This window comes from Sminthopsis crassicaudata, chromosome 1 (genome assembly GCF_048593235.1).
Source record: "Sminthopsis crassicaudata isolate SCR6 chromosome 1, ASM4859323v1, whole genome shotgun sequence".
NCBI classification, from domain to species: Eukaryota; Metazoa; Chordata; class Mammalia; order Dasyuromorphia; family Dasyuridae; genus Sminthopsis; species Sminthopsis crassicaudata.
The window spans coordinates 4,117,980-4,189,720 of record NC_133617.1 but is presented as its reverse complement, the minus strand read 5'-3'; the positions used below and the strand labels follow the sequence as shown (position 1 = coordinate 4,189,720).

At 41.4% G+C, this 71,741-nt stretch overlaps 2 protein-coding genes and 1 long non-coding RNA gene across 5 annotated transcripts; 1 reads left to right on the top strand and 2 right to left on the bottom strand.

The window, feature by feature from the left end:
- The first annotated feature begins 16,614 nt into the window (after positions 1-16,614).
- LOC141551588 (uncharacterized) lies at positions 16,615-41,727 on the top strand. The gene is made up of 3 exons (XR_012484910.1): positions 16,615-16,816; positions 17,237-17,291; positions 41,497-41,727. It is a non-coding gene; the product is annotated as an uncharacterized LOC141551588 (long non-coding RNA).
- Positions 41,728-42,541: 814 nt separating this feature from the next.
- On the bottom strand, positions 42,542-50,057 carry LOC141556424 (zinc finger protein 10-like). Its single transcript, XM_074290506.1, has 5 exons — positions 49,975-50,057; positions 46,293-46,393; positions 45,414-45,540; positions 44,843-44,938; positions 42,542-44,140 (listed from the first exon to the last, which is right to left on the bottom strand). Exons 1-5 carry the CDS (start codon positions 49,988-49,990, stop codon positions 42,936-42,938), a joined length of 1,545 nt encoding a protein of 514 aa, XP_074146607.1. The 5' UTR covers positions 49,991-50,057; the 3' UTR covers positions 42,542-42,935.
- Positions 50,058-53,185: 3,128 nt separating this feature from the next.
- Positions 53,186-61,963, bottom strand: LOC141556387 (uncharacterized). 3 transcript variants are annotated; one of them, XM_074290442.1, is made up of 6 exons: positions 60,023-61,963; positions 59,235-59,427; positions 58,431-58,517; positions 56,670-56,796; positions 56,096-56,191; positions 53,186-55,425 (listed from the first exon to the last, which is right to left on the bottom strand). In XM_074290442.1, exons 2-6 carry the CDS (start codon positions 59,340-59,342, stop codon positions 53,696-53,698), a joined length of 2,148 nt encoding a protein of 715 aa, XP_074146543.1. In that variant the 5' UTR covers positions 59,343-59,427; positions 60,023-61,963; the 3' UTR covers positions 53,186-53,695. The 3 variants fall into 3 exon arrangements, 2 of the variants coding, with proteins under 2 accessions (XP_074146543.1, XP_074146533.1); XM_074290432.1 differs by lacking the exon at positions 60,023-61,963 and having other exon boundaries at positions 59,235-59,900; XR_012486521.1 differs by lacking the exon at positions 60,023-61,963 and having other exon boundaries at positions 55,350-55,425; positions 55,995-56,191; positions 59,235-59,896.
- Between the last annotated feature and the right edge of the window lie 9,778 nt (positions 61,964-71,741).

Below are 71,741 nucleotides of genomic sequence, written 5' to 3'. Positions count from 1 at the left end.
GACAGGGGAGACTTGGCAGGGTCCAGTTGCAGCTTCGGGGTCTCGGGGAGCAGAGCTCTGGGGGCTCCACCATGGCCTGGTCTCCTCTCCTGCTCAGCCTCCTCACTCTCTGCCAAGGTGCCGGCCTGAGGGGCCTCAGAGAAAGGGGGCACTCAGGGCCCCGAGGGGTGGTCTCCTCTCCCCCCATTGAGAAGGGGAGAGAGCCGGTCCTGGCCCCTGACTCCCAGCTGTCTCTCTCTCTGTCTCTCCAGGAGCTTGGACCCAGTCTCTGCTGACTCAGCCGGCATCCAGCTCAGGGTCTCTGGGTGAGACGGTCTCCATCCCCTGCATTCGAAGCACTGGCAGCATTAGTGACTCCTATGTGCAGTGGTACCAGCAGCACCAGGGCGGGCGCCTCAGGCTCATCATGCATCGGGATAATCAACGTCCCTCTGGGATCCCGGAGAGATTCTCAGGCTCCAAAGATGCCTCAAGCAACTCAGCGTCTCTGACCATCTCTGGGCTGCAGACTGAGGACGAGGCTGATTATTACTGTCAATCCGGTGATAGCAACCATGACCCACAGTGGTTCAGATCAATGGGGAAGTGAGACAAAAACCCCCGAGCTGCCCTGGTCTGCTCTTCAGTCACAACCCGGGCCTCAGTGCTGCTCTCTGGGGCAGGGCCATGGTCTGGGCCCGGGGGAGGAAGAGGCAGGAGAAGACCAAAGTTTGGCTTTCTGCACTGATTTCCAAATCAGATGATCTGGGTCCAAATCCTGCTTTTCTGATGGTTATCAACCATGGGATAATCTTTTAACCTCCCCATGCCTCAGTTTCCTCCTCTATAGTAGAGTAAGAGGAGTTACCTTAATGACTTCTGAGATCCCTGCCTGATCTCCAGTTGTGTTCCCATTCAATCTTCTTCAAGCAGCAAGAAGATCCCATTGGCTCATTCCTCTTAAAAGCACTTTTCTTCTTCTTCCCAATGACCTTCACTCCCTTCTCCCTCCTGATCTCCCAGGCCACCCCTGGGAGACCACCCATCCCTCGTCTGAACCCTCTAACTTGTTTCCTTTCTTTCCATGCTCTCTTCTCAAAAAGTTGGACCTTTTACCTAGTGGTTAGTTCCACCCCACCTAAACTCAGCCTTGGATGACCCTCCCATGTCCCTTTAATCCCTCTCACATGACTCTGCCGAACACTACTGGAGGAAGTCACCCAATTGAGGTGATGGGTTCCATTACCAACTGAGGTCATCTAATCTGAATTAGGTCCAACTCTTCTTTCATTAACTCTATTGAACATATCACAGCATTTACTCCAAGTCTTCTCTTCTCTCCCCAGGCTTCCCAGATCACCAAATCAAATCACATCCTCAAATTAGAATTTCTGAAAATGAAGGGAGAGATTACTAATATTGAGAGTAAAAAAACTATTGAACTAAGAAATGAAGCTAAGAGCTGGTTTTATTTAAATATACTTTTGGTTAAATTGAATTTTAAAAAGAAGAAAACCAAATTACCAGCATCAAAAAGAAAAGTGTAAATTTATCACCAGTGGAGAGGAAATTAAAACTATAATGAGGACCTATTTTGTCCAATTACATGTAAATAAAGCTGACAATTTAAGTGAAATTGATTAATTTAGAAAATTACAACATTAATTTACAAAAAATTTATAAAAAATTACAAAAAATATGAATTGCCCAGGTTAATAGAACTGGAAATAAGGCATTGAAATAATCCTATTATAGAAAAAGAAATTGAGCAAGCCATCAGTGAAGTCTCTAAGAAAAAATTCTCCAGTGTAGAGAACTCCCAGGCAGCTGGAAACTTTGGTATTTAGCTTGTTCCCCTCCTCCTAAGATTAATTAAGGGGGCCTTTCAGCTTGATATCACAAGAAAACAAGGTTCTGGCACAATGACTGGCACATTGTGAACTTTATGTAAGTTTGAGTCTCTAGAAACTAACACCATGTTTTAGAGAGTTAAAGCATAGAAAACAGAAATCAGGGTTGGTCACAGAACAATGCCTTTCATAATAACAGATGGCTTTAAGATATGTAAGCAACATGATTTCTCTTAATAAACGGCTCTGTTGAATTATCAGCAACCCTGTCTCCTTATTTCCAACCACCACTAGCCCATCTGTGTCGTGCTGGTCACAGCACTCCAGCGTCACATGGATTTACCAGTGATCCTTTTGTGTGTTCTAATATTCTAAACTATGTTTAGAGTCAATATTTAACAGAATTTGGAGGATCTGGGGGGAGAGGTCCGGGGAGCCCCTGCCTGTACGCTTCCATTTTGGCTCCTCCTCCCAACCTTGTGAAATTTATACCAGGAATGCAGGGATGGCTCAATATTAGGAAAACTCTCAGCATATTTGACTATATAAATAACCCAACTAGCATAAATCTGATTATCTCAATAGGTGCAGAAAAAGAGTTTGATAAAATACAGCACCCATTCCTCTTATAAATATGAGAGAGTTTTATTCCCAAGAGATTGTGCCATAGGTAAAATGGACAAGACACAGTACTGAGTGTTGTAATCTTATGACTTGTTTATATCATTGAAATTTAAAATATAAATCCAAATATTAAAATAACCTGACAAATAAGCCAGGTTCCATTTAAAAGCTAACACAAGATTTTAAAAAAATTTACAATAGAAATCTTGTAAAAAAAAAAAAAATAAGCACAGATAATTACAAGGGGAATCTCTCCATGCCTTGGTACCATTCATGTCACCATTTTTGTCAGTACTGGGAAAAGCCTCGAGGTGACATGTCACCGTTGGCCACAAGGTGTCAGTGTGGCACCAGGTTCAGGACCTTGTAGACTTTTCACCAAACAGCTGGCAAGACCCTGCAGTTACTCACTGGGCCATAACCCAACACCTGCTTCCCACCCCTGCTCCTCAGCCCCTCCCAGGCCTGAGTCAGAGCCTCGGCACCACTAGCCATCCCCTCCCCCTTCCTGACTAGGAGCCATGACTGGGTGGGAGACAAAGAGCACATTTGCATGAGGGGCTGAGGAGGGATAAGAGACAGGGGAGACTTGGCAGGGTCCAGTTGCAGCTGCGGGGTCTCGGGGAGCAGAGCTCTGGGGGCTCCACCATGGCCTGGTCTGCTCTCCTGCTCAGCCTCCTCACTCTCTGCCAAGGTGCCGGCCTGGGGGGCCTCAGAGAAAGGGGGCAATCAGGGCCCAGAGGGGTGGTCTCCTCTCCCCCCATTGAGAAGGGGAGAGAGCCGGTCCTGGCCCCTGACTCCCAGCTGTCTCTCTCTCTCTCTCTCTGTCTCTCCAGGTGCTTGGACCCAGTCTGTCCTGACTCAGCCGCCATCTAGCTCAGGGTCTCTGGGTCAGTCAGTCTCCATCCCCTGCACTCGAAGCACTGGTGACATTAGTGACTACTATGTGCATTGGTACCAGCAGCACCAGGGCGGGCGCCTCAGGCTCATTATCTATGAGGATAGTGAACGTCCCTCAGGGATCCCGGAGAGATTCTCAGGCTCCATAGATTCCTCAAGCAACTCAGCATCTCTGACCATCTCTGGGCTGCAGCCTGAGGACGAGGCTGATTATTACTGTCAATCCTATGATAGCAGCTACAACCCACACAGTGGTTCAGATCAATGGGGAAGTGAGACAAGAACCCAGAGCTGCCCTGGTCTGCTCTTCAGTCACAACCTGGGCGTCAGTGCTGCTCCCTGTGGTCTGTATGTGAGGCAGCAAGAGACCCATGGCTGCCTAATTGCCCCAAGGTTTACAAGAGGCAGCTCCTCCATACATACAGGGGACAGCCATGATTTCTGAATCAGAGGATCTGGCTTCAATCCTGCTGCTCTGATGGTTATCAAAGATGGGATGTCTTTTAAGGTCCTGAGGCCTCAGTTTCCTCCTGTATAAAATGAGAGGAATCACCTCCATGGCTTCTGAGATGGTTTCCATTCAATCTCCTTCAAGCAGCAAGAAACTCCCATAATCCCACTTCTCCCTTTGGCTCATTCCTCTTCAAAGCACTCTTCTTCTTCTTCCAATGACCTCCACTCCCTTCTCCCCTCCTGCCTCCAGGCCCCCCCTGGGAGACCACGCACCCTTGCTCTGGCTCTACTTTCTTCTCTCACAATCTGGCCCTCTAACCTGTTGCCCTTCTCTACATGCTCTCCTCTCAATAAGTTGGATCCTTTCCCCCAAGGATTCTTACTCCCCACCTAAACTCAGAGTTGGATGACCCTCCCCATGTCCCTTTAATCTCACTCACATGACACTGCAGAACACTGCTGGAGGAAGTCGCCCAGGTGAGTTAATGGGGTCCATTAACAAATGACATTATCCAGTGTGACCTGGGCCCAATTCTTCTTTCATTTATTCTATTGGGCGTCCCGCAGCAGTGACTCCAAGTCTTTTCTTCTCTCCCCAGTCTTCCCACCTCAGCTCCTCCCTCCTCCCTCATAGCTGAGAATCTTTCCCTGAAACATTCCCTCAGACCTCCTCACTGAGCCTCTAACTCCCTTCACATCCCCCCTCCTTCCTTCCTTAGTGTCCCTTGAAGAGCTTGGCTGAACTCTCTAATGAGGATCAGGAGCTTACTCAGCCAGTCCTCGGTCACTAACAACCTGAAGAAATACACTGAAAAAGGGGCATCTATCATAACGATAATCTAAAGAAGAAAAGAAATGCTAGGGAATCCTCCAAACTTTAATACCAATATCCCAGTCACAGTGCAGACTGTCCAGGGAATCCTCTGGAAGACCAGCTGTTCAATGCTGATTTCTAAGGAGGCGCTGGGGTTTTCTAAGTCCATTCTAACAGGAGTTAGTGTCCCTTAAATGGTCATCGTGACCTAGAGTAACGTCCAAGTGTGTTCTCTGAATCACTGGCGGTCCCTGAGACTCTGAGGGAGGTTTGATGAGTTCTCATCTATTTTCTCACTAATAAGAGGTCAATCCAGAGTTATAAATGGTCTCAGGTTAATTAGAAGTTTCTCCTTTTCTATATTCACTTGCCAGAATGCATTCTTGTATACGTTGAATACAGCCTATTGCACATTACAAAAATATAATGAATATATTACACTCCACTCACAATCCACTAGACACTGAGTACTTACTCTCTGTAAGCATCAAGACTATTGATAGCTATCCATCTCTTAGGGTGATATATTTTAACCTTTTAAGCAAAAATAAATCTTCAAGACTGGAGTATGATGAGATGAAAAGGAATCAAGAAATAACTTCAGTATATCCTATTCTGGGAAGGATGCCATCCATTTCCTAGTCACCAATCATGTAAACCACTTCTAGTCTCTAAACCAGGTTGTAAGTCTCCCCACACGTCATTTTTGTGGTGTGTGTTTTGAAGAGAAGAGAGGGACTATATAAATAACTAAACTAACAGAAAACTGATTATCTTAATAGATATAGAGAAAGCTTTTGAAAAAAGGCAGCACCTGTTCCTATTGTAAACACTAGAGAGTCTAGGAATCAATTGATTTTTCCTTTAAATGATAATCTCTATCTCACTAAAACCATGTAATGAATATAAGCAGGAAACATTCCCACTAAGATTAGAAGTGAGACAATATTGCCCATCATCTCTACTATTATTCAACATTGTTCTAAAAATTGTTTCTTTAGTAAGAAGAGAACAAAGAGAATTATGAGGGAAACTATTTCCACTCATATGAAAGAGTGTTCCAAATCACTACTGATCAGAGAAATGCAAATTAAGACAACTCTGAGATACCACTACACACCTGTCAGATTGACTAAGATGCCAGGAAAAGATAACGATGAATGTTGGAGGGGATGTGGGAAAACTGGGACACTGATGCATTGTTGGTGGAGTTGTGAAAGAATCCAACCATTCTGGAGAGCAATTCGGAACTATGCCCAAAAAGTTATCAAACTGTGCATACCCTTTGATCCAGCAGTGCTACTATTGGGCTTATATCCCAAGGAACTACTAAAGAAGGGAAAGGGACCTCTATGAGCCAAAATGTTTGTGGCAGCCATTTTTGTAGTGGCTAGAAACTGGGAAATGAATGGATGTCCATCCATTGGAGAATGGTTGGGTAAATTATGGTATATGAATGTTATAGAATATTATTTTTTGTAAGAAATGATCAACAGGAGGAATACAGAGAGGCTTGGAGAGACTTACATCAACTGATGCTGAGTGAAACGAGCAGAACTAAGAGATCATTATATACTTCAACAATGGTACTGTACGAGGATGTATGCTGATGGAAGTGGATATCTTCAACATAGAGAAGAGCTAATCCAATTCCAATTGATCAATAATGGACTGAATCAGCTACACCCAGAGAAGGAACACTGGGAAATGAGTGTAAACTGCATTTTTCGTTTTTTTTCCCAGGTTATTTTGACCTTCGGAATCCAATTCTTCCTTTGCAACAACAACAACAACAACAACAACAACAACAAGAGCAACAAAATTCAGTTCTGCACATCTATATTGTATCTAGGATATACTATAATCTATTTACTATGTATGGGAATGCTTGCCATCTAGGGGAGGAGGTGGAGGGAAGGAGGGAAAAATTCAGAATAGAAGGGAGTACAAGGGATAATGTTGTAAAAAATGTTATAATTATAAAATTAATAAAATAAAAAATGAAAATTATTAAAAATTTTTAAAAGAAAGTATTAAAAAAAAAGAAATATGAGGAACTAGAACAGGCAATAAGGAAACAAAGCTATCATTCCTTGCAGGTGATATGATGTTATATTGAGAGAATTCCAAAGAATCAAATCAAATGTCCTTGAAACAATTAAGAACTTTAGGAAAATAGCATAATATAAGAAAAACCTACATAAATCAACAGTGTTTCTTTGTTTTCTCAAAGATTCTAGCAGTCTAAGAAAGAAAACTAAATCTTTTTAACGTACGTACAGATCATATAAAACATTTCAGAGACTCCCTGTGAAGACAAACTTAAGAACACAATTACAAGACATATTTTTAAAAATTAAACATGATCTAAACAACTGCATAAATGTGCATTCTTGCAGGGTAGATGAACTTCATGTAAAAATAAGAAAATTCCACCCAAAGTAATTTACTTATTCAATGACCTGGCTATCATACTGCCAATAATTATTTTGTAGAGGTAGAATTTTTTAGAAATTTATCTGGAAGAACACAAGGTCAAGAAGATCTCGGAGAGTAATGGAGGAAAAAGGCCAAGATTTTGGACCCAGCTCTACCAGATCTAAAACTGTATAGAGAGCAGCGGTCATGAAAGCTTGTCGGCACTTCCTAAGAAATCGAAGGGTGAATCAGTGGAATAGTAAAGTACACAAGACGGAGTACTAAATGAGTATTGTAATCTAATGACGTGTTTATGTCATTTAAACTTAATATATAAATTCAAGTATTAAAATAACCTCCCAAATAAGCTAGGTTCCATTTAAAAGCTAACAGGAGATTTTTACAATTTTTTACAATGGAAATCTTGTAGGAAAAAAAAACACAGAAAATTACAAAGAGAATTTCTGAACATTTTGGGACCATTCATGTCACACAATTATTGTCAGAACTAGGAAAAGCCTCAAAGTTATATATCACTGTCAGCCACGAGGTGTCAGTGTGGCACCAGGTTCAGGACCTTGTAGATTTTTCACCAAGCAGCTGGCAAGACCCTGCAGTTACTCACTGGGCCATAACCCAACACCTGCTTCCCACCCCTGCTCCTCAGCCCCTCCCAGGCCTGAGTCAGAGCCTCGGCACTACTAGCCATCCCCTCCCCCTTCCTGACTAGGAGCCATGACTGGGTGGGAGACAAGAGCACATTTGCATGAGGGGCTGAGGAGGGATAAGAGACAGGGGAGACTTGGCAGGGCCCAGTTGCAGCTGCGGGGTCTCGGGGAGCAGAGCTCTGGGGGCTCCACCATGACCTGGTCTCCTCTCCTGCTCAGCCTCCTCACTCTCTGCCAAGGTGCCGGCCTGAGGGGCCTCAGAGAAAGGGGGCACTCAGGGCCCCGAGGGGTGGTCTCCTCTCCCCCCATTGAGAAGGGGAGAGAGCCGGTCCTGGCCCCTGACTCCCAGCTGTCTCTCTCTCTGTCTCTCCAGGTGCTTGGACCCAGTCTCTGCTGACTCAGCCGGCATCCAGCTCAGGGTCTCTGGGTGAGACGGTCTCCATCCCCTGCACTCGAAGCACTGGCAGCATTGGTAGCTACTCTGTGCAGTGGTACCAGCAGCACCAGGGCGGGCGCCTCAGGCTCATTATCTATTGGGATAATCAACGTCCCTCAGGGATCCCAGAGAGATTCTCAGGCTCCAAAGATTCCTCAAGCAACTCAGCGTCTCTGACCATCTCTGGGCTGCAGCCTGAGGACGAGGCTGATTATTACTGTCAGTCCTATGATAGCAGCTCCACCCACAGTGGTTCAGATCAATGGGGAAGTGAGACAAAAACCCCCGAGCTCCCTGTTGTGTCCATGAGTGATTCAGTCACCACGTGGGCCTGAGCGCTGCTCCCTGTGGCAGTAGGAGACCCACGTCTGGCTTCCTGGCTTCCTGGCACACAAGAGCCAGCTCCTCTGTGGAAATATGTGCAGGGTGGTGAGAGTGCGGAAAGCCCCGATTTCGGAATCCGATGATCTGGCTCCAAATCACGGGTATCACCAATGGGATGTCCTTTAATGTCAGGCCTCAGTTTTGTCCTCTATAGAATGAATCGCCTCGATGGCTTCGAAGGTCGCTGCCCACTCTTCAGCTGGGTTCCCATTCCATCTTCCATCACCCTCTTCTCCCTCTGGCTCATTCCTCCTCCCTCTCATCCTTCCCAGTGACCTCCGCTCCGTGGTCTCCCAGGCCATCCCCCACTGCCATCAGCTCCCTTCAGTCCTCCTCCCTCGCTGCTGCTGACCACTGCTTCAGGGAGACACCGATTGAGCTGAGAGATTCCCCAACAAAATCATGTCACCCACAGTCTTAACAGCCCTTAAGACAGCCAAGCAATCCCCTGTGAATTATTCCTTAATGACTCTATTTTGCAATGCTGGCCACATTTATTTCAATTCTTTTGATTTTACCATTTCCCTGCTCCTTCAACACTTAACACTGTTCCCTGAAAAAATAGAGGCCATTCTCTTGGAGGAAGTTCTTGAAGCCCTAGCTTACATCTTGAATCCAGGACTTTTTCCCTTCCTTGGTCTCTCTGGAGCAGTTGAGCCAAGCCCTTCATGAAATACAAGATCTGGATTAGTCTCCACCCCACTGGCCCTAGAGGGTGATTCTGACATCAGGAAACACAAGGGACAATGGCCGTCCTTGTCTCTGTAAGCACTTGTTTTGTCCAAGGCCTGGTATAACACTATTACAGGAACGAAGAGGAAAAGGAGGGGGGAGGGGAGAATCTGGAGGGAGGTGTATGGGGAGCAGATTGATTCTAGTCATTTGCTCCCCATTGATAGTGTCCCCCTTGACTACACCCACTCAGTGGTTAAATCTCCTTTCTGCCTACATAGATCTTCTCATAGGTCCCCTTCCATTCTACTACCTTGTGTAGCCCCTCCTGCTACTCACCTGAACGTATAAAATCTCCTCCTATTTGAATCTCCAGCCACTAGGCCACTAGGAGGAGGAAGGCAGCGACCAGGATTTGGGGGCTGGTGAGGCTCCATGCCTTCTTAGGGATTTGCAGACTGGCAGGTCTAAGACGTGTGCCCACTGAGCTGTGTGATGCTGAGCAGCTGCTTCCTGCCCATTCCATCTCACGGGGGCAGAGTCAGAGACCTTGGTCTTGTAATTCATCTTCTCCACTCATAGACCTTCTGGGCTCCAGAATCAGCCTCTAATGGGCTGAAACCCAAAGGAAGAGATGGAATGAAGGGCTCTGGGGAGCAATGAGAGAAGAGTGAGCCATTTGCTACAGTTCAGCACCTGCTGAGCTCCTCTCACCCTCCCACATGGGGACAGCACTCGCCCTGGTATTCCTAAGAATCTTCATTCCCTGAATAATTCTTTCCCTTTCTCTCTGTCTCTTTGCCCATTGACTCTTCTGATATCTGTTAGAAATAGGGGGAGATGGGGGCAGCTAGGGGGCGCAGTGGAGAGAGCACCAGCCCTGAATTCAGGAGGACCTGAGTTCAAATCTGGTCTCAGACACTTAACACTTCTTAGCTGTGTGACCCTGGGCAAGTCACTTAACCCCAGCCTAAAAAAAAAAAGAAAAAGAAAGAAAGAAAGAGGGAGAAATGGACAAAGAGAAGGGAAATGAGGTTCTGTTTTATCTTCCTAAATTCCCTCTTTTGTATCTTATGCCCTCGATACCATCTTTCAGATCTCCCACTATTTTCCTGATGGTCTTCTTGCTGTCTTCCCAGGAGTTCTCTGACTTAGGGTACCATTCTTTGCTGTATCCCAGATCTTCAGCCTCCCTCCCAGGCAACAAAAGTACAGGGAAGGGTTTCTACTTTCTCATTCCCATTGAACTTCCTTCCCTCAACATGTCACCTTCCTTTCTGAAGGGAGGTGCTCTCAGTTCTTTTGTAAGCAAGTCTACCTTTTCTGCGTATCCACTAACGTTTTCAGTGAGGTGCAGCCACCTGCCACAGTGACAGTCCACTCTTCCAGGATGTGGAAGTGCGATCCAAGATTTCCCAAGGGGAAGTCGGTCCACAATAGACAATTTTAGAGCTCTGGACGATGCAGAGGGATGATCCCACCATAATTAGAAAAATTACAGAGATACCAAAAAGAGAGGGGCCCGTGCCAGCTCGGTAGTAACTAGGTTTTCTGAGGGAGCTTTCTCCCAAGACCCATCCTAGGCAGCAGCAGGACAGCGGTAGATTTCCACACCACACTCAGGTCAGGCTAGATATTGTGCAGAAGGAGCAAAGAAGGCTTGTTGCTGGGAGATGGCAAGGGCCCTATGGGTGGGTCCATATGGTACTGTTGATTGTGATGACATAGATCATCCTCTCAGCTCTTGTTTCCACCATCATCTCCTTCATTCCCAGGGATAATGGAGAGGTAGCCCTTCTTCTTGTGAAGGCCAGTTCCTCTTCTGGTTCCCTTGACTAGGATGGCTACCCATTATGATTATCCCATCCCCCTCCCCACAATAAATTTCTCTTCAGTCATTGATCTTGAACCCTTAAGCATCAGTCTCTTCCTATATTCATTGGCTTTTCCACACAAACTCACACAGCTTTTCTTAGTCTTCATGAATTTCCCATCACACCCTACTTTCTATTCATGTCCTCGTAACACTAATTGTTACTTTGTACTTTGTGATCTGCTCATCTCTCCCTCCAGAGCAGAAGAGGTAAGGGGTAAACGTCCTCACAGAGCACAGCTGGAGGGCTCCCTTGCAGGCAGGGCCTTTCCTAAGGTACCACCTCCTCCCCAACATCCTCTCTTCCTCTTCTGCTTGCAGCCCCAGGACCCTGATGCTCTAAATGAGAGCATCCACCGAGTCATACAACCAAAAACAAGGTAAGTCTCAAGGTGAGGTGGGTCCCCTTCGGAGCCTGGTAATGTACTTTAGGAATGACTTATGATGGAGCCCCAAGCTAAAGGAGGGCTTCCCCACCAATAGGCTGGGGTTGGGCTCCCTTCCCAACTCAAGGAAGACTCCGAGTCTTCCTGCCATAGGTGTCTGCTGCCCACTCTTGCCACTCCTGAAGTGCCTGGCAAACACAAAAAGCCTGATTTCTGTTTAAAAGATGACAAGATTTCCTCTGATTTTCCCAGTTGGAACTTATAGGGGAAAACCAGGTAATTTGAAGAAGATGCAATGATTTGTGTACTTGAGGGCAGGAAGACATTTCTACCTTGGTGTCCTCCCCATTCATGTCAACACTTGGACGAGCCCCGGGGTGACATTAGTGAATGGCCACTGGGGGCAGTGAGGGACTCTCTTTGGGCTTCACCAGCTCCCTGGAGTCCCCTCACGCTCGCAGTTCTTAAGCCATCATTCATCTCATTGTCCCCACCAGCCAAAGGGGGACGTTTGATTATTGGCCACAAGGTAGCAGTATGGCACCGGGCTCAAGACCTAGTACACTTTTCACTAATCATTCAAGGGGCTCCCGAGAGCGTCTGTCACTGGGCTGAATGACGCCCAGAACATGATTCAGCCCCTTTCTCAGCCCCTCCCATGGGATGTAGTCAGAGCCTCTGCACTTTTAGCTGCCCATTCTTCCCATCCCCCCACCAGACTAGGGACCATGACTGGGTAGGAGACAAACAGCAGATTTGCATGAAGGGCTGGGGGAGGGATTAGAGAGAGAAGAAAGATTTGGCAGAGTCTAGTTTTACTTCAGATTCTCAGGAAGCAGAGTTCTGGGAGCCTCTGCCATGGCCTGGTCTCCTCTCCTGCTCAGCCTCCTCAGTCTCTGCCACGGTGCCAGCCTGAGGGGTCTCAAAGAAAAGGGGTACTCAGGGTCCAGAGGGATGGTCTCCTCTCCTCCCAGTGAGAGACAGGGCCCTGCCCCCTAATTACAGTTCTCTTTCTCTCTGCTTTTCCTGTGCTTGGGCCCAGTCTGTGCTGACTCAGCCAGCATTCAGCTCAGGGTCTTCGGTCAGTCGGTCTCCATCTTCTGCACTTGAAGTACTACTATGTGCAGTGGTACTGACAACACCAGAGCTAGGCTCCCAAGTTCATCACTTATGGCTTCAGTAATCATCCCTGAAGGATTCCAGAGATTCCCGGGATTATTGTCAGTCTTAGGAGTATGGTGGCAATATCAGGGGTGGATGGTCTCTCAAGTCAGTCAAAAACCTTCTGAGCTCTCCTGGCCATCAGTGATTCGCTTACATCCAGTGTGTGAGTGCTCCTCCCTGCAAAGAGAGCCAATGATCTGACCCTGAAGGAGGGAGAGCAAATGAGACTTTCCTGGAACAAGGGAGATATGAGACGCTTCCTCTGTGGAAATAAGTACAGTGTGGTACAGTGGGGAAACACTGATTCTAGAATCCGATGATTCCGGTTCAAATTTTGCCTCTCATAACTCACCAATACATGACATTTGCCAAATCTTTTAACCTCTAGAGGTCTCAATTTCATCATCTATAAAATGAGCATGGTAGAGTGGGTGACTTTTGAAGTCTCTCCATCCATGTTCCCACTAAATTTCTTTCCAGCAACAAGAACTATCCATTATCCCATCTCTCCCTTGCTTCATTCCTCCTAAATGTCTTCTCTTCCTCCTCCTCTCCTCCTCCTCTTCCTCTTCTCTTCCTCTTCTCAGCCTCCTCTTCTCCTCTTCCTTTTTTCTTCCTCCTCTCCTCCTCCTCTCTTTCTCTTCCTCTTCTCTTCCTTCTTCTCCTCTTTTTCTCCTTCTCTTTTTCCTTCTCCTTTTTTCTTCTAAATCACCTCTATTCCTTTCTCCCCTCAGTGGTCTTCCAAACTGACTCTGGGAGACCACCCACCCCATTCTGGACTCTCTAACCTGTTCCACTTTTCACCAGTCTCTGTTTTCCAAGCTTATCCCTTTTTCCCTGCCTAACCTCAATATTGGATGACCCTCGCCATCTCCTTCACTCCTCCAGTGCTGTTACTGAGCAGTGCTGGAGGAAATCACCCAGCTCATGGGGTCTGCTACAAACTGATGTCATCTCATCAATTCTAGGCCGTCAGAGTAGCCAAAACATCCTTAAAACATCCTTTATGGTCCCTTTTTAAATTTACTTTATTTTCCAACCTTGGTAACATTTAGTCTAAATCTTTTTTTCTCCCCTAGATCTTTCTACATCACTTGTTCCCTCCTCCCTTGGATCCAAGAGCCTGATCTCTTCCCTAAGAAAATAGCAACATTCACTCTGAACTCCTGACATATCTTTTCTAAGCCTCTTCATACGATTCCTCATTTACTCCTTTACCCTTTCCTGAAGGTGTTGCCCAAGCCATTTACATGAGGACCACAACCTTCTATTCTCAAATCACCCTTACCGGTGAACTCAACAGGAGAAAATGCCCTGAAAAAGTGCTGTCTGTGCAACAACATGTTAAAGTAGAAAATGCTAGCGAATGCTCGAAGCTGCAGTGTTGGGTGCCCCAAGTCTGGGGTGTGGAGGCTCTCCAGGGCATGTTCCCCAATACCCAGAGGGCCACTATCACATGCAGTGCAGGGGCTGGGGCTTTATAGCATAATTCAAACCCTAAATGAGTACTGAACTGCTGGGCCCAGAACCATGCTTCAAGGGCAGGAGAGGAAATAGGAGAGAAGAGTCTAAATTCTTTTACCAAAGTGTATGTGAGGTAGTACATACTCAGCTAGAATCAAGGTCAGGGTCTCTGGGTCAGAGGTAGTGCAATGGGGAAACACCTCTTCCTAGAATTAGAATCCGGGCTCAAATTTTGGCTCTAATCTTATATCTATGTGATTTTAGACAAATACCTCTTCAAATGTTCCAATTTTTTTTCATCTGCAAAATGAGGGGCCTCTCAGGTCCCTTCCAGATCTTCATTCTCCTTCAGGATGAACTTTGCATTATTTCCCATCTCCCTTTGGCTCATTCCTCTTCCTCCCCCTGCCCTCTCTCCTCTTCCTTCTCTTTCTTCTTCAGAGGAATCTCTCCTCAATAATACCCTAGAATGTCTCCCAACCCTGATCATTTCCCTTTCAGCCCTCTTCCCAGGCTGCTGCTGACCACTGCTTTAGTAAGTTATCAGCTGAGCTTCCAAGCTCTTTTCAGAACTACTTTCCCCATTTGGTGTCCACCCGTCACCCAGCTCCCAATTGTGTCTCCAAGAAGTTGGATGTGCAGCAGCCCCTCCCCAAATCAGCAGGCAGGCTAACCCAGGTTCAAGGTTATCGCCAGACATCAAACCCATTTTGAGTAGGGGTGTGTCCACCCCAAACTTGTGAAGTGTCCCCACCCCCGTGGAATGGTAAATGAGAGCAATTTGATCCAATGGCCATGAGGATGGCTGAAGCCAGCCTGTGGAGCTTGGGTACATAGCAACATCCCATGCCATCACCAGTTGTCACTTCTGTCTTGCCACTGGGCTCTGACGAGTACAACTCTGAACACTCTGCCCCCAGTGGATGTCATCAGCAAGCTCAGATTGGTCTGACCAGCCACAGTCAGGCTTGATCCCCAAATAGAGATGTCATACTCTTCTAGTATGAAGAATAACACCAACCAATCAGCCTCTTGGATCAGCCTCAGGGTGACATGAGCCCGGTGGCCAGCAGGTGGCAGCATGGGATGGTCTTCACCAGCCTCCAATAGCCATCCCATACACTGGGTGGGTAACCAGCTATTAAGGTCAGCAGCTGCACCAGTTCAAGCAGACATTAAGCGGAGACCACCAGATGGCAGTATGGGACCGAGTCTGGGGACTGGGGAGTTTTTTTTTTCTTTAACCAGCCAAGGAGCTCTCCAAGTCCCAGCCAGCAGCTACTTGCTCCCCTACGCCCTCCCATAGGGCAGAGTCAGAGGCTCTGAATTGTTGCCATTTCCTCCTCTTTCCACAGTCTTTCCCTGGATTTAGTCCCATTACCTGGACCATGAGAGAACTTAGAAACAAGAAAATGGCTGCTTTGCATGAGCCTCTGGGCAGGGATGAGATATGAGAGACTTGGCAGAGTTTAGCTCCAGCTGTGGGGTCTCAGGGAGCAAAATCCTTGGGGAGGGGTCCCCGCCATGGCCTGGCCTTCTCTCCTGCTCACTCTCTGCCAAGGTGCCAGCCTAAGGGGATCTCCGAGAAAGGGGGCACTGTGTTGCTTGAGAAGGGCTTTCTCCTCTCTCCCTCCCATGTGAGGAGGAGGGGAGAGACAGAGGGTCTTGAGAGACTTGGAAACTCTCCTTTCCCATTTCTTTCTAGTTGCTTGGACAAGTGTGTGCTGAACTCAGCTAGAATCAAGGTCAGGGTCTCTGGGTCAGGCAGTCACAAAATCTTGCATGTGAAGCAGTGGCAACAATGAAGATGATGATGGGCAATGGCAGCAGGGCTGAGGCTCCTACTTCATTATGTACAGCTGGAGTAGCCTTCCCTCAGGATCCCAGAGAGATTCTCTGACTTCTCAGCCAGTTCCTCTCTGACCATCTGGGGTCTGCAGGCCAAGGAGACTGATTATTACTCTCAACCCAGTGATAGAAGCAACAAATACTCAGGAGCACAGGCCTATGGGGAAGTGAGACAAAAACCTGTGAACTCCATGTCTGTGGTCCATCCCTGGCTCAGTCATCACCAGGGTCTGAGTGCTGCTCCTTGTGGGCAGAGCCATGGTCTGACCTCTTAAAGAGAGAGAGCACCCAAGAGACACAAGTGTAGCTTCCTCAAGTTTATATGGGACTTCTCTATGGAAATAAGTGTGCTGTGGTTCAGTGGGGAAAGCACTGATTTTAGAATCAGAAAATCTGTATTCCAATCTTGCCACTGATGTTCACCTACCATTTGATCTTTTCCAAGTCTTTATCTACTTAATGTCTCATTTTCCTTAATTAAAAAATGAAAGATTTAAATTAGATGGTACCTGAGTCCATGTTACTAGGAAACTTCAGTCAAGTGCTGGCTCCTTTCCCTTTGCCTCATTCCACTTCAAGCATTCTTCATCATTGTGACCTTCACATGCTTTCTGAGGTCATTGCCACTTCTGTTCTGCTCACCTTTTTCTTGTCCAGTGTGGAGTCTATAATCTTTTCCACTTCTCACCATACTGTACTTTCAAGAACTTGTTCCTTTTCTCCCCTCGATGGCCATGTCTGCCTGACCTCAATCCTGGATGACCTTTGCCATGGCCCTTCAGTCCTCCTCACATTCTGTTACTGAGCCATGCTAGAGGAAGTCATCCAGTTGAGCTGATGAGGTCCATTACCAACTGGCATTTGTGGGCTACATTTCTTATAAGTAAGTTGAGCTGATAATCAGTGGTACCATTCGGGGCCCATGACTAACCCATCTATTCTTTAATCTTCTACAGGTTGTTTTGGGTCTTGATTTGTAGTGCTAACCTTGGGTATTCCCCAGGGTTTTGTCCTCAGTTTTCCTCTCTACTCTCTCAGAAGACTTCACTTGATGATCTCAATAATGTTTCAATTGATGATCTCAATAATGTTTCAATGATCATTCCTGTACAGAAGATTTTTTATATATTTTAGATAAGAGACCTTTTACTGATAAGCTGTCTATAGAAATCCCCCCAATTTTTGTGTCCTTATTCATTTTTTTCCTTTTGGATCTGATTTTTCTTGTGCAACATGATAATTATGGAAATATGTATAAAAGAATTGTACACATTTAACATATATTTGATTACTTGCTTTCTAGAGAAGGAGGTAGAGGAGAATGGAGGGAAAAATTTGGGACACAAGATTTCACAAGGGTGAGTGTTGAAAATTATCTATGTATATGTTTTGAAAATAAAAAGCTTTAATAATAAAAAAAATCTAGCCCACAAACACAAAAATATCTTACATGTGATGATAGCAATATCTGTAATGGAATGTAATGGAAACCTTCCTAATAAGATGATATGTGGAGCAAAGATCCAAGTCATATGTTTCTAAAATCAACCAGCTCTTAAAGTGGAATGATATTCTTACACAATCATAAATTATAGCTTGTTTAACCATTCCCTGATTGAAAGGCACATACCATTTTAATCCATCTGATAAAAGTCCTATTTATTCGGATTCCTCTAATTATTGACACATTTTCACATCACTATTACAGTTTTGAATTCTTCATCAAAAAATGACTGTTCAAGACAATTCTCAGAGGAAGAAATTGAAACTATATCCACTCACATGAAAGAGTGTTCCAAATCACTACTGATCAGAGAAATGCAAATTAAGACCACTCTGAGATACCACTACACACCTGTCAGATTGGCTAAGATGACAGGAACAAATAATGACAAATGTTGGAGGGGATGTGGGGAAATTGGGACACTAATACATTGCTGGTGGAGTTGTGAAAGAATCCAGCCATTCTGGAGAGCAATCTGGAATTATGCCCAAAAAGTTATCAAACTGTGCATACCCTTTGACCCAGCAGCGCTACTACTGGGATTATATCCCAAAGAAATACTAAAGAGCGGAAAGAGACATATATGTGCCAAAATGTTTGTGGCAGCTCTTTTTGTTGTAGCTAGAAACTGGAAGATGAATGGATGTCCATCAGTTGGAGAATGGTTGGGTAAATTGTGGTATATGAAGGTTATGGAATATTATTTCTTGGTAAGAAATGACCAGCAGGAGGAATATAGAGAGGCCTGGAGAGACTTAAATCAACTGATGCTGAGTGAAATGAGCAGAACCAGAAGATCACTGTACACTTCAACAACAATACTGTATGAGGATGTATTCTGATGGAAGTGGAAATCTTCAACATAAAGAAGATCCAACTCACTTCCAGTTGATCAATGATGGACAGAGGTAGATACACCCAGAGAAGAAACACTGGGAGGGGAATGAAAATTGTTAGCACTAATATCTGTCTGCCCAGGTTGCATGTACCTTCGGATTCTAATGTTTATTGTGCAACAAGAAAGTGATATTCGCACACATGTATTGTACCTAGACTATATTGTAATACATGTAAAATGTATGGTATTGCCTGTCGTCGGGGGGAGGGAATAGAGGGGGGGGGTAATTTGGAAAAATGAATACAAGGGATAATATTATAAAATATATATATATATATATATAATAAAAAAAAAGAAAAAAAAAAGAAAAAAAAATGACTGTTCATATCTTATAACAATCAGTTGAGGAATGACTTATAGCCTTTTATGTTGAGGAGCATGCATAAGTGTGGAAGCCAGAAAGCCTGTAAAGGGTTAATAGGAGACTGAATAAAAAAAGGCGGGCTTGGTTCTCCTAGCCTCTGTAGCTACCCCAGCACACTTTTGAGGAGCTAAAGGAATGTTTGGTTGTCAGAGTTACGGAGTTGTAAATCAGACTTTACTGTTATTTTACTGTCTGAGCAGAGCTGACAGACTCCAGGAACTGCCATGGTCCTGGGAGTCAATGATAAGGCTCTGGAGGTCATAAAGCATATTTACTGATGCAGAGGTTGCATACCAAAAAAGCATGCTTTTCTTTAAACAATAATAACCTTTCTGTGCTTAGAAAATATATAGAGAGAAAATATAGAAAATGGACTAAATAGGAGGTTTTTCACTGCAGCTGCCTCTTATCTCCTTGTATCATTAGCGACCTCTCACAAGATCTATTCTGCTGGTTAGAATTAGATTCCCCAGTCACCACTAATAAGTAGCCCTGAAACACTTATAAATCTGGCAAAGTTCTGTATATATTTGAGCACTGAAATATTTATTTAAGAAACTGTCTGTGAAATTTTCTCCCTAATTTTCTGCTTTCCTTTTAATTTGGAATATATTGGTTTTATTTATATATAAATTGCTTAACTATCCATGACTGAAAGGTCTTAGATACTATTTTTAAAATGTTTGTTTTGAAATCTTTCTTTATATCTAGGTCTTATTTCAATTTTGACTTTAATCTCGACATATGGATTAAGTTAGAAATCTAAGCCGATTTCTGCCTAAATACTTTCCAGTTTCCCTATTTACCAAATAATAAATTCTTTTTTCAATGTACAACTTGCTATTCCCTTTAAAGATATAATAAAGAAATCATGTAAATTTCCTTTTTTCTTTGTACTTAGAGATAGCTAGCATTACACACAAAGATGTACATTTACACACACACATATATAGGTATCTATAATATATATATGTAAAATCATTCTATGCATTCTTTACTTTAGAGATAGTCTTCCATCATGGATACTTCATAGTTAATTTAAGCATATAAATAAATGATTTCTTCTCTCAAGATTGTTCTTAGAAAATATTGCTATTACTGTATACAATGTTCTCTTGATTCTACTCATTTGACATAAATTATGTCCACAGTTTTCTAAAACCATTGAGTTCATCCTTTTTTATGGCCCCATAGTTTCCATCACCATCAAAAGCCACAACTTGTTCAAACATTCTCTGAATTGTCCCTGCAATTTCCAGTTCTTTGCCACTACAAAGAGAGCAGATATACATATTTTAGGACATATAGGTTCATTGTCTTTTTTAAAAATCATCTTTGGAAATGAACCTCATAGTGATATTGCTGAGGCAAAGGGGAGAGACAATATTATATTTCCTTGTGTATAATTCCAGATTGCTCCCCAAAACAGATAAATTGGTTCCTAGTTCCACCAACAGTGAATGTGTGTCCTAATGTTTCTACATCCCCTCCAACATTTGTCTTTCCCCTTCACTTTTCGTGGCCAATTTGATAAGTTTAAAATATTTCAAGGTTGTCTTAATATGTACTTCTCTAATCAAAAATAATTTAGAACATTTTTATATCATTAATGATTGTTTTGATTGTTCATTGAAAAACTGCCTGTTCATATCTGTGGTCTGTTTATCAATAGGAATATGACTCAAATTCTTATAGATTTTAAGGTCTTTATATATTTTAGATATGAAAGCTCTTTCTGATAAACTACTTATTATTTATTTCCAATTTTCTGCTTCTCTTCTGATCTTGGCAGCCTTTGTTTTATTTGCATGAAACATGAATTGAAATAATCCATTTTACACCTCACACTACTAAAAATAGACATCTTTTGTTTTCAAGAAATTATTTGCCTATTCATGAGTCTGATAGGTAATATAGTCCATATTCCTTAAATATTCTTGTTATCTCTCTCTCTTTATATCTAAAGAGATCATAAAGGAGGGAAAAGGGACCCATGTGTGCAAAAATGTTTTTGGCAGTCTTTTTGCCATGGCAAGAAACTGGAGAATGGTTGATAAGTTATGATATATAAATGTTATGTAATATTGTTGTTTTACAAGAAACGATCAGGAGAATGATTTCAGAGAGGCCTGGAGAGACTTACATGAACTGATGCTGCTCATGAAATGAGCAGAACCAGGAGATCATTGCACACAGCAACAGTAAGATTATACAATGATCAGTTCTGATGAACAAGGCTCTCTTCAATGAAGAAGTGATTCTGGCCAGTTCCAATGGTCTTGTGATGAAGAAAGCCACTTGTACCCAGAGAGAGGACTCTGGGGACTGAGTGTGGATCACAAGATAGTATTTTTACTCTTTTTGTGGTTGTTTGCTTGCATTTTGTTTCCTTTCTCATTTTTTTCCTTTTGGATCTGATTTTTCCAGTGCAACATGATAATTGTGGAAATATGTATAAAAGAATAGTACACATTTAACACATATTTGATTACTTGCTGTCTAGAGAAGGAGGTGGGGGAGAATGGAGGGAAAAATTTGGGACACAAGATTTCACAAGGGTTAGTGTTGAAGATTATCTATCTAGGGGGCAGCTAGGTGGCGCAGTGGATAGAGCACCAGCCCTGAATTCAGGAGGATCAGAGTTCAAATCTACCTCAGACACTTAACACTTCCTAGCTGTGTGACCCTGGGCAAGTCACTTAACCCCAGCGGGAGGGGGGGAAACAAACAAAAGAAACTTATCTATGTATATGTTTTGAAAATAAAAAGCTTTAAAAATAAAAAAAAAAAATCTAGCCCATAAAGACAAAAATATCTTACATGTGATGGTAGCAATATCTGTAATGGAGATGAAGTGGAAACCTTCCTAATAAGATGGGATGCGGAGCAAAGGTTCCTATTATTACCTCTATTAATGAATATTGTTCTAAAAATGTAAGCTATAGAAATAAAATGAGAGAAAGAACTTGAAGGAAGAAAATTGGTAATATGATTTTTAAAAAACATCATTTTGGCAGGTAATATGACAATATACTCAAAGGACCCTAGAGAATCAAATAAGAAATTAGATAAAACAATTAATACTTTGGAAAAGTTGCAAATATGAAATAAATCCCCATAAGTAATCAGCATTTCTATATACTATCAACAAAATGCAATACAAAAAGATACAGAAGTTCCATTTAAAATAAATGCAAAAATATGAAATACTTGAGAGTCTACTTGCAAGACCAACAAAGAAACTATATGAACAGATGGCACAATACTTCACACAAAACAAGGCAGGTATAAGCAATTGGAAAAAAATTAATTACTCGTATGTTGGCTAAACCAAAACAATTTTCACTCTTTTTGTGGTTGTTTGCTTGCATTTTGTTTCCTTTCTCATTTTTTTCCTTTTGGATCTTGAGTTTGTTGGGTGTTTTATTAGGTTTTGCTTATCGAGTGCTATACAAGCCAAACTATTAAAGAATTATCTTCTAAAAAGCTGGAAAAACTTTCTACAAAGATCCAAGTCATATTTTTCTAAAATCAACCAGATCTTAAAGTGGAATGATATTCTAACACAATCATAAAGGCGCATACATAGTATTTAATCCATCTGATAAAAGTTGTATTTATTGGGATTCCTCTCATCTCTAATTATGTACACATTTTTTCACATCACTATCTACAATTTTGATTTCTTCATCAAAAAATGACTGTTCATATCTTATAACAATCAGTTGAAGAATGACTTATAGTCTTTTATGTTGAGGACCATGCATAAGTGTGGAAGCCAGAAAGCCTGTAAAGGGTTAATAGGGGACTGAATAAAAGAAGGCGGGTTGGTTCTCCTAGCCTCTGTGTTACACAGCACACTTTGAGGAGCTAAAGGAATGTTTGGTTGTCTGAGTTACGGAGTTGTAAATCAGACTTTACTGTTATTTTACTGTCTGAGCAGAGCTGACAGACTCCAGGAGTTGCCATGGTCCTGGGGGCCAGTAATAAGTGTCTAGAGATCATAAAGCATTTTTACTGATGCAGAGGTTGCTTACAAAGAAGTATGCTTTTCTTTAAAAAATAATAACCTTTCTGTGCTTAGAAAATATATATTCTATATAGGGATTGGACTAAATAGGAGGTTTTTCACTGCATCTGCCTCTTGTCTCCTTGTATCATTAGCATCCTCTCACATGACAATGTCTATTCTGCTGGTTAGAATTAGATTCCCCAGTCACCACTAATAACACTTGTTATTATCTTACTGTCTGAGCAGAGCTGACAGACTCCAGGAGTTGCCATGGTCCAGGGGACCAGTGATAAGTGGCCTGTAACACTTGTAAATCTGGTAAAGTTTTGTATATATTTGAGAACTGAAATCTTTATCTAAGAGACTGTCTGTAAAATTTTCTCCCTAATTTTCTGCTTTCCTTTTAATTAAAAGTAATTTAATTTAATTAATTTAGTTTAATTTAATCCTTGCTTTAAGAGACTGTGAAATTTTCTCCCTAATTTTCTGCTTTCCTTTTAATAAAAAGTAATTTAATTTAATTAATTTAGTTTAATTTAATCCTTGCTTTAAGAGACTGTGAAATTTTCTCCCTAATTTTCTGCTTTCCTTTTAATTTAATTTTATATTGGTTTTACTTATATATAAATTGCTTAACTATTCATGACTCTGAGAGGTCCTAGATACCATTTTTCAAAATTTTTGTTTTGAAATCTTTCTTTACATCTAGGTCTTATTTCAATTTTGACCTTATCTTGACATATGGATTAAGATAGTGATCTATGCCCATTTCTGCCTGAATGGTTTCCAGTTTCTCTATTTACCAAATAATGAATTCTTTTTTCAATGTGCTACTTGCTATTTCCTTTAAAGATGTAATAAAGATATAATGTAAATTTCCTTTTTTCTATCTCCTTAGAGATGGCTAGTATTACACACAAAAATGTGTGTATTTATACATTTTCACACACACACATATATAGATATAGGTATGTAAAATCATTCTATCCATTCTTTAATTAAATTTATCAGTTCTTTCTCTTGGAGATAGTGTCTTCCATCATATACCTCATAGTTAATTTGAGTATATAAATAAATGATTTCTTCTCTCAAGGTTGTTCTTTAAAAAATATTGTTATTACTGTACACAACATTCTCTTGATTCTGCTCATTTGACTATTCATTATGTCCACATTTTTCTAAAACCATCGAGTTCAAACTTTTTTATGGCCCCATAGTTTCCATCACCATCAGAAACCACAACTTGTTCAAACATTCTCTGAGTTGTCCCGGCAATTTCCAATTCTTTGCCACCACAAAGAGGGCAGATATACATATTTTAGAACATATAAGTTCATTGTCGTTTTAAGTATATCATAATCTGTAAAAGAAGAAAGATTTATTAGCTCATTTAATAATTTGATTCCTTCTATTTATTTTATATTTCTTATTACTATTGCTAGGATTTCTAAAACAGTACTGAAAAAATATTAATGATAGGGGCATCCTACTTTTATCCTTGATCTTACCTGGAAGGTTTCTACCTCATCTTCTATTATTAGCAATGCTTGCTGAAACTTTTAAATAAATGCTTTTTATCAATTTAAGTTAACATTCATTTATACATATACTATCAAGTGATTTCATAAAAAATGAGTGTTCTATTATATTAAAACTTTTTCTAAATCTATTAATATAATCATCTTTTAACATTTATTATTGATAAAAATCAATTATGCTAATAGTTTACCTTATGTTAAATTTTCTTTCTTTCTTTTTTTCTTTTCTTTTTCTTTCTTTCTTTTTTTTTTTTTTCTTTTTTTTTTTTCTTTTTTTTTTTTGCTGAGGCAATTGCAGTTAAGTGACTTGCCCGGGGTCACACAGCTAGGAAATGTTAAGTGTCTGAACCCAGATTTGAATTCAGGTCCTCCTGACTTTCAGGGCTGGTGCTCTATCCACTGCACCACCTAGTTGCCCCCTTATGTTAAATTTTTAAAGCGTTTTACATGTGTAAAGTTTGTTTTGTGCTCTTACTGATCACAAAAATTAAGCTAGGCAAAGTTAAGTGACTTACCCATAGTGACAGAGAAAAAGAATAGTCAGAAGTAGGATTTTAAATAAGATCTGCCTAAGACCAAGTCCAGCACTCTATCCACTACACAGCCTATCTGACTTCAAACTGAGCAAGTTCCATGTATCATATCAGTGGGGCTGGGAAGCTCTGCTACCTGGAATGCTCACAACCAGCAGCTGGAAGTCATGGATTCTCAAAGAGTGACTTAGGTTGCACTGGAATCACTCTCTTCCTTCTTCTCTCAACTGAATTTCTTCCAGTTTTTGGAATTCCTAGTTAAGGCTTTGGAGATTTCTTAATGGCCTCTGAGATCCCTTCAGAGTAGTTCTCGAAGTTCTGACATGGAATGTCATATTTGCATGTAGGTCCTATAGGGAACATTGACAATAGAAGAGATTTTCTCGTAGAGAGAGTTCTGTACTTGGAATCACATCCTCTGAACTTGAATGATTCATCAGCTTCTTATTAGCTAAATTGATATGTTACTTTACCTCTATGGGCCTCAGATGAGAATGTAAGACTGCCTTTAAGGTCTCTTCCCATTCTAAACCCCATGACTCTTATGATCCAGGGAGAAAATGTGCATCCCAAAAGTTTGAGAATATGGCTCTACCAAGGCACAGAACTTGAGGCAGAGATCTCTCTCCAAAATAAGTCCTTGGAGAGGAAATTCTATTTGGTGCAAGTTAAATTATCCAACTGCTATCTCTAAGAGTTGAGCATGATGTATGATCCTGAGCATGATGAGAAAGGAGATTTGTGAGCATATCCAAAGATAAGTCTTCAGAAACATAGTGAATTTCCATGGTCCTAAGTGACTTGATCGAGTCGGGAGGCATTTAAGGTTAGGGTTAGGGTTAGGGTTAGGGTTAGGGTTAGTGTAGCTGTCTGTTAGTTAGTGTAGCTGTCTGAACTGAAATATTTGGAATGGTGTGTTCACACTGAGTGATTCAATCCAGATCCATTTTCCAGGAAGTAGCAACATGGACCAGATACAGAATTGCTGCCACCCTGTTCACACGCAGAAACATACATGAGTACCCCAAGTTGAAAAGGGATCACTGAGACTCCAAAGTTCACCCATCCTGTGAGCTCTGCTGGGAATTGGCAGGAAGAAGTTAAAATATGTTATTCTACTTCTGTCTTTTCCCTTGAAGGCAGAGACACAGCTGGAGATGCTGCAAATAAGGATGATCCCCAGAGCTCCTGTTGATTCCATATGTCTCTTTGCAGGTTGGGGGGGTGGGGGGATGGGGCAAAAAAGGAGTGGCTCCTTCTTTGCCTAATTGTAAGGATATTGAGAGTCACAGTGCTGTCAAAGAACCAGAGGAGTCTTATAAATCCAGTGCTTGGTCTTATTTTATTGTCCTTGTCCTGGACAAGGACCTGACTCATATTCTTTTGTGTTTTCTCAGTTATAGATGGAGGACTTGAGACTGAACAGCAGAAACATTTCAGTTTGTGTTCTGTTCCGCATCAGTCAGTGACTCGAGCAGTTGACTTTGCTATGGTCCAGGCAGCTCCTTGGTTCCTTCCAGATTTGGGACATTTCCCTGAACATCAGGGAGATGGTGCTTTACATTCACTTTTTGGCTGCTTTTTACCCTAGTCTTGACACTGTTCCTACAGCTCCCTGCTTCAGTATGCAGAAGTGAGAAGCCTTTCTGCTTTTCCAAAATCAGCCCCAGTCTTGGCAGAGATGGTGATCTGGTGATCGGGAATTTTCTCCCTCTATATTCAGTGAGAGCAAGTAGTTTTACAAGAGCAAAAGCTTTTGCAAGTCAGCCCAACAAGGACTGTAGGAGTTATCAGTAAGTAGCTCTCGGTATGAGTTCATTTTAATTGTTGGTTTTTCACAAAGCATTCTTTTTTTTTTTAAAGAAAGTACAAAGAAAGAAGCTTCAGTTACTCTTGGTGATACTCCCACTCTCCCCTCTCCAACTTTTACTTTTGCAAATCACTTGTCAATTCTCTGACTACCTTACAAAACTGAAGATAGAGAATATTCTTTCTCTGTCACTCTTTCTCTATTTTTGTCTATATCACTGTCTCATTTCTATTTTTGTCTATTTCTCTTTGGCTTTGTTTCTGTCTCGATCTATCTCTGTAGAGCTTTTTTTCCTTAGCTCTGTCTCTCTCTGTCTCTGTCTCTCTCAGCATTTTTCTCCTGCATATTTTCTTTCCATGGGTATTTTGCCCCTGAAAGAGTTACTGAGACCCATTGTAATTTATTTCTCCCATATTCTGACCATCAGTTTTCATACTGACTCTATAAGTCCATGTGCTTTTGATCCAGACTGGAGAACCCTCCTGTGGCTGGCAAGTTTCATTTGGAAACTGGGGGATCATTAGTGTTATATTTCTTAGAATTACAGACATATGTTTGAGCACCAGGGTAAACATTAATCATTAAGGATATAAAAAGAAACTGATGATGAAGTGTCTGTCATACTTAGAGATAGGTGAAGTGCTCTGATCGGCCTTTGAGTGATGTGTGAGGGTTTAATGTTTATTTCTCAAGGAAGGTTCTACTGAGCTCCAAGCAGAAGATACACTGGAATAGACCCTTACAATAGGACTTTACATTCAGAATTTTATTAGACTATATGGATATTGTTTTCATGGCCAGGCAGAAGTTGGAATTTTGTCTGGGCTCTGCTTCCGTTGCATACTCAGAAATAAATTCAATAGGAGCCATTGGTCTGATAGTACAGCCTCAAATTTAAACATTTATGAGTCTGGACATCCTGAACTAGGTGGAGGCATGGGGTTCCAGATTTAGAAACACATTCACACACACACACACACACACACACACACACACACACACACACACACACACACATTCTCCCACAATATTTCTTTCCAAGAAGGTTCACTGTAAGGTCGATGAAGATTTAAAGGGGGGTGAGGATTATGGGGAAGGGTAATGGGAGAAGGATGATGGAAGAAGACCAATGATCAGGTCAGATTGGCCTTCAGATTTCTTCTCTGGACTTCTGCATGTCTCTTACATCTCTCTTTCTCTCATTATCAAAATATGCATTTCTCTCTTTAATTTTGTGCTCGTCCTTCCTCTTCTCCCTAATTTTATCTCCTTTAAATGTCCGAAATAAGAAAACAAATTCTGTTACTCGGAGTCAAAAAGATCTGACTTAAATCTTGCCTCAGACATATATTAGGTTTATGATGCCTCTCTATGAATAATAACAGCACTTACTTCTCAGGATTCTTTTGACACTCAAAACAGATCACTTACATAAAGCATTTTGAAAACCCAAAAGCACAATATGAATACTAGCTCTCATATTCTTTATAATTTCTATTACTCAAATGTTTCAAGATGTTCAGTGTCCTTTCCTTTTCCTTCAGGGCTGGCAGGGCTGATGATAGTTAGCTTTATAAGGAGAAAATATTCCTGGTCTATATATAATTTTAGACCGAGATACTGCTCTGAAGCAAATTTCCTTTTTATCTCTTTGTTGCCTTTAATCTACTTTCCTTGTGACTAGAAGGAAACACACAAAAAAAATTTTTCACTGCCTCATTCTAAATGCAGAGAATATGAGTGGCCTAGAAAGAAATCAATCAATTCAACTGTCATTTGTTGTTAAGCACAACTTGGTAAGATTCTGTGATGCACTTTGAGTATACAAAGATAAGAATGTGATAATCCTGGCCTTTAAAGATCTTACATTCTAATGGAACAAAGACATATTTTATATAAATAGAAACAGAATATAGCCAAAATAAATATCAGGTGAGGGGGACACTAGGTGTGGAGAGAGCCAGAGGGGTGAATTTTGAGCTTGGAATCCCTGATAAAAATAAAACATGAAAAGGATGGACATAGCTTCTCAGATTCTCAAGAAGCTGGCAGGCTATGTCTTGGGGGAGGGGTGCAGAAAAGAGTTCCTTCTTACGGGTAAAATCAGTTTGCATGTGAATATAACAGTGAAGTCACAGACTGGGATTCTCTTCTCAGCTTTTGTCTTCCAGAAAACTTCTCTGCTAGTTTTCTTTTCCTTTTTTTTCTGCTAGTTTTCAAAAGTGGAAACTCATTTAAAAAGTTGCAGATCCTAAATCTTTTGGAGAATACTGGCATAAATAGTAGATCTCTTTATTATGGATTTTCTGGTTATAGAATATTTAGAAGTGGTAGACAACTTTAACTTTCTGCTCTTCTACATCTTTAATAGCAAAAAGAAAGAAGGAATGGAGGCCCAGGTAAGGATCTGGTCTTGGAAATAAACACTCATTGGGAAGGCCTGATTGCAAATCCTGAATGCACAAATTTGACAGATTTCCATTTTCCCGATCTGCCTCTGATCCCAATATCCTTGGATGATGATTATGATGATCATAAATAGCTCACATGGACATCATAGTGCCCACGAGTCACAGGGTCCACAAAAGTGCCACATAGTGCCTACTGCTTATTTTAAGTGTTTTATAATTATTATCTCATTTGATCTTTATAACCACCCTGCCCGAGAGATATGTCCATTCTATAGATAAGGAAACTGAGGGAAACAGAAGTTAAATGACCTGTCCAGAGTCACATACATAGTAAGAGTTTAGGCCTGGATTTCATGTCATGCTTTCTGAATCCAGTGACCATTTAGATTGTGCCAACTAGTTGCCTCTTCCCTTATATCAATTCTATGAGCTCCTTGAGAGCAGAAAAGAAAGAAGCAAGCATTTATTCAGTGTGTAGTGTGTATCAGACATTGCACTACGCCCTTTTCAAATACTATCTCATCTGATTCCCAAAACAGCCCTGGGAGCTAGGAGTAACTCTTATCCTCATTTACATAGATAAGGAAACTGAAGTATTCATTCCAAAGTTATGATAAAATCCAGAAGTCTTCTCTTATGACTTTATTTGGAAGTGCCCTCCCCACCCTCCTAAGCATCATGTCTATATACATGTACATATATTCCCTGCTACCTTGTATTAAAGGCACGGAGACATTTGTTGCCTATCTTACTGCAACACTGAGCCCTCTGAGAACAAGAACATCTGGGTCACTGACATCTAGCACATGATATTTGCACATTATATATTAATTGAATAAATAATGTAGTCTGCAGGCATATTTAAATAAGGAACTCAAAGCAAAAACCTATAAACTTCATACAAATTACACAAACATAATAGTATAGGAATAAGGGATCCTGTTATTAATATTCAACTTGGGGCAGAAAGACATAACACTGAGAGACAGCCTCAAGTCAGGAAGATATGTATAAATCCAGTTACAGACGCTTACTGATTGTGTGACGCCAGAGAAATCAATTAATCTCTCTTTCCCTTCATTTTCCATTTGTGAATTGGATTTAATAGTAGCAAATATCTCCCAATTCATGGTGAGGATTCAATGAAATAACAATTGTAATTTGCTAAATACAGTGCCTGGCACATGTAGTTATTATTATTATTGCTGTTCTTACTGTGGCTTTTATAAACATAAAATGATCTGGAGTCCTTAGTTCTGAGGAAAGCTTTCCTTCTGAAATGCATTTTCTATTCAGGTTTTCTTACTGGATTCTGATTCTCTTTCACTCAGGTGGTACCATAAAAACTGTCAGCAGGTTATGACCATAAGATTTGCCATAGAGGAGATCAATAGAGATCCTGTTCTATTGCCCAACATTTCTCTGGGATTCCAGGTCTACAATGCTTACCACAGTGATGAGAGAACCTTGGAGAGCTCCCTGAGGTGGTTAACTGGAGGGGATCCGCTAGTCCCTAATTTCAGCTGCAAAAAGCAGGACAAATCTGTAGCTATCATTGGAGGAGCCACATCAGCTCTCTCTGTCCAGATGGGGACCTTGTTTGACCTCTACAACTTCCCACAGATGGGTGATATTGGGCTTACTATGTTCTAAGTCATCAGACTACTCCAATTTAGGAGAGAGTGGATGGACCTCTCACTAAACTACATCCAGATTGTACACAAAGAAGAGAATCAGGGTTACCTTAATCTTATGAAGGATTGGGTTGAGGTAGGAGTAAACATTTAGAGAGTGCCTTCTGTGTGCTAAGCAATGTGCTTACAAATATCTTACAAATGTAATCTTACTTGATCCTCCCAATAACTTTGTGAGGCAGATGTTGTTATTGTTCCTACTGCTGTTATTGTTCCCTACTAAAGCACACAGAAATTAGATGATTTGCCCTTGAGATCAGTCACCTTGTAAGTATCTGAAGACAAATTTGAATTCAGATCTTCTTAATTCCAAATCCAATGCTCTAGTCACTGTTTCCAGAACCAATGGAAGGGAAAGAGACTAAGAAGAATGAGGCAAACACAAGGGAGAAGAAGCAGAAGATGTAGCATCAGAAAAACTAAGTGAAGACAAGCTAGAAAAACATGATCAATAGTAGCTGAAGTTGCAGAAATAATGAACATGGATAGAATTTCCAAAAGTTCATTTGAGTTGACCACAAAGGGCTCATAGGTGACTTGAAAGAAGAAATTGTAGAGAAAGAGTTTAAGTGCTATGTTGCAGAGGGTTTAGAAGAAGGTGAGAAGAGAGTAACAGGAGGTGTTAAATATAAAGGAATTTGTAAAGGAATTAATTCTTGAAGTGGAGGAGAGGTATAAGACAATAGCAACTCAAGTTAACAGGCAGAAGGGAAGTGGAAGAATTAGCAGGGATAGAAAAAAGAGATATACACAAACACAATAACAATGACCAGGAATAGAATTTATTAGAAAAAAAAAAGTAGAAATATTAATCATTGATCTTAGGTAAAGTCAGAATTTTTAAACGATTCAATCAAGAGAAAAGTGGAAATTATGACAGCCATAGCAATATTCTTTTAGACATATATGTATGCATGTACATACAAAGGTGTGTGGGTGGTGTATCTATGTATGTAGGTATATGTATGTGTGTGCATATATGCATATATATGTTTGTGTATGCATGTAAATGTATATGTATGTATGTATTCACAAATATATCAGTGCTTAACTGCCATCTGTTTAGGGAACATGGGAGGGAGGAAAAGGGGGGGAAGAATAAAGTAAAAGGTGTTTAGTAGAGAACAAAAGAAAAGCTGCAAGGAAACAAAGAAAAGATGGACGTTTATGAGTACAATGTCTTCTATTATTATATATGCTTTCCTGAAATGGAAATTTGTTTATTATATAATATGACTCCTCCCCAATATTTTGCCGGGACATGACCAAAAAAAAAATGTTATGGCTTGTCAAGGCAATATTGGTAATAATATAAGAGGTTTAGCATATTGAGTGTAGAGAATATTATAGAGTGAAATTCATTTGTCAATGAGATTAAATAGAGCAGAAAGAAGAGAGTGGTTAAAGTGGGTTTGGTGGACCAGGAAAGATGAGGTCCAGATCATCAGTGTTTTTCCTAAAATAGTATTTGTCTTTTCTAATACTGACCAAAACACTGCAGATGGGGTTTGAGTAACACAAATTACAATAGTTTTTCCTCATCCTGGGCACTCTGCTTTTCATTGAAGGCTAGGATTTTGTGAGTTTTTGTGACTGTTCTAACGCACTGGTGATGCATCCTGAGTTTGTAATTCACTAATACCGTCACATCTCTTTCATATGAAATATTGCCAACTTGGTTCCATTCTGACCTTCTTGTTTTTATGAAATTAACTTTTGTGAACTCGAGGCTAAGACTTCATATTAATCTCTGGTTCCTATCATTTATTATATTAGCCCACTATCCTGGCTGATTAAGCGCCTTTTTGAGCCTTCTTTCCTCTGCCATACATGCTGAAGTTAGCACTCCCAGATTTCTGGTAAATGAGCTGTCATCTGGCTTTATCTAATTCATAGATAATAGGATAAAATGCCCTGGACAAGGAACTTTTTATTAGGAGCCTCCCATTTATCTTACCCCATTAGTAGCCATGTTCTGGGTCTACATATTCAAACATTTCCATATTGACTAAATTATACTATTGATTAGCCCACATTTTCCCATCTTTCCCACAGGAATAGCACAAATTAGCTTAATACAGTGGGAAAAAATTTGCTTTAAATTTTAAGGTATAAGTTCAAATCTCACCTCACCCACTTACTCCTTGTATGTATTTGAACAAGTCAAAAAAACAAACTCTGAAACTTGTATTTCTTGCCTGTAAAAAAGGGGGGATTTAATTGAATTTCCTTTGTTAATTCTTGGAGTTTTTGATATATATTTGTCAAATATGAGTTTTTCCATTACCTGACAAAGAGAGAGAAAGAGTGTGTGTGTGTGTGTGTGTGTGTGTGTGTGTGTGTGTGTGTGTGTGTCAGAGTCTAGTAGCAGTCTCCCTTTTGAGAACCAGCTTGACAATTGAGTGGGAGCTGGGGAAGTGGTTTCAGAACAGGTGCTATGCATATGTGATTCAATATGTGATCTAGTGATTACATGATTCTGATTTTGTTCCTTTTAGTATTCACTATGGTCTAAGAGTAATACCATAAAATGGAAGTTGAGAAATACTATTGACATGGCCAGTATTCTCATGGTGATTACTTTGTTTTTCATAATCTCTAAGATCCACATACTTTCCATGCAACTTGGTAGTTGAAGTGATTGTGAAATTCAATCATTGCACATTGTTATACTCATCTTGACTAACTTAACATTTGATGTTTACAAATAAATGCTTTGAATAAGAATCTATGATATCTGAAACATCAAAATACCCACATTTATCTATACCATAAGATTTTAAAATATTATTTTCAAAGATATTTGACATACATATATGTATATATATATATGTATATATTCAAAGCAAAATATTCTGTGTCAAAAAAGGAAACCATTAAATTGTCTGACTTGTATAATTTATTTATGGAATGCAAGTACTTTCTCAACATTGTTCAATAAAAGAGATGATTACACAGGAACTTGAAAATCCACCACAAACAACTTGTTATTCCCTTCAAACATATAACAGATTTGCCTTGAAAATTGCTTTTTTTTCCCTTTCCTCTTTCATCCCTACCCTAGATGTTAGGTTCTTACTAAGTGCTAATGAGATAATGAGATATTAGGTTCTTACTAAGTGCTAAGTTGGTACTTAACAATTCTCTAGTTCTGGCCTTTACTGGGAGTTTTACCCCTTCGAACTTCTGGGGAGGAGCTTGCATGCTTAGGAGGAGCAAGTTCATTGGTTGAAGTATTTTTTCCCAGAAGCCCTTGCATTATCCCACACCCATTCTCTGGGAGGATAAAAGAGGGCAGCACTCGAGAGATTGAGAAGAGAGCGGCTCTCTGGAGGAAGGAGAGTCTGGCCGGGAGATTGAGTTGAGACAGCAGATCTCCTCCCAGAGAGTCTATCTTAGCCAATACCAAATGGTTTTGGTGACTGTTACTTTATTATTATTTTATATATATATATATATACATATATATATATATATATATATATATATATATATATATATATATTTTATAATATTATCCCTTGTATTCATTTTTCCAAATTACCCCCCCTCCCTCTATTCCCTCCCCCCGACGACAGGCAATACCATACATTTTACATGTGTTACAATATAGTCTAGGTACAATACATGTGTGTGAATATCATTTTCTTGTTGCACAATAAATATTAGAATCCGAAGGTACATGCAACCTGGGCAGACAGATATTAGTGCTAGACTGTTACTTTATAATACAGTTCTAGATCAGGTACAGCTAGACCACCTTTATTTAATTTTTTTTTCATTACTTCCCTTGAATTTCTCAACCTTTTGTTCTTCCATATGAATTTTGTTATTTTTTTCTAGGTCATTAAAATAGTTTCTTGGGAGTCTGGTATAGCACTAAATAAATAGATTAGTTTAGGGAGTATTGTCATCTTAATTGTATTCACTCGGCCTATCCAAGAGCACTGAATGTCTTTCCAATTATTTAAATCTGACTTTATTTTTGTGGCAAGTGTTTCATAATTTTGCTCATATAATTCCTGACTCTCCTTTGGTAGATATATTCCCAAATATTTTATACTATCGAAGGTTATTTTGAATGGAATTTCTCTTTGTATCTCTTGCTCTTGGATTGTGTTGGTAATGTATAAAAATACTGAGGATTTATGTGGATATATTTTGTATCCTGCAACTTTGTTAAAATTCTGAATTATTTCTTTTTTTTTTTTTTTTTTATTATTTTTCTTTTTTTAAAATTTTTTTTATTTAATAGTTTTTATCAACCATATATATGCATGGGTAATTTTACAACATTGAAAATTTGCAAACCTTTTGTTCTAATTTTTCCCTCTTTCCCCCTCCCCAGATGGCAGGTTGACCAATACATGTTAAATATGTTAAAGTATAAATTAAATACAATATATGTATACATGTCCAAACAGTTGTTTTGCTGTACAAAAAGAATCGGACTTTGAAATAGTGTACAATTAGCCTGTGAAGGAAATCCAAAATGCAGGTGGACAAAAATAGAGGGATTGAGAATTCTATGTAGTAATTCATAGTCATCTCCCAGAGTTCTTTCGCTGAGTGTAGCTGGTTCAGTTCTTTACTGCTCTGCTGGAACTGATTTGGTTCATCTCATTGTTGAAAATGGTCACATCCATCAGAATTGATCATAAGTATTGTTGTTGAAGTATGCAACAATCTCCTGGTCCTGCTCATCTCACTCAGCATCAGTTCATGTAAGTGTCTCCAGGCCTTTCTGAAATCATCCTGTTGGTCATTTCTTACAGAACAATAATATTCCATAATATTCATAAACCACAATTTATTTAGCCATTCTCCAACTGATGGGGATCTACATAGTTTCCAGTTTCTGGCCACTACAAAGAGGGCTGCCACAAACATTCTTGCACATACAGGTCGCTTTCCTTTCTTTAAGATCTCTTTGGGATATAAGCCCAGTAGTAACACTGCTGGGTCAAAGGGTATGCACAGTTTGATAACTTTTTGAGCATAGTTCCAAATTGCTCTCCAGAAGGTTGGATGTATTCACAATTCCACCAACAATGTATCAGTGTCCCTGTTTTCCCACATCCCCTCCAACATTGCGCATTATCTTTCCCTGTCATTCTAGCCAATCTGACAGGTGTATAGTGGTATCTCAGAGTTGTCTTAATTTGCATTTTTCTGATTAATAATGATTTGGAGCATCTTTTTATATGGCTAGAAATAGTTTCAATTTCTTCATCTGAGAATTGTCTATTCATATCCTTTGACCATTTATCAGTTAGAGAATGGCTTGATTTCTTATAAATTAGAGGCAATTCTCTATATATTTTGGAAATGAGGCTTTTATCTAAATATAATTTTTTCCCAATTTATTGTTTCCCTTCTAATCTTATCTGCATTAGTTTTGTTTTGTACTCTTTTTCTAATCTTTTTTTTTATTATATATATATATATATATACATATATATATATATATATATTTTATAATATTATCCCTTGTATTCATTTTTCCAATTTACCCCCCCCTCCCTCTATTCCCTCCCCCCGACGACAGGCAATACCATACATTTTACATGTGTTACAATATAGTCTAGGTACACTACATGTGTGCGAATATCACTTTCTTGTTGCACAATAAACATTAGAAAACGAAGGTACATGCAACCTGGGCAGACAGATATTAGTGCTAGACTGTTACTTTATAATACAGTTCTAGATCAGGTACAGCTAGACCACCTTTATTTAATTTTTTTTCATTACTTCCCTTGAATTTCTCAACCTTTTGTTCTTCCATATGAATTTTGTTATTTTTTTCTAGGTCATTAAAATAGTTTCTTGGGAGTCTGGTATAGCACTAAATAAATAGATTAGTTTAGGGAGTATTGTCATCTTAATTGTATTCACTCGGCCTATCCAAGAGCATTGAATGTCTTTCCAATTATTTAAATCTGACTTTATTTTTGTGGCAAGTGTTTCGTAATTTTGCTCATATAATTCCTGACTCTCCTTTGGTAGATATATTCCCAAATATTTTATACTATCGACCGTTATTTTGAATGGAATTTCTCTTTGTATCTCTTGCTCTTGGATTGTGTTGGTAATGTATAAAAATACTGAGGATTTATGTGGATATATTTTGTATCCTGCAACTTTGTTAAAATTCTGAATTATTTCTAATAGCTTTTTAGCAGAGTCGTTGGGGTTCTCTAAGTATACCATCATGTCATCTGCAAAGAGTGATAATTTGATTTCCTCATTTCCTACTCTAATTCCTTGAATCTCTTTCTCGGCTCTTATTGCCGAGGCTAGAGTTTCTAGTACTATATTGAATAGTAATGGTGATAGTGGGCAACCTTGTTTCACTCCTGATCTTACAGGGAAAGGTTCTAGTTTATCGCCATTACATATGATATTTACTGAAGGTTTTAAATATATGCTCGTTATTATTTTAAGGAATAGTCCATTTATTCCTATACTCTCAAGTGTTTTTAGTAGGAATGGATGTTGGATTTTATCAAATGCTTTTTCTGCATCTATTGAGATGATCATATGGTTTTTATTAATTTGATTATTAATATGGTCAATTATACTAATAGTTTTCCTAATATTAAAGCAGCCCTGCATTCCTGATATAAATCCCACTTGGTCATAGTGTATTATCCTGGGGATGATTTTCTGAAGTCTTTTTGCATCAATGTTCATTAAGGAAATTGGTCTATAGTTTTCTTTCTCAGTTTTTGATCTACCTGGTTTAGGTATCAGTACCATGTCTGTGTCATAAAAGGAATTTGGTAGGACTCCTTCAATCCCTATTTTTTCAAATAGTTTATATAGCATTGGAGTTAGTTGTTCTTTAAATGTTTGGCAGAATTCACATGTAAATCCATCTGGTCCTGGGGATTTTTTCTAAATTCTAAAAGAGAAATTAAGAGAACTGCAAGAAGAAATAGACAGCAAAACTGGTGGGAGATCTCAACCTTGCACTCTCAGAATTAGATAAATCAAACCACAAAATAAATAAGAAAGAAGTCAAAGAGGTAAATAGAATGCTAGAAAAATTTGATATGATAGATCTTTGGCGAAAGCTAAATGGAGACAGAAAAGAGTATACTTTCTTCTCAGCAGTTCATGGAACCTATACAAAAACTGATCATATACTAGGGCATAAAAACCTCAAAATCAAATGCAGTAAGGCAGAAATAGTAAATACATCCTTTTCAGACCACAATACAATCAAAATTACATTTAATAAACAGCCAAGGGAAAATAGACCAAAAAATAATTGGAAACTAAATAATCTTATACTAAAGAATGATTGGGTAAAACAGCAAATCATAGACATAATGAATAACTTCACCCAAGAAAATGACAATAATGAGACATCATACCAAAATGGGTGGGATACAGCCAAAGCAGTAATAAGGGGAAGTTTTATATCTCTACAGGCCTACTTGTATAAAATAGAGAAAGAGAGGGCCAACGAATTGGGCTTACAACTAAAATTACTAGAAAAGGAACAAATTAAAAACCCCCAGACAAACACGAAACTTGAAATTCAAAAAATAAAAGGTGAGATTAATAAAATTGAAAGTAAAAAAACTATTGAATTAATTAATAAAACTAAGAGTTGGTTCTATGAAAAAACCAAGAAAATAGACAAACCCTTAGTAAACCTGATTTTAAAAAGGAAAGAGAAAAAGCAAATTGTTAGTCTTGAAAATGAAAAAGGAGAACTCACCACTAATGAAGAGGAAATTAGAACAATAGTTAGGAGCTATTTTGCTCAACTTTATGCCAATAAATTCGATAACTTACATGAAATGGAAGAATACCTTCAAAAATATAGCTTGCCCAGATTAACAGAGGAAGAAGTAAGTAGTCTAAATAGTCCCATCTCAGAAAAAGAAATAGACCAAGCTATTAACCAACTTCCTAAGAAAAAGTCCTCAGTACCAGATGGATTTACATGTGAATTCTACCAAACATTTAAAGAACAACTAACTCCAATGCTATGTAAACTATTTGAAAAAATAGGGATTGAAGGAGTCCTACCAAATTCCTTCTATGACACAGACATGGTACTGATACCTAAATCAGGTAGATCAAAAACTGAGAAAGAAAACTATAGACCAATTTCCTTAATGAATATTGATGCTAAAATCTTAAATAAGATATTATCAAATAGACTTCAAAAAATCATCCCCAGGATAATACACTATGACCAAGTGGGATTTATACCAGGAATGCAGGGCTGGTTTAATATTAGGAAAACTATTAGTATAATTGACCATATTAATAATCAAATTAATAAAAACCATATGATCATCTCAATAGATGCAGAAAAAGCATTTGATAAAATCCAACATCCATTCCTACTATAAACGCTTGATATGTAATCCTAACAAGTAACTTAACCTGTTTGCTTTGTTTTTTTCAACTGTAAAATGGGAGCACAAAATGGAAGGACCTCCCTCCCAGGTTTATTGTGATGACAAAATGAGATAATAATCCTAAAGTATTTAGGTAATCAGAATTATTCTCTTGCCTTTCATGAGCTCCTCTTTTGTTTTTCATGAACTATTCCTCATTCATAGATCTGAAAGGTAATTTCTTCCTTGACCTTCTCATTTGTCTTGATATCACCCTTCATGTTTGTTATGTCCACATTTGGATCTTTTCTATCTAGTTTCTGCTAGACTGCTTTCCAATTTTCCCAATAGTTTTTGACTACTGAGCTCTTGTCACATTTACTGGGTCCTGACTGATGTTTACAAAGTATGTGAGTTCCCATTTGCTTGTGGAAATCTAGAATAGTGTGGGGAAAAAAAAGTTTCTGAGGTAGATGGTAAGACTCAGCTAAGTTATGGAGTTGTCTTTGCAGCTACATAGAGACAGAGCCTTGAGCACTTCACTTCATTTAATTCCCATGACCCTCATTGTCTTCTGGAAATTTATACTCTCATTGTAGAAAATAAGATGGAGCAGACCATCACTCAAATTTCTTTTATTCCTAGTACTTTACTTCCTGTGTACTATATTGTTTCTGTATAAATTTATTTATTGAGTTCAAAAGTGGGGTATTCAGAACCAGGAGATCATTATATACTTCAACAACAATACTGTTTGAGGATGTATTCTGATGGAACTGGATATCTTCGACAAAGAGAAGATCTAATTCAGTTCCAATTGATCAATGACGGACAGAATCAGCTACACCCAGAGAAGGAACACTGGGAAATGAGTGTAAACTGTAGTTTTGTTTTTCTTCTCAGGTTATTTTTACCTTCTGAATCCAATTCTTCCTGTGCAACAGAGAACTGTTTGGTTCTGCACACATATATTGTATCTAGGATATACTATAACATATTTAACATGTATAAGACTGCCTGTCATCTAGGGGAGGGGATGGAGAGAGGGAAGGGAAAAGTCGGAACAGAAGTGAATACTAGGGATAATGTTGTAAAAAATTACCCATGCACATGTACTGTCAATAAAAAGTTATTTAAAAAAAAAAGGTGGGGCTATTAAAACAAGTGAAAAAAGAATCTGTCTTCAAGGGACTTATATTATTCCACATGGAATAATGATATGTGTAGGATTTTCACAGAATTTTCTTCAGGTCTATTCATTGTTATTCTCTTATCTTCTACACTTGAGTTAGTTCTTGTCTTAAAGCCTACATTGCCTCCTTGTTCAATGAAATTCCACCATAGTACTTGAAGTCAAGACTCTTGGCCATTTCTCATTATTATGACAATTCCCCTTCCAAATATGAGTCTAGATTAGCTATTCCTGCTTCTTTAATATCATTTCCCTCTTTCTTTAATGTTTTGCTTTACTGGTATTCTTAAAAAAAGCCTCTATAAATGTGCTTGTACTGGAATCAGTGTTCCAGACACATTTTTTCATGATAGAAGGCAAAGGAAAGTACAGATTCCTGAAATTTAATATGAACTCTAAATGCAAAAATTGGAAAAGAAAAATTAGAAAATATTTCGAGAACTCAGAAGAATCTCAACCAGAGAGCAAGAACTCTAGTGCTTAAATGAGGTGGTTCAAATTTTAAAAAGAAAATTACTTTGTTATCAAACCGTGCATATCCTTTGATCCAGCAGTGTTTTTACTGGACTTATATTCCACAGAGATTTTAAAGGAGGGAAAAGCACCCACATGTGCAAAAATGTTTATGGCAGACCTTTTTACAGTGGCAAAGAATTGGAAACTGAATGGATGCCCATCAGTTGGAGAATGGCTGAATAAGTTGTGGTATATGAATGTCATGGAATATTATTGTTCTGCAAGAAATGACCTGGAGAGACTTATATGATGCTAAGTGAAATGAGCAGAACCAGGAGATCATTATACATGGCAACAAGAAGACTATATAATAATAAAATCTGAGGGGCATGGTTCTCTTCAACAATGCAATGATTCAAACCAGTTCCAAATGTTCAGTGATGAACTGAGTCATCTATACTCAGAGAGAGGACTGTGGGAACTAAGTGTGGACTACAACATATAACATTTTCACACTTTTTGTTGTTTGTATTTTATTTTGCTTTTTTTTTTAATGGTTTGGTTTGATTTTTCTTGTGCAGCATAATAATTGTATAACTATGTAAGCATGTATAAACATCATTGTACCATATTTAACATGTATTGGATTACCTGCCATCAAGGGGAGGGCATGGGGGAAGGGGAGAGGGATTAGAACACAAGGTTCTGCAAAGGCTAATGTTGAATTGTCCATGTAAATGTTTTGAAAAATAAAAAGCTTTAATAAAGAAAAAAAATTACTTTGGCAGGTGAGTGGAGGATGATTTGGAGTGAGGAAGAGACGAGAGGCCAGGTGACAAAAGAGGAGGCCCTGGTAAGAGTCCAGTATGAGGTGACCAGGACCTGCACTAGAGGATCACTGGGTCACTGGAGAGAAAGGACATGTGCAGGCAAGAGACTGTGTAGAAAAGAAATCATTCAGACTGGCAGCTGATCTCATATGGCAACTGAGAGGGAGAGGCCATTCACATGGAACAATGGAGCTGCCAGCTCCAGTGACTTGAAGGATGGTGGCATCCATAGGAATAGCCAAGCTCAGAAAACAGGGGTGAAGTTAAGGTGGGGGAAAGACACTCAATTATTCTGGGATACGGTAAATTCAAGATGTCTATGGACCACCCAGTTTAAAGTGTCTTACTTCCTGTGGAAAATCCACAATGGAGACTATGTTTCCCAGCAGAATTCTGGCGGTGAGGTACACGTGGAGTATCCATCTAGAACATGGTCCTTGATGCCACCAAATAAGTGGTCAAATTTCCTATCTCTATAGATCTTCCAATAGTGTCCCCTTCCCTTCTACCACCTTAGTGTAGCCCATCCTACTCTGCCACCTGAACTTTTGAAAAAACTCATTTTGGTTGGCAGCTAGGTGGCGCAGTGGATAGAGCATCAGCCCTGAATTCAGGAGGAACAGAGTTCAAATCTGGTCTCAGACATTTCACACTTCCTAGATGTGTGACCCTGGGCAAGTCACTTAACCCCAGCCTCAGGAAAAAGAAAAAAAAGAAAAAAAAAAAAAGAGTACTGGTATGAGGAGCACTTTGGGTGACCCTAAGTAAATCTGGGGCTGATTTATTCAGCTGCAAAACAAGGATGCTGGACTGAGTTTCCTCATCTAAGTCCGTGATTCTATAGTAACAGAGAGACCAGTCACTGAAAACCCCTTCCTTCTGGACATACAAAAATGAACTAAAATAAGATCCGTTCAAGAAAAAGAGTGAGGAAACAAAATATCAAAACTTAAAAGGGCCAGGCATCACACTCAAATAAAAACAGCTGTACTAATTTGGGCAACCATAAACTAACATCATCTATGTTTTATTGTGGATTTTCTTATTTTCCAAATTACATTTTAATCTGGATCAGCCCAGTAGAGTGCTTTGCTTTCTCTCCATCATGAATTCTACAAGGGGGAGCAAGGGCTGTAATCTGGAAGAACGCCTTCCCGATTTTATTATATTCATAAGATTTCTCTCTGCCACATATTCTCTTATGTGATAAAAGTCCTGCGTTCTGGATATTCGTAGGGTTTCTCTCCAGGGAGAGTTCTCTGATACAGAGTCAGTGTTGTGCTCCAGGAAAAAAGTTTTCCCATAATCACTGCATTAAAAAAGCTTCTCTCCAGTGTGAATGTTAGGCTGTTGTAAGATGTGTCTTCTGAGAGAATGCCTTCCTCTGTACATTGCCTTCAGGAGGTTTTATTCCTGTGAGTTCTCCGGTGCTTAGAAAGGTTAGAGCTTGACTGGAACGTCTTCCCACATTCATTGCATATATAGGGTTTCTCTCCGGTATGAGTTCTCATATGTCGAGTCAGTCCTGTGTTCGAGGAAAAGGCTTTCCCACAAACACTGCATTTAAAAGGTTTCTCTCCAGTATGAATTCTCATATGTTGAGACAGTGCTGTGCTCCAGCCAAAAGCTTTCCCACAATCACTACATTTAAAAGGTTTCTCGCCGGTGTGAATGTTGAAGTGTTGTAAAAGAATTGACCTCTGGGTAAAGATCTTCCCACATTCAGGGCATTCATAGGGTTTCTCTCCAGTATGAGTTTTCATATGTTGAGTCAGTGCTCGGCTCCAGCCAAAGGCTTTCCCACAATCACTGCATATAAAAGGTTTTTCTCCAGTATGAATCCTATAATGTTGGAGGAGATATTCCTTTTGGCGAAAGGTCCTTCCACATTCACTACATTTGAAAGGTCTCTCTCCAATGTGAATGCTGTAATGTTGTAGAAGTTTTATCTTCAGCGAGAAGGACTTTTCACATTCACTGCATTTATATTTGTTTTGACTCGGAATACTAGTATATTGTGTAAGATCTGTCTTCTGACAGGTTGTCTTCCCATATGTAGTCAATTCAGAGCACTGCTTTCCTGTAAGAGTTCCCTGATACAGAGGAAGTTCTTTATTTGGGAGAAAAGAATTAGAACTTTTATAAAAAATTTTTTCAGCATAAATTCCATGTTTGTTAATGTCATCAGAATCATTACCGAAAGTTTCCTCATGTTTAACTTCAGAATAGTTCTTTTGTGAATAGATTTGATTACACTGCCTTTGGACTAACTCCCGGGGGAAGCTCCTCTCATTATCTCTGGTTTTATGGAGATTCACTATTATAGACAGTCCTTGTTGTGGAAAGAGGCCTGGCTCTGATCTAAAGGTTTGGCTATATTTACAGTTTTCAGAGGCTCTGACTTCATTAGCAGTTTCTATTTGGGTTACTTTTTCTTGTCTAGAATACGTCTCCTCGTTGCTTTGCTCTTTCTTTAATCTGCTATAATACTCCCAGGCTTTCTCCATCTTGGAAATGCATTGGTCATCCCACGAGAGCGTTGGTTGGGATAAGCCTTCCCCAGAAATACTTATCTTTGGAGCTGGCTCCTTGGTATCCCAGTCTGAAAGAAAGAAAAAAATGTAAATTTTCCCCTGTCCTTAAATGAATAAGCTTTTGCCTATGTTCCATTTTCTCCAATATTCTGGCTATCATAAGCAACGTAGAGATCGCTTTCACTTGAACTGAAATCAGTTCTTATCTTTTATTAAGATTCTTGCCAATCACCAGACTTAATCCTTTTATCAGATCTCATATTATTATATTAGGTGAAAATGCTAATACGGATGCAGAAGATGCACAATCGGTGGAAATATTGACCACTAATGGCTCCCTTATCCCAATAAGAAAAGATGGCTTGGAGTAATCTTTTTCCCCATGGAAATTTCTTGATCTGAGTATCATACATGGGAGACTCCTGGGAGTGTGTGTAATCACTGGGTGTAAGAAGGGTTAGTTATGTGTAACTCCTACACTGAAAACTGCCTGCTGCTTTCCAAAAAAGATAAAAACAGTTCAAAGTTCCACTCCCAGAGGAGCTTCATTCTTGCATTCTGAAAGCACCAACAGAATCCAATCTATCGATCCATACCAAGCAACGCTGGTATAAAAGGTAACACCATCCAAACCAACAGGAGGAGTATGGGAGAAATGATCTGGAAGAGCTATGTCTGGAGAAGACCTCAGGACCAGAAATGTCAATGGGGACCACAAATGTGCCTGTTTTCAGGGGGCCCACAGATGGAGGTGTTGGGGACACACTCACCTGACCAGATAGTTTTTAGGACACTACCTGTTGGAATCCCACTGGCTTCCCCTGACTCCAGCTCAGAGATCACATCCATGCTGGAATCTGTAAGGCCTGGGAAATGAAAAAGGGATGGAGCGGCAGGGTCATCTCATAGCCCAAGCCACACAAACCCCCAAGAGCAAGCAATGAAGGTCTAGGGAATGTTGAGGCTGTGAATGGAGGAAACAATATGAAGGCTCATCTGGTTTGTTTTCTCGGGAAGAGATAGGAATCAGACCAAGAATATTTCATCTGAAACATGGGACTCTCAACATTTCTGGGATTTAAAAAGGGTCTACGCAATGAGGGAACACAACTGGAGTGAGATCACCTGAGGAAACTGTCTGCTTCTATATATACAAAGCAGGAGTCCTTCAGCTGGGACTAGGGAGCATAAGCACGTAGTCTTTTGGCCCCACTGTTTGTCTTTTTAAAAAATGTTAAACAAGTCAAAGCATCAGAGCTGAATATTAGGCTAGCCTCCAGCAGAAGGAAACAAATAACCTTTCAGGGGCAGCTCCTGAGTCCCCAGAGGAGCCATTCTTACTCAGGCAGACCAGGTTCCTATAGTTCTCCAGCATCACGTCCCAGTAAAGCTCCTTCTGGGAGGTGTCCAGGTAGCCCCACTCCTCCCAGGTGAAGTCCACAGCCACATCCTGGAATGTCACTGATTCCTAAAATAAATACATTTTTGCTCAGTCAGGGACCATGCCCAAGATGGATGATGAACGATGAACGGGGAAATGGAGGTGAAGGAGAAGGAATTCTCATTCTTATTTTTACTTCATTCAGGTTTTGAGAACATGTATGAAGCAAACTCTTTTTTTTCCTCTCCCTTAGTTTCTTTTAATGGTACATTATTTTTCTAATCACAAGTAAAAATGATTTTCAATATTCATTTTCGTAAGGTTCTGAATTTCAATTTTTTTCCCTTCTTCCTCCTTCCCTCATCTCCCCTAGGCCCAAGACAGCAAGCAAATTGATATACAGGTTATATACCACATTAATTTTTACCTATTTCCATACGAGTTATGTTGGGAAGAAAAGTCACAACAAAAAGGAAAAACCAAAGGGGAAAAAACAAACACCACAAAAAAGGTGAAAATAGTAGCCTTTCATCCACATTCAGTCCCCATAGTTGTCTCTGTGGGTGGGATGCCATTTTCCACACCAAGTCTACTGGAGCTGTCTTGGCTCACTGAAGTCTGGAGTAGTTGATCATCACATAACCTGGAAATAAACCCTTCAGGAGCAGTTACCGCATGCCCCAGGCTGGCACAGTTTTGAATCAAGTAACAAAGAATAGTTGTTGTCCATATCATAAGCTTTTACGGAGGGTCCACCCAGTGCTGGGCTCTGGCAAAGAAAGGGCCATCTGCGACTTGTGACCTGTGATACTCTGGGACAGGAGGACCATGTTGCTTACCTGGGGGGGACTGGTGCTGGGGGTCAGGGGGTCCATCCTGATCTCCTTCTTGCTCCCCACTCTTATCTGCACCTGGGTCCGGGGGGCCCTTGAAGACCAAGCTACAAAAGAACAGGGGGCAGTGTCTTGTGAGAGAGCTTTCACAGTTCATTCCATCCCCTCCCCCTCTTTCATCAGAAAGCTTCTTACACCAAAGTTTATACAATTTCTTCAACTTCCTGATCGACTTCATTTTGGGGGTCTGACCAACCTCCCAGGCTCAGGTCCCCACCCTTGTCTCTTGAGCACCATTAATCGTGCTAATCCCATGACTGTACCTTCTATCTTAATGATTTTGCACAGAATTTTTGGAACCATATTGGTGATAAGTCGCATCATATGGGGATGGGGGGAAGGGGGCCATAACTCCTATCAGGAGAAACCATAGACCTTGTCTCCAACAGGTTCCTCCAAACCAAGACCATCAAGAGGCGTTAAAAGAGGAGGTCCAACTTTGAATCAGAACATGTGCTAATTTTGTGATGTCTTTGGTTATATCTTTTACCAAGGCAACAGTATTTTCTCCTGGAAGCATAGTCTTTTCTCATGGGACTATCAACTACGAAATCACCCAGAAAGTTTCCACCCTTCCTTGCCCTTCATTCCAGAGATGTTAAAAATAAACAGACAAACCTATGCACCTAGCAACAGATGGATGATTAGGTCAATACTCACCTACTTTAGGATACATGACCACATTTTTTTTTTAACTATGCTCATGGCTTCTACTGACCATTTGCTCTGATTATAAAAACTTGCCATAAGAGAAAAAAGCAGGGACATGATAGCATCGAGACAGGTCCTTCAGACCTTGAGAGCAAATACATGATACAGAGTAAAGCATCCTTAACTCAGTTTTACTCTAATTGTCCCAGTTCCTTTCAGATAGTGGAGCACTGGCTTGATGATCTATCAGTCCTACCTGAATTTAAAACTCCAAATAATATCAGCTACAGTCTCAAGAGATTTTATCTCCAATAGCAAATCTCATCAATCAAAGCTTCAGGTGAATCAAGTTCTCAAGAATCACCTATCCTAAGTAGGTACTGGCTATGAAATGACACTGATAATAGTAAGAGAGTTATCCTAGAAGGTTCACAGCTTGTCTTTTATATCTAAGCAGATGGTTTTAACTTCAACATTACACAAATCATTTTGCTTTTAAAATGCTCAATATATAGAAAAATTCTAAATTGCATATTTGTCTATAATAAAAACATGTTCAAAGGGAACAAAGGCAAAAACTATTATTCTCAGAATCCCTTTAAATAATGGGCATAACTTTAAAATGACCCAATACAACCAATTAAAACTCATACAGAATATAAAATATCCTCATTTTACATAAAAGAAAATTAACATTAATGATTTCTTCATTCAAAAAAAATGTTAATTCAACTTCCTCTAATTGAGGAGTCCCTTTAAACATTCTGGGAAAGATAAGTAACAGGTACAACACTAATCTTGTTAAAATTCCTATACAAAATACCATTCCCATCTCCACCAAAACATTCATTAATTGCAAAGTTAATTTTAGAGATTATAAATTGTCCTTAATAGTCCACTCTTGATGTCCTCCACAGGTCTTGTAAGCCTGGTGTTCTTCAGCTTTCAGAATATAGTCTCAGTCATCTATCAAGTCTGGTAAGGTCCTTTCCATTCTGCTTCTTCCAGGACTTAGTAAGCTAGCCCATTCTCCTGCAAACTGCAGACTCCAAAGTTGTCTAAGTCAGCAATTCTTATTTTCTAAGGGCTAAAAAATGGTTGAGGACACAGCCAATATATAATTCCTTAAAAACTTATCCTGTTTCAAAAGAGGGTCTTTCTCTTTCTCCTCCCAAATAAAATAAACCAATCTCACATGAGGAAAGTCCCAGATCACTTCTGAAAACAGTTTTAATTCTTTAACAAAACAATAAGCAAACATTTGCTCTGAGGCCATTTAGTCTCTAACATCAATTTAGTAATAAGTTTCTTAAGAATCTGATTTATTCTTTCCACTTTTCTGCATGAGAGTAGATGCCCAGGTGTATGGACTTGCCACTCAATTTCCAATCCTTGCCCATTCTTTCTTATAAAATCTTTAAAAGTAAAATATGTTTCTTTATCAGAATCAATAATCTCTAGCAATCCATACTTAGGTACAATTTGTTCCAATGTTATTCCACTAACCCCTCTTAGCAGCAGAGCTCAAGGGAAAGCTTCCACCCCCCCTCTCCCCCTCACCCATATCTCAGTTTCCCCACTGGAGTCATTTCATTAAAACCTAAACTAAATATTCTGGAGTCAGGCTTCCTCTCTCTCCAGGGGACACCTCCTCAATACTTTCCTATTTGTCTTTAGACATATTACACACCTTTCAGAAACAATTTGTTCTGCAATTACACACATCCCCACACACCAAATTTTCTGGCTTTTACTTCTTTGTTAAAGGGAGAAAGCAAGACAAACCTTAAGATTAATATTCTAACTAGCTTTGGATCAAATTTCACAAAATTTATGCCACATATCCAGCTGGCGGGCAAAAAGTTAGAGCAGAGCTCGTACAATTTTTACAAATTACCCAATATACAAATTTAGCAAGCAATGTCATAGCTTAAATAGATTTCATCTAATTAGGAGATACCAACATGTAATCTCTTTTAGGAAGGATGGAGAGAGGGAGGGAGGGACATAGTCTAAGACCCTGGGGGAAAGAGGGATCAGAGAAATTTGGACTTAGGTGTCTGGGTAAAGGCTGTGGCCCAATGGCTGTCTCACTGTCTATACCAGAAATGCTGGGCATGGGGCCCTTGTCAAAGATGTTGGGGGCACCAGTGCAAATCCAGAAGAATTCCCATCAGCCAGGGACACCTTTCTAGCAGCTAGATTCCATAAACCCGAAAAGCTTGGAAAAACCCAGAGAGAGCAGTTTGTTTGTTGTTGATCCTTTGGCAGTTTCCTTCAGAAGGCTTTTAATCACATAAATTAGGTTTTTACACAATAGACCAAGTCAATTTAGCTGATAAGAATCCAGCAACTTAAAATTTATTCTCAAAACCCTAGAATCTGCTAAAAGTGGATTTTAACAATTCTGTAACAACTATTTCTGCAGACTGGCCAGTGGTAGGTCCACAGAGATGTCACTGTTCATTTCGTTCCTTTTTTAAGGTCCCCTGATCTTTCTGGGGGCCCTGGGTCAGGAAACCCTGAATCTTCCGGTTTTGGAATCTGGCTCGGAAAACTCCTGGTTCTAGCTTGGTCCCCTAAGAACTCTGGCTCAAAATAAACCCCCCCTTTTTTTTTCCAACTTAACTTGGAGCGGGCGCTGCAGATTCTTTCCGACAGCGGCCTGGGGCCCCCAACGCCATCAGGATGTCTCACCCCCCAACAGCAGCTCGCTGCTTGTCCCTTGTCCCAAAGTTCCCAAACTCTCCAAGCCCCTTCAGTCCAGGCTCTCCTCATTCATACACACTGATTCCTACTCTGAAACAATCCAGCCGATCTTTCCCAAACCCCAACGGAGGCCGACTCCTTAACTCGCCCTCGGCTTTGAACACTGATGGCAGAGTGGCCCAGGGCTGAACCCGTTTTCACAGAACAGACTAGTGAGGCGGGGAGAGGAAGAGAAGCCGGAGAGGCCCGGGGGTCCCAAACGCCCCACCTCGTCTCGGACCCATGACCAGAGCATCGAAGCCTCCAGAAGCTCGCAGATGAGGACTTCCGAGTCTGCGCAGTAGTTCTCCCGACCATAGACACAGAGCTGGACTAACCAGGGCCACGCCCCTTTCTGGGTGGCCTGGAATTAAGGTGAATTTCTGTCCACGCCCCCAACTGGAACTTTAAGCCAATCAGGGGCGCCGCCACTGCCACACCCGCCCCCAAGGCTCCTCTCCCTCCTCTCCTTTCCCCTCCCTAAAACTAGACCCCCTCCTCTCCTCCCTTCCCAGTTGTGCCTCCAAAGGACAGGCTACGCCCTTCTCCACAGGAGAGGGGGGTAAGGCTGCAGAGGAAGGAGTGACCCCTGCCTCCCCCCAGGGTCTCGGAACCCAAGTCTCTCGGCACATTGACAATAGTTTGCTAAGCTCCTCAACTGTCCTTTGATTATCGGGGTGTTCCACCTCATTGCACAGAGGGGAAACTGGGGCACGCTCATTGCTGAGTGTCTAAGCCTAGATCCGAATGCAGGCCCCACGCTGCCCCTGCTGCTCCCCAAGACCATCCTCAGAGAGTCCTCGACCTTGAGGCCATCCCTCCTAAGCGTTCTCCTACCTCTCCCCCCAACGTAGTCACAACTCTCCCCCAGCCTAGTCACAACTTTCAGGGCTCCTGTCTACTCTGAGACAGACCTAGTGCTAGCTGGGTTTTCTGGGACCATTATGTTCTCAGCGCCAGCCTTGGATCCTTTTTGTTCCACCAGCTCGATAAGGAAAACAGAAATGAATTAGCTCAGAAGAAACATGAGATGCACAAAGTTAAAGGAGCCCCCCAAATGTTCATTGGGACTCTATGGATCTGACCTGTGGAAAAGCATTCTGAGCACAGGGTGCTCCCGCAATCAGCCAACTGTAACTGGACTCTAACATAGTACTGTCCTTTTGGTCTTTTCAGAGAACAAAGTGTTAGGATTCTTACCGATGTTATGGGCCGGAATTTGAGATGGGGTAATGTGCTTGGCTCGCACCTTTGGGTGAGTTCAAACCTTTAAAGGAGTTTATACTCCAAAAGCTCCCCACAAGATCCTGCTCCCAGAGAAGGATCACAATTTAGAGACAACAAAACATCATATTTTGGCGCCCGAACATGGGACAGAGCAGTCAGGGAAAGCGTGATCTGGACATTAACTCTTGGCTGCATTTTGGGATTAGTGAACTGAACTGAAAGGAAGGCTGCCTCCAGAAGCTCCCCAAGAGATCCTGTTCCCAGAGAATGATCACAATTTAGAGACAACAGAACATCACAACAAAGGACACTAACCAACCAAGCAGCCCCCATAAGATATGCTGTACTTTGACTCTTAGCAATGAAATTATTTTGGTCCTTTTCAAGCATTTTAGGGTCTCTTAAATACCTTTTAGGTGCTATTAACAACTAATTTTTTTTTCTCTGACTATAAAGAATGCTGTAACATAGGAAAACAATTTGGTCTAAGCCCAAGTTTTCAAGCAGAAAAAAGTCACAAAGTTGCTGATAAGCTACAAGATGATCTGTACAAGAGACCTCTGGATGGTCTGGAAAACAGATTGTCTTGTGTCAATATTACGTAAAGTGTAGATCAATATCATGTAGAATTGTACACTGTATGTATGTTTGGTAAAGAAAAGCTGCCAGAGTTATGTGGGCAAGGATATAAAAGTTGCATTGATTTAGAAAGGATTTTAGTCCTTTGCATGGGCTATGTGCACACACGTACTTAGTCTACATGCACCCATTCTGGCTCCTATTTGTGACAATCTATAAACTTCTAATTGAGATAATTTCTGCCTCCTGATTTTTGTAACTGAACAGTCAAGTCAATTAGACAAGAAAGAAGGAATGAGTAGTGTGGGGAGCTGAGGCAGAAGTGGAGGAGAAAGTGGAAGAGAAAGAGAGCTCGCTGGAGCCATCTGAGACTAGAAGAAAATGGGAGTGGGCATAAGTAAGGGAAACGACATATTGAGGTGAAACTAAGTCTCTTTGAATGAGTTTGTGCCAGAGGCCCCCAGTTCCTCTCTTAAAGGTATAAGGCAATTTGAGGAGAGCTCCTTGTCCACGATTAACAAAATTTCTCTGCTGGATGCCAGGCACTGTCTTCAACACTGAGATATAAAAAAGGTAAAACCCAGATGCTGCCCTGAAGAGGCTTAGGAGATCTACACAGGGTGGATACATCAGGATACAATCTACCTGGCAACATACAAATGAAACAAAGAAAGCACAGGGAGTGTGAGAGGGGAGTAGAGGAAGCACTAGCATTAAAGGGCACCAGGAAAAGCTCCTTACAGAAGGAGGGGGCATAGAAGCTGAGCCTCCAAGGAAGCCAGGGACCCTCCTGAGCTGCCTCACACCTGCTCCCTGGGGATGCAGTGTGTATCTGGTTATCCCCTTGAAAGGAGCCTGTACTTTGGACTTTCTAGGGACTCTCAAATACTTTCCCCAAAGCCTAGTATAATATCACTACAGGGAAGAAGAGGAAGGGGAGGGGAAAACTGGGTAGCCTGTGGGGGAGGAGTATGGGTAACAGATTGATTCTGGTAATCTGCTCCCTATTGATAGTGTCACCCTTGCACTACCCACTCAGTGGTTAAATCTCCTCCTTTCTGCCTCCATGGATCTTCTCACAGGTCCCCTTCCATTCCCCTACCTTGTGTAGACCTTCCTGCTTACGTGAATACAGGTATACACAGTATCCAGTCTCATCCTATTTGAATCTTCAGCCCCAAATCTCTGCCCACTCCAGTTCATCCTCTACAAGTCACTGAACTGATTTTCCTATACCACAGGTACGACTGTCCCACCCCACTGCCCCTCTACTTGAAATTCGAATGCTCCTTATTTCTTCTAGGACCAAATATTTGACTTTCAATGCTCTGCACAAACCTCAACTCTGGTTTACAAGCCATCCTTGTGAGAGCCTGAGGTCATTTACATTTTCTGGACCTGGTGTGCTCATCTGCAAACGAGGGGGCTGGACTCCAAGGACTCCTTTCAACATCTAAGTCTGTGACTTTTTAATAATAACATGGAAGACCAGCCAAGAAAAGCCCCTTACTTTGGGGCAAAGTGAGCAAAAACAAGATGATCTCATCAAGGAAAATGAGGAGGAAAAAAATATCAACATTCTAAGTACCATGGGCTCATCCTCTATATTGACATAGACAACCAGGAGACTAACATTTTTTGTGTTTTATAGTGGATTTATTTTCTTAAATATTTTCAAATTATATTTTAATCTGGATCAGCCCACTGGAATGTTTTGCTTCAATAATTAAATTAATGAGGATTTTCTCCATCATGAGTTCTATAGTACAGAGAATGTGTTTTGATCAGAAGGACTGCTTACTCCCATTAATTATATTCCTAGGATTTCTCTTTAGCATGTATTCTCTGATGTCAGGGAAGACCTAAATTCTGGATGAACGCTTTCCCACATTTGATGTGTTCTGAGGGTTTCTTCCCAGTGTCAATTCTCTGCTGTCGAGTTAGCTCCAGAAAAAGGCTTTCCCACCATCACTGCATTTAAAAGGTTTCTCTCCAGTGTGAATGCTGATGTGTTGTGTAAGATTTGACTTCTGGAGGAAGATCTTCCCATATTCAGAGCATTCATATGGTTTCTCTCCAGTCTGAGCACTGCTGTGGTTGGTAAGAGCAGACTTCTGAAAGAAAGGCTTCCCGTACATGCTGCACTAATGAGGTCCTGGATGAGTTCTTAGGTGCTGAGTCAGGCTGGAGCTTGATCGGAATGCCTTCCCACATTCATGACACTCATAGGGTCTCTCTTTAGTGTGAGTTCTCTTATGGACAGTGAGGTTTGTGCGCCAAGAAAAGGCTTTCCCACAATCACTGCATTTAAAAGGTTTTTCTCCAGTGTGAATTCTGCAGTGCTGTGTAAAATTGACTTTCTGCCGGAAGGCCTTTCCACAGTCACTGCATTTGAAAGGTTTCTCTCCAGTGTGAATTCTGTAGTGCTGTGTAAGATTTAATTTGCGCTGGAAGAACTTTCCACATTCACTGCATTCATATGGTTTCTCTCCAGTATGAATACTACCATGATGAGTAAGACTAGATTTCTGTGTGAACGCCTTCCCACACACGCTGCATTGATGAGGTTTTAGTCCCATATGAGTTCTCTGGTGCTGAGTCAGGTTGGACCTTGTTTGGAATGCCTTCCCACATTCACTACACTCATAGGGTCTCTCTCCAGTGTGAGTTCTCTGATGCTGAATCAGGTTTGTGTACCCAGAAAAGGCTTTCCCACAATCACTGCATTTAAAAGATTTTTCTCCAGTGTGAATCGTAAAATGTCGTATGAGAATCTTCTTCAGCCGGAAGGCCATTCCACAGTCACTGCATTTGAAAGGTTTCTCTCCAGTGTGAATTCCGTAGTGCTGTGTGAGATTTACTTTACGCCCGAAGAATTTTCCACATTTACTGCATTCATATGGTTTCTCTCCTGTATGAACACTACCATGACAAGTAAGATCAGACTTCCGAGAGAACGCCTTCCCGCACACGCTGCACTGATGAGGTTTCAGTCCCGTATGAGTTCTCTGGTGCTGAGTCAGGCAGGACTTTGTTTGGAATGTCTTCCCACACTCACTACACTCATAGGGTCTCTCTCCAGTGTGAACTCTCTGATGTCGAATCAGCTTTGTGCGGGAAGGAAAGGCTTTCCCACAATCACTGCATTTAAAAGGTTTCTCTCCTGTGTGAATCTTAAAATGCCTTATGAGAGCCCTCTTCTGGTGGAAGCCCTTTCCACATTCACTGCATTTATAGGATTTGTTTTTGCTCTGAATACTGGAATGTTGAGTCAGGTCTGCCTTCTGACAGGATGGCTTCTCACATGGAGTCATTTCAGAGCACTTTTTTCCAATATGACTCTTCTGGTGTAGAGTAAGTTCATTGTTCAGAAGGAAAGAATTCCCATTTTCATGAAATTGCTCTTCAGCATGAATTCCAGATGTTTTAATGGGATCCAAACCAGAATGGAAAACTTTCTGACATTTCTTTCCCTCAGAATAGTTCTTCTGTGAACAGATTTGAGTGCGCTGTCTTTGGTCCGACTCCATGGTGAAGCTTCTTCTCTGACTCTCACTGTTATGGAGATCCATTACTAAAGATAGTCCCTGTTGTGGAACCAAGACTGGCTTTGGGCTGGAGCTTTGGCTGTATTTACAGGATTCAGAGGCTCTGACTTCAACACCACCTTCTGTTTGGATTTCTTTTCCTTGGATAGAATATTTCTCCTCATTGTTTTGCCCTTTCTTGAACCTGCCATAATACTGCCAGGCTTTTCCTACCTCAGAGGTGCCAGGGTCATCCCATAAGGAAGTCATTTTCATTTGGGAAAAGTCTTTCATAGAAACACTTAACTTTGCAGGTAACTCCTTGGTCTGAGGCCTAGTGCCGCCATCTGAAAGAAAGGAAAAGCAGAAATGCTTTTTCACTGGTTGAATAAGCTTTCCTGTCACTTCATATTCTCCAATATTTCATCTGTCATAAGTACTTTAAACATTTTTCCACTAGAATTGAAATCAATCCTGATAATATCCACAATTTCTTTGGATTCATCAGGCCTATTCTTTCATATAAACCAATAATATTATATTAAATGAACATGCAAAAACTGATGCAGAAAATGTCAAATTAATGAAAGCAGGAACTGCTGGTTCCCATATACCAACAGCAACAAAATAGCTTAAAGTATTTTTTAAAGGAAAATTCTTATCTGAAAGTCACCCGGGGGAGTCCTGACAGTGTGACCATTGGGTCCAAGAGGAAGCTCTGGGTCACTCTTCCACTGCAGAGTTCCCCTTGGTTTTGCAAAAAGGTAAAAACAATTTAAAGTTCCACCCACAGAGAAGCAGTACTGCTCATTCAGAAAGCACCAACAAAACTGAATCATTTCCACCTGTCCCTACCAAATGACTTTGGTATAAAAAGGCAACATCATCCAAACAAACTAGAGAGGAGGAAAATTACCTCCAAGATCTATGAGAGGGAGAAGGTCACAGCCAGGATCACAGGGTGCCCACTTTCAGGGGTTCTCAGACAGTGCCACATACTCTGGCTCACTCACTCACCTAAGCAGCAAGCTCTTGAGACACTGTCCAGTGGAATCCCATGTGCTCTCCCTGACTCCAGCTGAAAGATCACGTCCCCATCGGACTCCGCAAGACCTAGTCATGAGAAAGTGATGGAAAGGAAGGGTCACCTCACAGTCCAATCTCCATAGACCCCTAGGAGCAAGCTTGAAAGGCCAGGGAGGCTGTGGAGGAGCATCCAGAGACATCTGAAGGGGGAGCTGGTTTGTTTTTTGGAAAGATGCAGAGATGGGACACATCACAGAATTGGGATCAGAAATACAAAGAACTCACTTGGTCCATCCCATTCTGAGGTATCTGGGGACTTTCATGACTCTAGTCCTTGCCCTGGGACTTTAACAAGTCTCTCTGGCAAGAAGGAACAGAGCTGGGGCTGGGCTGGGGATCACCTCAGGGAGAAATTAGTTTCCAGACACACAAACAAGAATCCTTCATCCAGGACCAGGGAGGACATGGGCGCCCTGGCTTTGGCCCCTCTGAAATGAGCAAGGGCTGGGGTTTCTTGAGAAGCCCTTCATGAGCACATCCTGGGCCCCAGAGCAGCCCTTCTTACCCAGGCAGACCAGGTTGCTGTAGTTCTCCAGCATCACGTCCCAGTAAAGCTCCTTCTGGGAGGGGTCCAGGAGGCGCCACTCCTCCCGGGTGAAGTCCACAGCCACATCCTGGAATGTCACTGATCCCTGAAACAAATACATTTGTGCCCGGTCAAGGAGGGGGAAAGGGAGAGGCAGGGCTCATTCTCACTCTATTCTAGTTTCAGAGAACATATTCAAAGCAATTTTTTTTTCTTATTAGTTGTTATGTACAAGTAAAGATGGTTTTCCAAATTCATTTTTGTAAGATTTTGAGGGTCAAGTTGTTTCTCCCTCTCCCCTTCAAGACAACAAGCAATTACATATAGATTAAATCTATGTAATATTGAACATATACAATCACTGACTCTTATTGGAGAAAAACATCAGAAAAAAAAAGTGAAAATACTCCTTTGTTTTGCTCCTCATTGAGGCTTCAGAGCTTTTTCTCTGGATAGGAAGGACATTTTCCAGCCCAAGTCCATTGGAACTGCCTTGGATCAGCACATGGCCGAGAAGAACTAAGCCTGGCCCAGATGATCACTGCACAATCTGAAAGCAAAGCCTTTAGGAGCCTCAGGCTGGGCCAGAGCCTGGATCAGGTAACAAGAGAATCCTCTTTTCAAGTCAATAAGCAGTCAGAAAGGTCTCCCTGGGCCAAGCTCGGGGCTAATTCCTGGGATACAAAAAGGGCAAAAACTGTCCCTGACTCAGGGAGCTCCCAGTGCAGTGGGGAGACAACAAGGCCAAGAACAGCCCTGAGTGGGGATGGGAGGCCCTGAGCAGCTGAGGGGCAGGAGGGGAGCTGGGAAAGGCAGGGCTTGTGCTGAACCTGGAACAATAAGCCAGAGACTCTCAGCAGGGAGAAAGGCATTCCAACCAGGGAGGGGAAACCAAGGCAGAGGAGATGGGGGTCATGTGCAGGGAACAGAAACCAGGCCCATCTGAGTGGCCCACAGGAAGCATGGAGGGGTGACACAGTAACATGGTGGAGGGCAGAAGCAAAGCCATGACTGCAAATGGAAGATTTTGTCTGAGATCCTGGCACACAGGAAGGGCTCAGACCACTGGGACCCGGTGACTGAAAGGTCTCAGGTGCCCTGAGGCAGGAGAGCTTTGGAGAAGGGGCCTGACTGCCCTGCAGGACCTGGGACACCTGGCAGGAAGGGGATAGTGAGAAACTGAGGCAAGACAGAGATCAGAGAGTGTTTTACATTTTAGTTGCATTTCTGAGAGGGAGAGATTTTCTGGGACCAAGGGACCCATTTTGGTCCCAGGGCTCATGTCTCAAAGCATTCAGCATCAGCACTGCATGTGACATTCCAATGAATTATGAACGGCTCCAAGATGGGGAGAGGAAGGCAAGGGGGGAGTCCCAGCATTGGGAAACGGGGGGATTTCCAGGCAGGGAGCATCTATTCCAGTTTCTCAGGCTGGGGCTCCGACCATAAATTCTGACAAACCCGGAGTGAAGGGGGTAGTTAATTAGAGACAGGAGGTCTGGAACTCAGAGAGAGGATGTCAGGCATCTGACACAGGACATCTGGAGCTTTGTCTCTCGGAGTGCCAGAGAGGCCAGATCTCCAAGCCCTAATGAACAGGAGTGGGGTGGGATGGGAGGTATTGAGGCAGAACAATTCAAGGAACTGAGGCAGAAATAATTAAAGAAACTTAGGCGAGACCATTTAGGGAAACTGAGGCAGAACAATGAAAGGAAACAATGGCACGATGGTACTACTCACCTGGGGGGGCCTACTATGAAGAAACATGGGAGCCAGGAAGGCCCTCCTCTCCCCTGCACCTGACCTGGGGGGTCCCTGAGGCTGGGCCTGAAAGGAACAAGGAGCCATGAACGGGGTTGGCCTTTTGCCCCTCCCAGCTCCCAAACCTCCCTCTGCTCTGGAGAAGCCCCCAGCCCTCCTGCTCACACAAACCCCAGGGGAAGGCTTGTCTGTTTCCAGGGCTCGGATCAACTAAACCTGCCTTGATGAAATGCCTACTTCATACCTCCCTCCACTTTGGGGGGCCAGGACTGCGGGGGACAAAATAAAGCTAGCTTGTCTCTCCCCCTTAACTCCCCTAAAGCAGTCCTGGAACCTGGCTGGTCACGTGGGAGGGGTGGACAGTGACAGGTGGAAGGAAGATGAGGAGAGGATGGGGAGTGGAGCTTTTGAGGAGGTGAGGAGGGGAGGCTGAAGCTCCTTTCGGGGGGGAGGGGGTCAGGGGACAGGGTAGCGTGAAGGTTAACAGAAGGGGGGAGTGAATGTGGGAGCCCCAGATCTTCCGTGTTGTGGAGGGATTTGGGGAGAGGAAGGGGAAAGAGGAGGAAGAGGAAATGGGGGCAGGAGAAAGCGGGAGTGGGGGGAAATGAAGGGGGAAAAAAGGGGAGAAGGGAAGGGAGAAAGGGAAGAGAAGCAGAAAGGAAGGAGGGCAGGGGTGGTCCCGGCAGGATCCAGGAGTCTTTGCTCCATTTCGAAGACCAGACAACTGAGGCAAGGAGAGCCTCCCTCTCCAGGAGAAGCCAGAGAGGGGCGGGGGCGCCTCACCTTGTCCCGGCCCCGAGACCAGCGCGGCCGAACCTGCGGATCTGAGACTTTAGTGACCACAGGACAGCTTCCGGATAGAGGAACTGGAAGCCACATCCGCGTTCGCATTGTCGCTCACTGGGCCGGGGGCTCACCCATTGGCTGGCTTCCGGAGGCGGGGCTTTCTCAGAGCTCGCTGCTTCTCGGTAGGCTACTGTTGAGGAAGGGGGCATTGGTGACCTACATATACACATATTCCTCCGCGCCGCGCCTGAAACTTTGAGCCAATCAGAGACGCCGCCGCTGCCGCTGTCCCGCCTCGGGGCGCCCCTCCAGGGCCCCCCTTCACTCCTAGCAGTTTTGGGGGTACTCTAGCCCCGTAGTTTCATTCTGCGATTCTCTGGATGGCCCGAGGCTGACTCACGAGGGGAGGGGGGAGAAGGGAGGGGCGAGGAGGACGGCCCCCGGAGCGAGGGGGCGGAGCCACGGGGCCACGCGCCCAGGAATTGTCTATAACGGGAAGTTTAGGGACACTTATGTGTCCTGTAGCTTCAGTAGCACAGACACATAGTAACCCCGTATCGTAGCAAAGCCTGTGATACATAATAACCCGGCTGACTCTAATAGTCCCATTGATACATAGTAGCCTCATTGCTACAAGCCCCAATGATATCTACTCACGCCAGTGATACATAATAACCCCGCTGACACATAATATAGCCCGGCTGATACACGAGACGCCATTGACACAAAGACGCCATTGATACAATAGCCCCGTTGATACATAATAACGCCAGGACACACAGTACGTTAGAGGTCCGTGGGTGAGCCCCTAACGCTCCCGCCCTGATGGGATCTCGCACTCTCTGAAGCGCGGCCCAGTTCCGCTTAACGCGCCCGATGCTCAAGGACAGCCATCGCTCCCAGCCCCAGCCGAGGAGAATTCATCGGGTCAGGGGTCAGCGGCGGGTAGAAAGAGACGCGGGTGCAAGACCCGAGCTGAGCCCGGCTCCCCTCTCCCCACTTTCCCTCCTCTCCTCTCCAGGAACTGCTCCCCACCTTCCCCCCCCCCCCCCCCACCGCCTCCTTTCTGCTGCATTGGCTGCCATTTGTTCTTCGGGCCGCTGCTGCCTCGGGAATACCGCTCCATGCCCCATGTGCTTCCTTCCAACAAGGTTTAGGGCCTGACTCATGGGAGCAAGGCCCTCTCCCAAGCTCGCAGGGGCCCCCAGGGATCCGAACGCCGTCTCCTGCTGTGCCCAGGAACAAGTGACACCCCTGCATTACACTTAAGGCCCATGGGGACTTCCCAAGCCACCTAGTCCCTTCATTGCTAATGAGGAAAGGGAGCCGGGGACCTGGTCCTCTGACAGCCCTGACGTCCCTAGTTCTGAGCCCCCCCCTCCTCTGACACCCCCTGTTCCAAGGCCGCTCCCACCCTAATAGTCCCGGTTCTGGGGCTGTTCTCAGAGTTCTAAGATCTCTGCCTATTCTGGCTTGGACAGGGGATGTTTTGGGGCAGCAAGAAAGCCTCAGACCAGGACTCGGGCTCAGCTTTGAATCCCGGCTCCGACATTTCTGTAGCTCTAATCCTGGACCAGCTCATCTGGGAAATGGGGATCATGATCTACCCCCTGAGTCAAGGGCTGTGAATCAGGAGCTGCTTTGACTGATCAGTCCTGGGATTGGACCTTAAAGGACCCCTTGGAGCTGGGGAGAGGAGAGGGAAGGGGGCAGGGGAGTCAACATGAAGGGTGAGGTGTGGGGACTCTGACTTGGAGTCATAAGGCCCACAGGGATGTTTTAGCTGGGGAAGAAGTATGAGATCTGGGGAGGCAGGGAGGCCAGTGGAGGCTGGCTGGTCCTGGGCTTCTGGCCCTGGCTGCCTCAGCAAAGAGGGTCTGGTGCTGGATTCCAGTCTCTCACTCCTTCTGGCACTCCGGACATTTCACCCACTTCATCTCTCTGGCCTCAGTGTCTGCCCTGCATTTATCCCTCCTCTGATGAGATTCAGCCCAATATTGTGGCCTTCAACAGTTTGTGGAAAGTTAAGGAACAATCTGCAAGAGCACCTGTGCCTCCTGAGGCCATTTCAGGGGAGTCTGTACTCTGTATAGTGACTCTGTGGCACTAAGGCTCTGCCTCAGAGCCCTGGACATTTGGCAAAAGGAGAGGAAATGTCTTTCCTGGGAACTTCTTAGACCCACAGAATCACAGAATAATCCAAAAGCACCCCTGAAAGGAGAGGGGGAAATGCATCCTATTTGAAAATAGCAGTAACTTTTTCCAATAGATGACACCTGAAAATGTTGTCATTTAATGTCAGTATCTCCTTAGCGGGCCTGAAATCTATTTTCTTTCCATCTTCTTTACTTTCATCACTTTATACACGTCTGCTCCCATTTCTGTGAATTCCTCATGTTTGCTTCTTAGTGTCTTTACCTTGCATCGGTCACATGCTCCAGTTTGTTCATCAGATTCCCTCGTCATTCCTCCCCCAAAAGGAGGCTGCCAACTTTATATGATTACAGGCATTTCTGCTGAGAATGTTTGTACAAGTCTTTTTTTTAATTAATTTTTTTGTTTATTTTGACTTACACCTAAAAATAATATCTAACATTAGTTTTTGAAAACATTTGAGTTCCCTCTCCTTTCACTTCACAGAAAAGGAAAAAATTTGAAGATAGTTCATACAAGTGGAATCAAGCAAAACCTATTATCCATGTTGTGAAATAAATCACAGACCAAAAGAAAAAGGAAAGTTTTGTGTTTTTTTTTAAAGTATGGTTCTATCTGCTTAAGACTTCATCAGTTCTTTCCTGGAGGTGGAAAGCACTGTTCATCATGGGTCCTTTGGAATTGTCTGGGATCATTGTATTTCTGAGAAGAGCTAAGTAACTCACATTTGATCATCATACTGTGGACTTACTTTCCCACTTCTATTCACTTCACTTTGTTTCTCCATTCAAATATGTCTTCCCAGATTTCTCTGAAACCATCCTATTTTTCTTTTTCTTTTTCTTTTTCTTTTTTTTTTTCTGAGGCTGGGGTTAATTGACTTGCCCAGGGTCACACAGCTAGGAAGTGTTAAGTATCTGAGACCAGATTTGAACTCGGTCCTCCTGAACTCAAAGCTGGTGCTCTATCCACTGGGCCACCTAGCTGCCCCATATTTTTCAATTCTTATATCTCTATAGTAGTAAGTCACAATCGTATATCACATTTTGTTCAGCCATTCTTTAATTGATGAGCTCATTCTTTTGAGAGTTTGAGAGTTTTGATGAGTTCAATTCTTTGACATCACAAAAAGAGCTGCTATAAATATTGTAGTATAAACAGGTCCTCTTTCTTTAAAAAAAAAAAAAATCTCTCTGACCTGTATGTGCAAGAATGTTTGTGGCAGCCCTCTTTGTAGAGGCCAGAAACTGGAAACTGAGTGGATGCCCATCCATTGGAGAATGGCTGAACAAATTGTGGTATCTGAATATTATGGAATATTATTCTTCTGTAAGAAATGACCAACAGGATGATTTCAGAGAGGCTTGGAGAGACTTACATCAACTGATGCTGAGTGAAATGAGCAGGACCAGGAGATCATTATATACTTCAACAATGATACTATATGATGATCCATTCTGATGGACGTGGCCCTCTCCAACAATGAGATGAACCAAATCAATTCCAATAGAGCAGTAATGAATTGAACCAGCAAAAGAACTCTGAAAGATGGCTATGAACCGCTACATAGAACTCCCAATCCCTCTATTTTTGTCTGCCTGCATTTCTGATTTCCTTCACAGGCTAATTGTACACTATTTCAAAGTCCGATTATTTTTGTACAGCAAAACAACTGTTTGGACATGTATACATATGTTGTATTTAACTTATACTATAACACATTTAACATGTATTGGTCAACCAGACATCTGGGGGAGGGTGTGGGGGGAAGGAGAGGGAAAATTGTTACAAAAGGCTTGGCAATGGTCAATACTATAAAATTATCCATGCATATATCTGATAAATAAAAAGCTATAATTAAAAAAAATCTCTCTAGGATATGAACTTGTTAGTGTTGTTGCTAGATCCCAGCATATGCACAGTTTTAAAACCCTTTGGGGAGTTTTCCAAAGAAATCTTCAAAATGGTCGAATCAGTTCACAACTCCACCAATGATGTATTCTTGTACCATTTTTAAATTTTCATTTTCTAACATATTACTCAGGCTGATAAGTCTGAGGTGGTACCTCAGAGTTGTTTTAATTTACATTTCTCCAATTTGTGATGATTTAGAGCAATTTTGCATATGACTATAGATAACTTTGATTTTGTTGCCTGAACACTGTCTCTACCAGTTAGAGAATGCTCATTTCTATATATATTAGAGAAATAAGGCCTTCAGCAGAAAAACTTGATATGGAAATATCTTTCCAATTTTATGCTTTCTTTCTAATGTTGGCTGCATTGGTTTTCTTTGTATGAAATCTTTTAATTTAATGTAATAAAAATGACCATATACCAGGATAACTCAGTATCTTTCCCTGTTCAAATCTTCACTGTTCCTGAACCTGGGTTTTCCTGTGGAAGATACCACCCATACTGCAGGTCACCTAGGCTGGCAACATCATTGTTCCCTTTCATTGTTCCTTCCTTGTCAACCTAGATATGAGATCAGCTGCCAACTTTAGTAATTTCTTTTCTGCACAGTCTCTTGCCTGCCCATATCCCCTCTCTCCAGTGCCCCAAGCCTCCTCTAATGCAGAATCTAATCACCCACAACAGCTTTGCATCAGGCTCTACTATTTGGTCTCCTGGCCTCTAGTCATTCCTATTAAATTGAAACTACTTTATTTAAGCCCTACTTTGTGTCCTCATTCTCCAGATCTAGTTTTTCTGAGTTCCCTTCTCTGGGAATCTTCAGGAAAACTGTTTTCCACTATATTCCCTGATTTTTCCTTTTGAAGTTCACATTACTTTTCAAGCCATGTACCCTCTGCCTCTCTCCACTCCAGTCCCTCCTCTACCAGTCACTACAGTAATTTTCCTGTAACAGAAGTGTGACTGCCATCTTCCACCCCCCCCCAATAACCTTTATTGACTCCCTATTCCTTCTAAGATCCAGTATAAAATCCTACATTTGTCATTTTATATAGCTCTGCATAAACCCTTGTCTTTGTTAAACTCCTCCATCTTCCTGTGGTCCAGCCAGACTGGCCTGCTTTCTGTTCCTTATATATGAGCCACCACCCCCCCATCTCCTCTCTTTGCCTTGGCTTCCCCTTTCTACTTGGAATGCTTTTCTCCCCTCCCCTGGCCTCTCTTGAAGTCATTGGCTTATGGCTCAAGGTTCACCTCAAGCCCTGTCTTTTACAAAGATCCCCTCCTGCCCCCTCAGCTGCTAGTGCCTTGCTGTCCCCAGGCAGGACAGTTCTTGGGCTTGTTGTCTCCCCCAGTGGACTGTGAGCTTCTTGAGGGCAGGGACTCTTTTTCCCTTTCTTTGTATCCTCAGAGTTCTGCATAGAGCCTGACACAGAGTAGACCCTCCATAAATACTTATTGGCTTGACAGACTATTCTTTTATTAATCAAATACAGCCTGAAACCTGTAGTAACTCCTCCTAGAGATTGACTTTGAACACTCTGAAACCTGATTATAGTCACAACGTACTAAGAATCAATCATTCTTATTCTTGCCCACTTCATCTCCCTTCCCAAGTCCAAGTGAGGTATGATCCCTGAATAAGTATAAATGTATTTGTTGTTTCAGGAATCAGTGACTTTCAAGGATGTGCCTGTGGACATCTCTTGGGAGGAGGAGGTTTACCTCAGCACTTCCTGGCAGGAGCTTTACAGGGAGGTGATGCTGGAGAACTTCAGGAACCTGGTCTGCCTGGGTGAGGAGGCTCCTCTGGGGAGCCACGATGTGCCCATGAAGGGTGCTTTGCTTCCTTCTGCTGAGGCCGTGTCTAGTGGTCAGTGCTGATGCTGGGGCTTGTAAAGAAACCCCAGCCTTTGTTCATCCCAGGGAGACCAAAGCCAGGATGTTTGTCCTGGTCCCAGCTGAAGGATCTTTGCTTTGTGTCTCTGGAAACTGATTGTTCCCAGGTGTGACCCTGTTGAGATTCAAAGGAAGACCCCAAAAGGTTGGGATTTCAGACCAGTGTCCAGAAGTACCTTTTTTTTTTTCCTTGTTGTTATTGTTGTTGCTGAGGCAATTGGGGTTAAGTGACTTGCCCAGTGGAAATGTCTGAAAATAATCTGCAGGCTCAAATCATCTCTAAATCAAGGGGCATGGTTTATTATGATTATAACATGAATTGCAGTGGGCTAAGATCCAAAAGAAATTAGCCAAGAACCAGGAGCAAGAAGAGAAAAAGATAAAGACATCACATGCTTCTTGTCACTGATAGGCTAATTTGATGGCTTAGAACTGATGCCGGGGCTTAGAGGTGGAGTTGAAGAATAGTCCGGATCCATCTCCTTAAGGTCTCAGAAACATTCTTATTACTGACTAACCAAATGTTATCTGATTTCCAGCACAGTTTGTGGAGCTACAGAACCCCCAAGGCCTTAGGGTTGTGTGGTACGGAAATGGTGAGGGGTCACCATTTAATAAAAAAGCTGGAGAGAGCTCTAGAGAAAAGCAAAGTTTATTGTACATTCTCGCGAGAAGGGCGTCCCACTCTTCGAGTAGACTATCTAAGAGAGGAAGCACCTCCTGTGGGCAGGACAGCACCTTTAATCCCTAACGCAAAACGCCCCCTCCCACCACTGACCCTCATCCTCATTGGCTGAGAGTCTTACATTCTAAACTCGAGATCTACCCATGAAATTGAACTTGACCAATTAGTACATAGTTGCCCATATTTGGATGAAATAGGGAGATGTCATAGGAGGGGAAGGCAATGCCCTTTGCTCGAACTTCAGAGTCCTTCAGGCCTACTCGAACTCTGAAGTAGATGAAGCCTTACTCGATTTTCACAACTGTCTTGAAAGATCTCACCTCATCTCATTCAGGGTTAAAGCCATGTAGTGTTTGGGTTACTGCCACATCTCCCCCACAAGCTGCACCCCATCTTTCCCATTCCAACATTCTGTCCCCTCAGGCCAGAGAGACTTTCTAAAGTTCCAGGGTAAGCCCTTGCAATCATGAAAGCTTCCAGATACCTCAGTATCAAATGGAACAAATAAACTCATCTTTCTCAACACAATTCTCTTCTTTGCTCTATCCCTGCTTTTTCCCAGGGAAACAAAAACCAGATGACCCTTCAGATATTTTCTATGTGTTCCTCCATGACCCCCATATTATCAAAGGACTTCGTGGAGCTCAGCAGGATTGGGGAGTAAGCCCTGGACAAGATACCCACTGCTTCCCCAATTGCAAGCTGGTCCAGGAGTAGAACTAAGACTAATGCTCTTTAGAAGGAGAGAAGAATCCTTTATTTAGCGATTCTCTTGAGAAGTGGATGGATGAGCCACATTGAGTATTTCCAGGGAACAAACTTTATAATGGTGTAATGCCAGGGAAACTGAGGCAAGTAGAGACTCGTTTAAAAGTGGAGAGTTTAATAATTAGGCTAGCCATTGGAAGGGACTATTGTCCAAATCATTGGGATCAGAGTGACTGGAGAATGGCATTTATATAGCAAAGCAAACTACATTTCTCACAGTTTAAAGCAATAACCAGATGTACACAATGATGGAAAGGGATTTGGAATACATATAATAGTGGGAGTTATTAGGATTCTTATAAGGTGCTAAATCACTGGAATTGGTAGAGACAATGATTATGTACTTAGTACTTACTAGAGTTCTACAAGAAAGCATATATGAACTAGGACCCTCAACCAGGATGCACTCTGGGAGATTCACAAGCCAGAGAAGGCAGTTGGGCAGAATGAAGGAAGACAGAGAAGTGGTGGCAGGCTGTCCTGTGGAGAACACTGAAACCGAGATCCGGAAGGCCTCCAGAAAACTAGCCGAGCCCCAAGTGAAGGAGATAAGATTTTGAAGGAGGCAATAAAGGATTTGGACTTTAACTCCTGACTGCATTTGGGGTGATTACTCTGAACTGAAACAAAGGCTGCTTCCAGAAGTTCCCCAAGAAACCTACTCCCAGAGAACATTATATTTTAGGGAAGGATACATACAATGATGGCAATGGGGTTGGGATGTATACAACAGTGAGAATGGGTTTCAGGAACTTTTCTATTTTAGAAAACACTTTGCAGGTGTGATGAACTAAACCAGCAGTTGAGCAAAAACAGGAAAGAGTATTGTCATTTTGATCTATGGTATGAGGCTAAGTTCAAGTTCTCAGGAGAAACTTACATGGGTTGGGTTTTGTTTTGTTTTTGCATCAATATTCATTGGAGAGATTGCTCTATAATTTTCTTTCTCCATTTTCATCCTACCTGGGTTAGGTATCAGCACCATATCTGTGTCATAAAAGGAATTTGGTAGGAGTCCTTCATTCCCTATTTTAAAAAATAATTTATATAGCATTTGAGTTAATTGTTCTTTAAAGGTTTGGTAGAATTCACCTGCAAATCCATCTGGTCCAGGAGATTTTTTTTAGGGAGTTAATTAAATAGCTTGTTCTATTTCTTTTTCTAAAATGGGACTATTTAAGCAATTTACTTCCTCCTCTGTTAACTGACCAGTCTATATTTTTGTAGGCATTCCTCCATTTCACTTAGGTTGTCAAATTTATTGACATAAAGTTGGGCAAAGTAACGCCTAATAACTGCTCTAATTTCCTCTTCATTAGTGAATAGTTCTCCCTTTTCATTTTTGAGACTAACAATTTGCTTTTCCCCTTTCCTTTTTCTAAACAAATTAACTAAAGGTTTATCTATTTTGTTTGTTTTTGCATAAAACTACCTCTTAATTTTGTTTATTAATTCAATAGTGTTTTTAGTTTCAATTTTATTGATCTCTCCTTTTATTTTTAGAATTTCAAGTTTGATATTTGATTGGGGAATTTTAATTTGCTCTTTTTCTAGCTTTTTTAGTTGCAAGCCCAATTCATTAATCTTCTCTTTCTCTATTTTATGCAGATAAGCATCTAGAGATATAAAATTTCCCCTTATTACCATTTTGGCTGCATCTTTCAAATTTTGGTATGTTGTCTCATTATTGTCATTCTCTTGGATAAACTTATTGATTGTGTCTATGATTTGCTGTTTAAACCATTCATTTTTTTAGGATGAGACTATTTAGTTTCCACTTTCTTTTTAGTCTATTTTCCCCTGGCCTTTTATTGAATGTAATTTTTATTCTATCATGATCTGAAAAAAATGCATTTACTTTTTCTGCCTTTCTGCATTTGATTTTGAGGTCTTTATGTCCTAATATACGGTCAAATTTTGTATAGGTTCCATGAACTGCCTAGAACTCCTTGTCTCCATTCTGTTTTCTCCAAATGTCTATCATATCTCTAGTTACCTTTTTTACTTCATTCTTATTATTTTATGATTTGATTTATCTAATTCTAAGAGAGCAAGATTGAGATCTCCCACTATTATAGTTTTGCTATCTATTTCTTCTTGCAATTCTCTTAACTTCCCCTTTAGGAATTTAGATGCTACACCACTTGGTGTATATAAATATATTTAATATCGATATTGCTTCATTATCTATGGTACCTTTTAGCAAGATACAGTTTCCTTCCTTATCTCCTTTAATTAGATTAATTTTTTTTTTGCTTGATCTGAGATCAGGATGACTACCCCTGCTTTTACTTCACCTGAAGCATAAAAGATTCTGCTCCAACCTTTTACCTTTACTCTGTATCTCTTTGCTTTAAATATGTTTCTTGTGCCCAACATTATGGGATTCTTGCTTTTTAATCAAGTCTGCTAACCACTTCTTTTTATGGAAGAGTTCACCTATTCACATTTTAACTTAAAACCACTAATTCTGTATTTCCTGCCACATTAGTAACCCCAAATTATACTTTTATCTGTCCTTCTTTCTTTTTCCTTTTTCCTTCTCCCTAGTATTTAACTATGGCACTACTTGCCTCAAACAGTCATCCCCCCTTTAAAGGCCCTCCCCTTTCTTATACCTTCCCCCTACTATTTCTGTTTCTCTTCTATTTAGCATACCCGTCCTTTTGCCTTTCCTCCCACTTTTCTATGAGGTGATCAAAGTTTCTTGGTAAAACCAAATATATTTAATATTCTTTTTTTAATCTGATGAGAGTAAGATTCACATAATATTCATGACCCTCCTTTCATTCCCTCAGTTATTATATGTTTTCTTTCCCTCTTTCTGAGATGTAATTGCTCTCATTTTAACATGACTTTGCCCCTTTTTTCTGCTCCTTTCCACCTCTAGTTTCTTTTTTACATTATAACAGTAAAACCAGATTATACATATATTCTCTATGTATATCCTAAACAGAAATAGTTCTCAAGAGTTTTAATTTTCTTTTTACCTTTTTATAGTTCTCTTGAGTTCTAGCATGAAGCCTGATACATAGTAGGTGATTGAAAAATACTTGTCTCTTTGCCCTAAGGCCCTGAAAGGAAAGCTCAAGATGTTCAGAAGAGAAGGGGAGGAAGCTAAGGCTTTCAAGCATGGAGAGTAAGAGGGACTGGGAATGGCTTCTAGTTCAGTTTGGGAAGGGCTGCTGATAGAGGCTGGGAGATACTGGAAACATGGCAATCAAACACACACACACACACACACACACACACACACACACACACACACTCACACACACACACACACACACACACACACACACAGAGCCACACAAATGCTTCCCTGGTTCCTCAGTTCACTTCTCACCCCCACCTGACTTATTCACTAAGTTGTGTGCTCTGGCTAATGGACCAGGGTGTGTTTTATCGAGGGTCTCTTTATTGTTTGGACACATCACTGTCATTCACCACTGATCTTCCCCTCCCCAATAAAGAGCTCTCTAGTAATAATTATTGTCAAGGAAAACACATTTGCTACTTGTGGAAGTATTTGCCCCCTTTGCTTCTCTAGTCAATCACCCTCTCCTGAAGAGAAATGGTTCCCCAACACAAACTGAAGGGCTCTCCCCATTCATTGTTTCCCTGGTCCCTTATCAATATTAAGTCAATGTATCAAGGAGAGTTTTCCTGAGAAAAGTATGGCTTCCCTGATTATATTAATGAGGTTTCTCTCCCTCAGGATTTCTGTAACTGAGTAAAGTGCTATGATCCAGGACAGTGCCTTCCCCCATTCAGGGCATTAATAAGCTTTCTCTCTAGCCCACATTCTATTAGGCACTGAAAGACCTGCATTTTGAGCCAAGGCCCTTCTGGATTTATTGCCGGCATAGGGCTTCTCCCCAGCATGAGTTCTCTGAGGCAGACTCAGTGATGTTCTCCAGGGGAAGGCTTTCCCACATTCACCACACTTATAAGGTTCCTCTCCAGTATGAATTCTGCTGTGTGTTGTGAGACCAGTCTTCTGGCGGCAGATCTTTCCACATTGAGAGCATTCATATGGTTTCTCTGCACTGTGAATACAGTGTCGGTATCAAAAGGTTTCGTTCCTGTATGAGTTCTCTAGTGCTGAGAAAGTTTTGTGTTGGTTGGGAATGCCTTCCCACATTCGATGCCTTCATAGGGCTTCTCACAACTATGAATAAAACTGTATGAGTGAGAATGAATTTCTGCGAGAACGCCTTCCCACGTATGTGACATTCAGGAGGTTTTATTCCTGAGTGAGTTCTCTGGTGCAGAGAAAGTTTAGAGCTTTATCAGAATGTCTTCCCACAGTCAATACATTCCTAGGGTCTCTCTCCAGTGTGGGTTCTCTGATGTAGAGTCCGGGGAAAGGCCTTCCCACAGTCACTGCATTTAAAAGGTTTCTCTCCAGTGTGAATACTATTATGTCCTATGAGATCTATTTTCTGGTGGAAGGGCTTTTTCCAAATTCATTGCATTCAAAAGGTTTCTCTGCAGTATGAATTCTGGAGGGTCACATGAGACTTTCCTTCTGCTGGAAGGCCTTTCCACATTCATGACATTTCTAAGATTTCTTTTTTGCTATCAGTATGAGAGAGTCAAGTAAGATCTGTGGAAGAGTCCTCACGAAGGGGGATTTCTGCCTGTAAAAGGGCTGGATGATCTCATGAGCTTGCTGTGCCCTTGCCATCTCTGGATTCCCTTATGCATCTCTAATACTCGGTTATGGGGATGGGGCAGTGGAAGTGGGAAGGCAAGGGGATTCCCAAGTAATTGATGGCCAGTGATAGCACAGAGAGAATCAACCTGAGCTGCAAGTTGTCAGGGTGGGACTGCATAGCCCGAGGTTAACACAAGATGCAGACAGGAGGGATCAGGGATAAAAGTTTTAAAATGGGAGTTAGACATATACTTTAACATATTTAACATGTATTGGTCAACCTGCCCTCTGGGGAAGGGGGGAGGGGGGATGGAGAGGAAAAACTGGAACAAAAGGTTTTGCAATCGTCAATGCATCACCCATACTTATATCTTGTAAATAAAAAGCTGTAATAAAAATAAACAAAATGGAAGTTAGAAAA

Bases quoted from the DNA above. Each gene is read 5' to 3' on its own strand.
- LOC141556387 (XM_074290442.1), bottom strand. From the start codon at position 59,342: ATGCGAACGCGGATGTGGCTTCCAGTTCCTCTATCCGGAAGCTGTCCT. The intron at 56,797-58,430 runs GTGAGTAGTACC...TATTTGTTTCAG, and splicing joins TTCATAGTAGGCCCCCCCAG to GGATCAGTGACATTCCAGGA. The intron at 56,192-56,669 runs GTAAGAAGGGCT...TCTCATGACTAG, and splicing joins CAGCAACCTGGTCTGCCTGG to GTCTTGCGGAGTCCGATGGG.
- LOC141556424 (XM_074290506.1), bottom strand. The intron at 44,939-45,413 runs GTAAGAATGGCT...TTCATTTCCCAG, and splicing joins TAGGAACCTGGTCTGCCTGA to GCCTTACAGATTCCAGCATG. The intron at 44,141-44,842 runs GTGAGTGTGTCC...TCTTTCTTTCAG, and splicing joins CCTAAAAACTATCTGGTCAG to ACTGGGATACCAAGGAGCCA.